The sequence below is a fragment of the Callospermophilus lateralis genome, unplaced genomic scaffold (assembly GCF_048772815.1).
Source record: "Callospermophilus lateralis isolate mCalLat2 unplaced genomic scaffold, mCalLat2.hap1 Scaffold_101, whole genome shotgun sequence".
Taxonomy (NCBI): Eukaryota; Metazoa; Chordata; class Mammalia; order Rodentia; family Sciuridae; genus Callospermophilus; species Callospermophilus lateralis.
Window position 1 is genome coordinate 1,403,897 of NW_027510272.1, and position 72,089 is coordinate 1,475,985.

Sequence of the window (72,089 nt, forward strand, 5' to 3'; positions counted from 1 at the left end):
TCCTGCCTGCAATTTATTTTGTTCTTAGTTTTCACTTTTACATATGTTTACATTGTCAGCACCATGGATACATCAAGAATGACTGTTGAAGTGACTTTAGAGTCCCTCGAACTTATCCCCTAAGTGATGAGATACTAACTTTGTAATATTATAGTAATTCTCTGAAACTGAAAATCATGTACTCTTATATTTACTCTCTTACATTGGGTAAACATTTAATTTGTATGTTAAAGTAAGCAAATGAATCTACTTGCATGACAAATTTTGCAACCATTATACCCGAAAACAACCATCTTTGGCAGAAGTAATTCTGGACTCTCTTTAGCAGAAAGTAGGAAATAACCTTTATGAGACCAAGTACAACACTATATGATCAAGCTTTAAAAGTCATTTACACAGTTTCACACTTACGACTTGCCTCCAGCATTTGCAGAACACCTTATTTTACCAGCCTAATTATGCCTCATTGGTGGTACACTGGGAACCAGTGAAGCAGAAGAAATATTGAAAGAATTATTTGTGCAGAATACTTTCAAGACAGGGAGTGATGGCCTCATAGTGATGGCAATAATCAAAAGAATTATTAAATAAAAAAATGTTGTCATAGAATATCAGAGACTTTAAGGCATTAGCAAATACGATAGCACTGGAGGGAATCTTTTTTTTTTCATTTTTTTTATTGCTGTTAATTCAAGGAAAAAAGGTTGCATAAAATCCAATCTGTTCTAGAAATATAAGTGGCCTTTCCAGTACATAACATTTCAAATATCAAAGTATATGGTAAACATACAAATAACGAGAAGGTAACACACCTCCTATGTACAGTACAGTATTTTAAATCATAAAATACAAAAAGTACATAAAGCTCCATAAAGTACAACTGGCAAGTGATTCCCAACGTGCTCACAACACGTTGTGAGAGCGTATCAACACTCTCACCTGAACAACCCAACTGCAGCTTAACAATTAATTTAATAATGTGGTCCAAAAATACCCAGATCAAATAAAATATATTTAATCAAAATAATTTTCTTTACTCAAACTTTTTTCTTTCTAAATTAAAGCTTTCATCTACCCCTTTATAACCCCTTCCCCGTAACTCCCACCCATGAAAGTTTCAAAATGTACATTGGTGCTATAAATATAAATGCTACTTATGAAGCATTAAATTAAGCTTCTTTTTTCTTCAAGTTTTTCTTTTGTCTAGCAATCTGTTAGGCTTCTGAACCAAGACCAAATATTTAAGTTCCTCTGCTGCATACCAACATTATTCCACACACAAAAATCTATCATTTCTGCTCTGTACTGAGGAATGGGAAAACAAAACCCCCCACCCTTAAACCTATGACTATACAGTGGTAGTTGTTTATTGCTGTTGAATGCAGCAGTCACCAAAAAATACACCCAATCTTCCAGATAACCTCAGTGCACTTTAGGAAATCAAAAATTACCTGGAAGCAATTTAGTACATAGATTGGCTTAAAAAATTTTTTTTTAAACAGCAGCATTAACTTAGTGACATGACACTGACATGATTAATACCATCTTAACACACTCAGAATTCAGTCTTTCACTTTATAATCAAGCATAGTGGTAAACATTTATAAAAGTGACTTTGCTACGAGAAACAGGTTAGGGAACAAATACCTGACTTTTTTTTTGTAGAAACCCATAGCTTCTGTTCGGATTGCAATAAGCCACACACATTTTAAACACAACGTAACACTGTAACAGTTGGTATAGCAAAAGAAGAAATCTTTACTCAAGTAGTGTCTTTGAGCAGGACATGGTGGTAGACGACAAGTAGAACTGGCTGTTGATTTTCATCACAAACACAAGCACACAGAGAATGATATTCACACCAGTGTGTTCACTTTGTGTCTCCCTGAAGCAACAGGCTAGAAAAGTATGATGAAAGGAGAGAGATGTTTTCTTTTTCTTTTTTTTTTTTTAAGAAAAAGCTATCTGTCCATAGGTCATATCTTTCAGCTTCATATGGTTTGACTTCTTCCTCTTGCTCCCACTTATTTTCATGTTTATTTGGACAACAAGCACTGCATATATGTATTTGTGTGATGCTGTTTATTACATATATACATACTATCTTGGGAATTTAACTTCTCATGTAGGATTAAGGTGAGAAGTTTACCCTCCCTTTATATGCAGAGCAGTTTACAGAAATGTGGACAAGTACACTGCCAGGTACTCCTGCCGCAGGCCAGGGAAAGGGCAAGGGTGGCTGGCCAGAGCAGTGTAGTTTAGGGTGAGAGTGAGAAAAGCTGGGGAAGAAGCAGTTTCTTTCTTTTTTTTTCAAAACCATATGACTGTCACCAGTGTTGTAAAAAGGGGTCAAATACACAGTTTTAAAGATTCAGTAAACATTGCACACAGCAAGTATTCAGTGTAAAAAAAAGCACGCATCAACATTTTCCTTCATATATATATATATATATATATATACACACATATATATTGGTTGTTCAAAACATTACAAAGCTCATGGCATATCATCTTCCATACATTTGATTCAAAATCCATAAATTTTCCTTTTGATAGTTTGTCTGAAGTTTAAGTTACATGTATCATACATATAAGCCTGTTGTTGAACCAGGAGACCAGAGGCTCAGAAGCATTGCATTCTTTCTTATTTTGGACATTGGTACAAGAGAAATAAAAACTCCCAACTGCATAGAAATCTAGGAAATGTATAGACAAAGAAACAAACAAGGAACCCTGATTCAGGGCTCTTAAAATGGTCTTGTCAAAAGTCACTGAAGACAATTCCTTTGGAAGCTTCAGTAGGAATTCCTGTAGTTCCTGGTGGGTTTTTGTTACTGTTGTGACTGAAAGATCAGACCAGTTTACTTTGAAAGTGTACTCCCAAAATTTGTCAGCCCTTTTTCTCTGGACTCCTCTCAACATTATCTTCTCGATGTGTACAGCTTCTCACTGAGCTCTATGAGGTGCCATGGTAAGTCCATCCTGAAGTATGGGGGCTTGTTCTATCAAGCTAGTCTCATTACTTTGCAAGTAATCACCATGAGCAGTGTCATTCTGGGCCGTGGAGCCGGCAAAGTTGCACGACTCCACCTCCGTTTCTTCTGGGGTCCCCGCGGAGCGCGGTGCGGAGCCTTTCCAGATGCTTCCTCAGGGTGACCCGCTGATGGAAGGAGAAAGCCGGGTGCAGCGAAGCCATAGTGAAGAGCAGCAGCAGTTCCTCCTGGGCCCTGAAGCCGAGCCCGCCTCCTGCCCCGGGCTCGGCGTCCCGCCTTCCAGGCCGATCTTCTCGGCATCCTGCTCGCCGTTGCCGTCCTCGCCACCCCGCGAACCCTCGCCTCGGGCCGCGCCAGGCTCTTGAGCACCGAGTCCACCTGGGGCAGGAGGCGGTGAAGGCGGCCGGCAGCCTCCCGGTTTTCCGAGCCCAGCAACGCCAGGCAGACGACGATGAGGCGCGAGCGCACGGCTGGCTCTCGGAAGTCAGCCAGAGGCCCTGGGTCCAAGAGGCCGTTGGCCTTGGCCTCGGAATCGCGCATTAGTGGTAGTCCTTGCGCGCCAGGTCCTCCAGGCACGAGCCGAGGAAGCGCAGCTCCAGCGGGTTGCACAGGTCCAGCAGCCCGCACATGAACTCCAGGCGCTGCGCCGAACCCAGCACCAACCCGAACCACTCGTACACTCGTTCCTGCTCGCGCAGCGCCGCCGCGGGTCCCCCGCCACCGCCCGGCATGCCCGACCCCGCCGCCGCCCCGCCAGCAACAGGCGGCCCCAGCCCCCGGGGCAGCGGCGGCTGCGGAGGCTGGGGGCCCCTGGAGGGAATCTTTGAATATCATTATTTATTCTGAAAAATAAATGCAAGGAAGTAAATGAATACTTTGAAACAAGATATTGAGCAGATGTTACATGAGGCTGATGCTATGGCCCTGGTGTAAACAGGTTATAAATGGCATAAAGGTGTAAACTTCAAGAGTTTAATCTGAAAGTTTTATTCACATGTAATCTCCTATATATGAAAGATTGCTCATAAATTTTAATTCCACAAAAATTGGTATGAGAATATGAATAAATAAATGGCTACAGCTTTGTGCAAAGATAAAGGATTAGCATGCCATATTTACTGTTATATACCAAGGTACACAAAAAACTGTCCAAAAGATACTTTTTTCCTCAAGAGTTTATCAGCTAATAGAAAAATGGATTTTGAGCACGTTTGACTATTCTTACTGTAGATTTGTTAAAGGTGAGTTATTCACTTCAAGAAATTGCTAACATACCTGACTTTTTTAGAGCACCTGAATGAACTTAATTGAAAACTGCAAAGCCCTGTCAAAAATATTACGTGCACAGAGTTTATGGATTTGAAGAAAAAAATTCTGCTTTTGAAAAAGGATTAAAATGACTCTTTGTGATACTTGGGTGGTATTATATTTTAAATCCTAAAGAAAAATAGTATTAAGACTATTAACAACACTACAAAGCCTTGAGGTAACATTTTATTTCAATGTTCTGAAACACTTATTATTGGGAAAAGTTTTGAAAATCATTTATATTTCTGTGAGGAATTTCAACATTACCTTTGTGAATGCAGGAAAAAGAAGGCATATGAGACTTATACATTTTCCTCTCATGGAACATTTTTATCCTTTGAAGAAAAAGTGATAAATATTATATTGCCCTTTGCTGACACCAACTTTTGTGAATAAAGCTTTCATTAATGGCAATCATCAAAAATCTGATGTTGCCAAAAAAAAAAAAAAACTTGTCACAAAAACGATATTTTATAAATGCAAGCTCAAATGTCTTATTAAAGATTTTTACAACAGTGTAGTTGGAAGTTTTATAGATAGTAAATAGTTTACATATGTCCTAAAACTCGATATTTCATTTTTCTTATCATAATTATATGTTATAAGGGAAATGTGATAATTTTTTTCATCAAGTTCCTTATAGGCATTTCCAAAGTGTCTCCAGGTTTAACCCATTTTGCATGTGTGAAAAGGATGTGGGAGGCCCTGGAATAGCAACAATTTGGGGGGGGGGTTAGAGGGTGGGAGGATGTTTTTCAAATGGAAACATGGGAAGAGCCTAGAGTGGCAAAGGAAAATCTAAAGCAGATTTTAACATCACTTGATAGCCATTCTCCATTAGAATCAAGATGTAAAAAAGCATTAAAAATACAATGAAGACAGCTTCGTCCACACTTTTCCCCTCCTGTGTTTTCAATAGATATCTAGTTCATTAATAATTATTGCTCTGTACCTAATGGAAGGGGAAGTTCTGCTAACCTTGTGAATCTATTTTTATTTTCCCAATGCCTTCAAAGATAGCAATTAAGGTTAAAAAATATTTTAAAAAGTCAATGGCATATTAAGGGATGGAAATCCTTTACTGTATTCTAATTGTTTCTAAATATGTATGTTTTACTTGAGCAAAAATTAGAAACCATATGTGAGTATTTGCACATTTTCATTCATTTGGTTTATGTAGTGCTATTAACTGCTAATACATTTAATACATTGCTGGGAGCCATCAGCCAAGTAGGTATGACAATCTCCTTGCCAGCTTACTCCCATGCTGTCTAGTGGAAGGACTTCTGAAAGGTGACCTTGCTCAAGGACCAGGGCAGTTTAGCATAATAGGATATTAGGGTGTTCCCCCTTTAGAATAGGGCAGTTTAGCATAATAGGAGATTAGGGTGTTCCCCCTTTAGAATAGGGCGTATCCTGCTGCTGAGTTCCTCTTGAGTTCTTAGGGTCAGACAGTATATTTTGGGAGACAGAAGCCCATGCGGAGTGGATTTGGGCAGAGTAGTGGATTTGGGCAGAGAGTGGATTTGGGCAGAGAACGTGGATTCCTCCAGAACATGTTTGTAGACGGCCGGTGTGAGTTCAGGAATAAAGAATTGCTGTTTGAATCTACAAGCTGTGTGGAGACTCGTGATTTGTGCCCAGCCAGAGACTGCGGCAATACATAAGATCTATGGTTTCCTGTTAACACTTTATAAGGATATTATAGTTTTATGGTTAACATTAATTTGAGGTATTGCTTTAAGAGTAAACAGGTACTTTAAAATAATTATTTCCCTGGTGTTTAATTTAGTGTTAATCATGTTAACAAAGTTTTATGCAGGCAAGAGCACAGTAACTTCATATTATGCATGTAAACTATGTAATAGAGTAATAAAATTTTTGCTTAGTATTATAGTGTCCTTAGCTAAAAACATTTAATTGTGTGTAGACTTATTTTAAATTTGATTAATTCTGTTAGCCAAGCTTGTTCTTTTAATTGTCCCCAGAAATGCATTTCCTTGGCTCCCATGTTACAAAACTCTGGAGTTTTTCCTGTGCCATATTTGCACACTTAAGCAAAATTAATGTTATAATGTAAAGAAGATTGTTCTGTCAGGGGAAAGATTTTAAGTCAAATTCATTATCTCCATACTTAGGATCTATCTACATAAGTTATTGATCAGATTGCATTGTCCAGCCAATATCAGCTTGAGGTGATTCACTGGAATCAGATTGAGACAGACTGAGGTATTGACAATTATCCATTCCTTTCACAAATCTAATAATAATAGCAAGTTGGGACTTCCTTTGCAAGGAAAGCATTGTTTTAAATAATTTCAGTTTTTAGATCACTTCATGTTTACAGAAAAACTGATGGAAAGTTATAGAATTTCATGTGTCTCCCTTCCTCCCCACAGGTTCCTTCTCATGTTATTAACATCTTGCACAATGTGGTGCAATTGTTACAACTGATAAACCAATGATACATTACTGCAAGTTCACAGTTGACAATAAGGTCCATTATGTGTTGTACAGTTCAGTGGGTTTTCTTAAAATATGATGTCATGTTTTCACCATTATTGGATCATACAGAATAGTGTCACTTCAAAGGGTGTATTTTAATTTAATTGCAGTCTAAGATAGATTTGTCAGTGCCCCCATATTTTAAAAAATGATAAAGCTTTTGTGTTTGGAAAAAAGAAAGTGGAAAATATTGTTCACGGTTTTTCCATCATATCTGTAAAGAAGGTACTTTTAATAACAGAAACAAGTTGATTCCAGCAAATTATATATTTCTTTCTAGAAGAGCCAAAGATTCATGATATTTGCCTTACTTTCTTCATCTTCAAATTTCAACTTTGAATTTAATTATAATTATTAAACATGTCTCTTGCTTTAGTCAATTTTCACTTAATGTTTTTATCACAAAAATATCTTTGAAAGGCTATACACTAAATTTAATTTATCAATTATGAATATATATTACTGGTGTAAACAAGATTCTGTAATTTAGCAGTTTTCCCTCCTTATTTCCCCATTAACTTTCAAGTTTCTGTTAAAAATAAAATCCTCTTGCCAGTGGTGCACCTACCAGCTTGGGGGGCTGAGGAAGGAGGATCACAAGTAGGTGATAAGAAATTCAGTGAGACCCTGTCTCTAAATAAAATACAAAATAGAGCTCAGTGGTCGAGTGCCCCGGAGTTCAATTCCCACCCCCCCCCGCAAAAAAAAAAAGAAGAAGAAAGAAAGGAAATCCTCTTGTGTATGTTTCAGAGGATGATCCTAGAGCAGAGGTAAATCTTGGAAAATTTGAGAAAATATTCCTAGCTACACCTAGATCATAGGTGAACATGACAACAGACAATAAAAGTTAACCAGTAGATAATGATGGAATTTACATTTTCCTGTTGGAATTAATAAGCATTCTAATTTGCATAGCTTGAAAATAATAATACATCACTAACAGTGATGAAGCAAGTAACTGAGTCAGGCACTGGAAATGGAATACTTCCCAACCTTTGGATGAAGTCAGGAGTAATATCTCACCTAAGGGAACTTTCTCAATTGAAAGTGGACTAATTTTAATTTTAAGTATTAATTCTTTGTACTGGCTGAATGTGCAAAGGGAAGTATATAATGCAATATACATATTCAAGCTTGAATAATACCCCCAAAACTTTGCTTATTTTAATATTAGATCAAATGAAAATTAACATTTTTTTAGAACTCAGAAAAATTTAATAACAGATATATTAAACCAATCCATACTCGGTATAGGTTAGATAGAGATAATGTGAAACAACTAATTAACTTTAATTAACTGACCTTTATACAATTTCCTCCAAAATGCTTCTCCAGTGTCATACTCTCTAGTGTCCACCATTGCTCATTCATTGGATGTCTAGAGACCCTTTGTTTTAAAAATGTCACTTTTTTTTCCTGCTCTGCAAGTGCATTTTTCCCCAAAGCCCTCCTCTTTCCCTTACTATTATTGTGTACATCTGGAATATCTTCCCAAATTTATTATGTTGAAAGCATGATCTCCAATGTAGCAAGGATTAATCCAACAAGTGGATTAATCCGTTGACAGATGAATAAATTACTGGGAGGAAGGACCTACTTGGAGTCACTTATTGTGCTTTATCTGTCCTTGACTACTTCCTCTGTCTGTGGCCTGGCTGTCAGAAGCTAAGCAGCGTTCCTTCACCATGACCTTCCACCATATACTGAATCCTCTGAAACCATAAGCTTTGGCTTATGACAAGATATATGAGTTGCTCTTCTCATATATATTGTGCATAGTGATGCAAAGAAAACTAAACACTCTCTGAAAGCACTGACACCTGAATCCAAAGAGTTAACTAGTGCTGAATCAAAAGAACAGACACCCATAGTAACCAAGAGTTAATTCTCCTCTTCTGTCTGCTCACATTCTCACTCCACCTGAAGGGGCTTCAGCTACTGCCCTCTATAGGACACTTCGGATATATTCCAATTTAATTACTTTTCATGCACTATTTACCATGGTGCTTTCTAAAGTCTAAATTTAGCATTTACCAGGCCTCTGTAATTTCTTTAATTTTTATTTTTTAGAGCCTTAGATTTTAATACTCAAGAGTCATGATTTTACATTCTTTGGCACTTTCTTAAGGAAATGACTAGAAGTAGAAGAGCCATGGGCACAAATAACTGCCCAAGTTTTCCTTCTCCATCTGTAGAACAAATAGTGATTTCCACTTCAGGAGGCTGTCAAGGTAAAAGTGTATATAACCTGATTTTAAGTGTGCTGCACAGTACCTAGAATTCAGCAAATACTTCTTCAATTTCTTGCACTATCAACAAATTAATACAAATTCAGATTATTTGAAGGACCTCTATTGTTTTCATCACTAAATGTTGCTATCGCACATTAAGTTTCCAATCTGTTTCTAGTTTTTTGAAAAGTTGTAAAATTTTAATGGATTATAGAAGGAGAGTTAATGTTGTCCCTATCACCATTAGGTGTCCTAGTAAACAAAAGAACCACTATCAAGAAACCAAAATGAGTCTATATTCTGCCATTCTAGTCAAGTGAAATCTTTAATAAAGAAGCATTACTGTAGTAATTATTGTGGACAAGAAGTGCAAAAAAATAGTTAAAATGGAGAATTTATGGCACTCAAGTCAGGGAATATGCTGGCATCTTCTGAAGGACATCTTTGGGGACTCCTCCCCCGGAATGATGGCCTGGCTGTAGGACTGTGGTGTGGAAAAATGGGAAGTGTTACCCACAAGTTGATGAGTGTGGGATGTGGGTAGCAGTGAGGAAGGGAATGACTATGGAATCTCAGCAAGGTTCCAAAAAAAAAAAACAATTTCAGTTTTTATTTGGTTTTCTTTAATAAAAGATAAGCAGTAAATGTCCTTGTTTCCTAGGAAATATCCCTTCTTTTTTTAAAAAAATTAAATCACATGGCATGGAAAAATTGAGTAATTCTATATTAATTAGGATACTTCTACTCTAAAGATAAACCTTATGGTTTAACATAATTTAGTTTGAAATATTATTTTATTTTCATTTTGAAATGACCAGGTTGAAGAAGGATGATATGTGTGGCATTATATGGAAAATAATATATTCAATAGTTAAAGTATTTTATTACTTCTATCAAGAATTTTATGTTTATGAAGGGAAATAAGCATCCATGTTATTTGGCTGTGGTTTTAGGTACATTGTAGTGAATTTATATTAATGAAAATAAAAGAGCTGATATCATTTTGTATAAGGGTAGGGGCAGTTTGTATAATTTTTTCTTAGATCATGAGAAACGTGAAAGGCATGTGGATATGGTTTGTGATATGTACCTGTTGATTGTTTTCCAAAGCATATCCTATGTAATTGGAGTCAGAATATAGCATCAGTCATTTATGGAATTGAAAAATTGCTTTTTCTTTTATGTTTTTACCTGCTAATCCCATAGAATTTTTCTTCAAAAAGAACGATTAAGGATTGTAAGGAAAATAATCTTCCTTAGAGAATATTTTTTTTATTATTTTATTTTGTCTTGAATATGTCCAATTCTTCATTCATAAAAACAGTTTAACTTTTGTTATTTGTTGAGACATCAGTGGATTGACATTCCATTTTAAAAATCAGTGATTTTCTTCAATCTTAAGTCATTACTTAAGATTGAGATAATTAAGATCCTGAAATTTTTTTGATCCTTCTATTCTTAAGGCATACTTTTTTTAAATTTTAAAATTTACTTTGAGGACATTTTTATTTTCATGTTTGGGGAAATTTTATAAAATTGCTGTTTAAGTGAACTATCACAAGTACCAGGAAGGATAGAAATTGCTAATTATTCACCTTTCAATAACCATGAAGTCTTGTACTTCTAGAGCACAAAGCACATTCAACATCAATAAAGAAAAAGAATCATAGCAGTATTATTTCTTGCTTTAAGCATTTCTTCAAAAATTATGCATTAAGATGATATGCAAGGAAATATACAGAATATCCAAGATAATTAAGGAAATTTGTCTTTATTGGCTCTATCAGTGGATATCAGGCATGGCTGTGAAACTGGTAGTAGAGCCAAGATAGCTTACATGAATTTAGAAAACATGGGGTTTGTTCTACCTTCAGTGACAATGAGATTAGGAGTGGAAGGCAACTTCCTTGAAATGCATCAAAGTGAACAGCAAGTGTAGCTGACACTGTGTACCCAGGGGACTGTGGAGAGGAGGGAAAGGCTTTGAAATGAGAGATGCCAGGCCACAAGCCCAAACTACTGTGATACAATCATCTCTTGGTATCTATAGAGGATTCATCCCAAGACTGCAGCATATAAAAAATCCAGGGATGCTCAAGTCCTAGACATAAAATAGCATAGAATCTTCATATAACCTATGCATCTCCTCCCACATATTTTAAATCGTCTAGATTTCTTATAATACCTCATACAATGTACATGTCCTGTTAGTAGTTTATCATCTTCTATAGGCAACAATGATAAGAAGTTTGCATGGGTTCTATACATCAGATATATATATATATATATATATATATATATATATATATATATATATATATATATATATATATTTCAAATACTTTCAACCTGCATTTGAGGTTAGTTGAATAATCTGGGATGCAGAACCTACAGATGTGGAGAGTCAAACTGCATTCTATGAAAAGAAAATGTCGCAAATCAAGTAAAACTAAAATTTGTGTTTCAAGCTACTGCATTTTATCATCTAACCTAAAATGGATTTAAGTATAAGTTGTCTTTGTATTTGTTGTGTAGTTAGATGTATATTTGCTATCTTTTACAGTGAAGTTTAGCGACTGCAATGGAAAAAGAAAAGTATAGTATGAAAGCAGCAAGCCTGAAGATTTCAAGGTGGATGAAGATGACATGGTCTATGCAATGAGAAGCTTTCCACTCTCTTCTGAGCATGCTAATTCCTAATATATGCCCAAGACAAGGAGACCCAAGAGAAGTGGCAAGTGGCAGTAAAACTAAGTCTCAAGCCAACCTCAATCCAGGAGTTGGCAAAGGTATAATATTGGAGCTGATGTCTACAAAACAAAAATCAATACAGTTAACAAAATGTGTGTGTGTGTGTGTGTGTGTGTGTGTGTGTGTGTGTGTGTGTGTGGTACACACATTTTGCTTCATATCACATGAAATAGATGGCCAGTACTTGAATTTTTTTATCAACTGCAGTTAGTTTACCAGTATTTTTAATCTTCTAAAATACTTAGACATGTATATTTTAAGTGACCAGAAATTATATTTGAAAGATTTTTTTATACTTTGAAATTATAATTTAATTAAAATTAGAAGTAGTTTGTTTTGCATCTTAGAAGCTTTATAAGCTGTTAAATATAACCACAAAATAAACAATTTCTTTGCATATCATCACCAGTCAAATTTATTAGATGGGAAATACAGATTTACAGTAGTAACAGTAAAGCATGTCTGACAATGAGTGTTAGGATCTCTTTTGTCCCTTAATAATCAAATTGGGAGTGTGAATTATTTATACTACTGATATGACTTTTAGGAATTATATATACTCCCTCTGGTGGAAGCTGTTGTGAGCCCACATAAAATAAACGAAGAACATTTCCAAGAGAGTACTGTTCAATTCAGTTCAGAAACATTTATTGAGCACTTACTTTGTATAAGTCACTATATTAAGTACTTTGAACAAGATACAATAAATTCTTTAGTAAAGTTATGATAATATTATTTTCAGACTATTCTAGTTCTTTGATTTAATTAAAAACAGTTACTGAGGGAGCAAACCCATATATTCTAAAGTTCATGGTTTGATGAACTGTGACTATTACATTTTGCACATTTATTGTACTGTGAGAGACAAGAATACACACAATCAGTTCTGGTATTTAATTGTAAATGTGATATACACAGCCATAATCAAATGATAATGAGTACATGTAAGAAAAATGTCATTTTTTTCTTGTGCTATTTGTTGAGATTTCATTATATTAAATTTTAATTAATCAATTAACTATTAAAGGTAATCATGTCATTTGCATAATGTAAAATAAGAACCTGGTGATTAATGGAGTAAAAAGACACTTTTATTGTTTTTGATGTTTTGTGTCCTAACAAACTAACTTGGGTATTTGCACTGAAGCAGGAAGGGCTAATGGCAAAAATGTCTACAGATATTGGGAGAAACAGAAGAAAATGTTGACATCTATCAGAGATTAATACCTAGTGTGCAAAGTGGGTCATTTGAAGCATCCATCATGGCTGACATAGATTTAGAATAATTACAGCATTAATTCTGTGGGATTTAATAGGGTCATAAATATTTGAGACATTCCTTAGCAGTATGTATTAAACTTACCTTGGAATTCAAATTATATTTTAGCACATCAAGATCTAAATTTAATGTACAGTATCACATTACCTGGTCTGTGGTTTAAACTAATGAGAAATATATAAAAAGGTAGTATTAACTTTTGCTCAGTACTAAGCTACTATCTAAGATGGCTTATAGAAACTGCAAATAGTTAACACACCTGAGCCCAATAATAAATTCAGTGAACAGTGCAATTCAGAAATTTTATGCTTTTTGTTTTTTATTATTTTAATAAGGGGATAAGGAAAGGGCCTCCAGAGTTATTTTCTGTTGATAATAAACTGTGGTTCCTACACTTTTAGGTACCCATTAATATTGATTTTCTTTCAGAAAATATTTTTCCTAGTACTCAGGAATATCTTGTTATATTTTAATGCAAATGAGTCCCATGAAATTGAAGAGATAGTATTTCCAAGACAATCCACCAAACACAGTGGATACCTACAAAGGCAAAAGAGAGACTGGGTCATTCCTCCCATCAACTTGCCAGAAAATTCCAGAGAACATTTTCCTCAAGAGCTTGTCAGGGAAAAATGGTGCAATTTTAATTATTCCCATGGCATGTGGGTTTTTTAATAAATCACTTATTTGTGTTGTATATTCTGTCCTTTGTACATTGTAATTCAGTTTATCAATGATCAAAACCCCCCAAAAAAGGTGCTATTTTTCTGTTAAAAAAGTTTTTGTGTTTTTTTACAAAGTAAAGTTTATGACATCTGTATGGAAAACATTTTTTTTTCTGTAGCTAGGTTTTCTATAACACTGTAGAAACCTATAATTGTTTTCCTTGGTTATCTCTTGCAATATTTGTAGGCAGCCCCCACTGTGGTCCTGGATGCTATGGATGTAATGCTTGTTCTGTATGTGAATACTAAGGCTACATGCATCTCCACCCACTCCTCAGCCACTCTCAGTACAGACCCTGGGGCTGCCTTGCTAGGAGCTGGGCTCTCTGTGGAGATCTCTGCCCTCCACAGACAGCTTTGGGGCCAAAGGAAAAAAAAAGGAAATCACTGCTAAAAATTCCAGCACCAAGTGCATTTGAAAGTTTTTTAAAAGGGAAAAATTACCTCTGATACTATTATCAGAATCCCTAGGGCAGTGTAAAACCAAAGGCTTTCAAATCTGAAGTTAGTTTTTTGTTGTTGTTTTGGTTACTCCAGATGCATACCTTCAGATGAAGAAATTAAAAATACAGATTTTTTTGCATGTTGTATAAAATTATCAACCCATTATTCATGACAAAAGTATAATAAGACAAAAATCATTATATTTCCATTTGCTAAAATGTAAATGTTCTTATGAATGATTATTTGAGCATGCACACTCGTGTTTATTGAGAGATGTGGGTTTTTTAATAAACCACTTATTTGTGTTGTATATTCTGTCCTTTGAACATTGTAATTCAGTTTACCAATGAGCATAACCCCCAAACAAAGGTGTTATTTTTCTATTTTAGTAGAATATGAGAAAATAGAGAATGGTGCTTTAACTTTAAAAAAAAACACAACGAGATTTTAATAATTAATTTATTTTATTTACCCAACACATAAAAATCTATTATTATTTCCTCTAAATGGTATTGCCCAGTCATTGCTTTTTATGCCTCCCTGCCTTCTTCTCTGCCTATAGATTCTCTTCAGCCTCCAATGGCTACTCATACATTGACTTAATTTTCCTGGGAACCATTGTATTTGTAGGAGAAGAAAATGTGCTTATAGTGGCTCTACAGTTTGGGAGTATAAAAATATCTCTTGAGATCCTTTCTCATAAGCTCCTTATTAATAAAGAATTGTAGTATTAGTTGCCTTTTTAAAATGATATGGAAAGCTTTCTTGCAATGAAGAGTCTTTGTGCAAAGCAAGTAAAAATTATGGTGTCCAGGCTCCACCATGTTGGAGTTCTGTGAAAGCATATTTCACACTATGAATAGATAATTGTTTCTTATTGTAACTGATGAAAAAAGGTGAACAGCTTTTATTTCAATTAACTTGGACAGCTGTTACTATGTTAAACAGTCTAACCCAGAGTTTCTGTCTAAAACTGACACTCCTAAATTTTGACTTTTTGCACTACTCCTAGTGAGCATTCTTTTAAAGGTGAACATTGCCCCCAGTCTTTCTGGGGATAAGTGGCATCTCTTTTTGAAGGTTGTTTCCAAGAAGTAGAGAGGAGAGGCAGGCACTGGGGATGTTTCAGTGGCATTCTGGAAAGAGAAGGAGCAAGTTTGTAACAGAACAAGGGAGGAAGTGTGGCATGTGCTATCTCTGATAATGAGCTCAGTTAGTCTGTCATTTAATACCATTGTTTTCTTGGTCTTCAGATCAGGTCTTATAGGGATAAAAACCTTTCACCGTGGTACAGTGTCACTAGGCCCAGAGCTGACCAACCTCCGACTGGCATCTTTATTATCAACCCCATCTCAGGTCAGCTGTCAGTGACAAAGCCTCTGGATCATGAGCTGATAGCCTGATTTCGTGTAAGATTGCAACCAGCTGATAAATCTATGTGTTCGTACTCTTCTAAATGTGTGTGGAATTAGTGGTTGCCTCCTATGAATCTGAAAACCTGGATTCTGAGAGTTTCAACATCAGAAATGAAATTTGTAGCTTTTTGTCTTATTTTGATGATTCTAATGTCTTTATAAAATTTATTAGTGCTCTTGGTAAAAACAAAACAATGCCAAAAAAGGAAAATTGCTCCAAACTGCATTACTCTTTACATTTTATTCCTTGCCTTCAGTTATAAGGTTAAGAAAAGCTAGAGCAAATTATGAATGGGGTCAAAACCATTGAACATAAAATACATAGAGATCAAACCATTGTTCACGGATACATAGAAGTATAATCAAAGTGAATCCCATATTCTTATTTTCTGTTAAATATTCTTCTGGATTTTTTTTCTCTTTTTATTACTCAGAACCTTTTATCAATGAAAGATATTAATGCATTGTTTGTTCTACATGTTCTTTTTTGTTTGTTTGTTTGTTTGTTTGCTCCTAAAACCCTTAATGTTTATGCAACAATATAACATAGCTTTTAATATTGTAAAATTGATTTTTGAAAACATTTTAAAATACCTTCTCATTTCCAGAGGTATTGATAAAGGTCTTCCCTCCTCCAAGATGCTTATCTCCCAATTTTTATCTGTTGGACTAACTTTTTACATTTAAAATTTTAACCTCTGTGGATTTATTTGAATAAAAGGAGAGAGAGCTACAGGCCCACTTTTCTTTTCCTTTGTGGCTAGCCTGTTTTCCCATGTATTGAATTTATTCCCACAGTAGTTTAAAACCTTCCTCCTACATAAGCATGTGCTTACAAAGTTTTTGTTTTGTTCACTTATGCAATTGTTGAACTCTTGGACTTGCTCAAAGGTTTAAAATTATAGGAATTTCTAAACTAAAGTAGATTCCTGTAGATCTAAACAGACAAATAAGCATATGAAAAATTGAAAATGTTTTAGGATAAATATTACTCTGTATTTTCTCTTCAAGATTTGATTACTTTATCATCCCATTCTTTTAAAACTCTTGAAGGAACAGTTTATTCTAATGTTGTTTATATTGTCCTAAAACACAGAGAAAGAAATACAACTTCAAATTTTTCACAAGGACTGCATAGCATTTCTAGGGAATGTGGATTAAGATAGCACAAAGTACAGCTGGGCACTGTGGAGCATGCCTGTAAACCCAAGGGCTCAGGAGGATGAAGCAGGAGGATCCAAAGGTCAAAGCTAGCATCAGCAACTTAGCAATGCCCTAAGGAACTTGGCAAGATCCTGTCTTAAAATAAAAAATTAAAAAAGCTGGGGAAGTGGGAATGTGGGTCAGGGGTTAAGTGTCCCTGGATTCAGCCCCAGTACAAAAAAAAAAAAAGATTGCATATAATAAAAGACTGTGGACTAGTCCGATTTGTGATTATAAAGATTGATACAAAAAAAATTTCCGATCTTCTTCTCTATGAATTCTCACTTCCTGATCTTCTGTCATTAAAATTCAGAAAATATATACATCCAGGTCCATTTTATAGTAAATTATTGTTCTTTCAGTGCTTGCTTCATATATATTAAAAGAGCAATACTCATAGCAAAATAGAGTTTATTATAGAATTATAAGTATTAAGAATGAGTAACTTAGTGAGGCCCTGTCTCAAAATTAAAAAGGATGTGACTCAATTTTTAAGCACCCTCGATTTCAATCCCTGGTACCAAAAAAAAGGATCAGTATTAATATTTTACATAATTATAAATGTAATTAAAGTTCAGGATTAAAAATCTGTTAAGGAGAAAATAAGACAAGGGAAAATTATAACTATATAATATTGAAATTCAGTAATAAAATTTAGGTTGTTTTCTGTGTTTAATAACCTCTAAATAAAGAGAGGCTGTGTTGATGTTTCTTTAACTTAAAGAACATATCCGATGGAAGCCAACAGCCAGTATCAGACTAGCATTCCAGTTAAAAAGAAACAGTTCATGCCAGGAGGAGTAGTGCAAGCCTGTAATCCCAACAGCTTGGGAGTCTGAAGCAGGAGGAATCAGAGTTCAAAGCAAGTCCCAGCAACATCTGGGTACTAAGCAACTCAATGAGACCCTGTCTCTAAATAAAATATAAAATAAGGCTGGGGATGTGGCTCAGTAGTCAAGTGTCACCCACCCAAAAAAGGAATGGAATGCCTCTCTTTGTGCAGAATTGATTGAAAGATTTTTGAAGATATTCTACAAGAGTAGCTAATTGATTATACTTGCTTTTCAGAAAAAGACATACAGAAATATTTGAAAAATACCTACAAAACTACGAGCTAACCCTAAATACATATAATCACATATTTTAATATATATGAGTTACATTAAAACTGAAAAACAGTAAAAGCTTAGTATGAAAACTTCCTATGTACACTCACTTTCTATACTCCTGTTTCCTTGATCTTTACGAGCACTCTTTGGCGGTACCGTATCTATCCTTACCCTGATTCTTATCATATATAATCGTTCAACAAAAGGATTTTGGAGCTGGCAGAATTGACTTTGGATCCAGATTCTGTCAACAGACAGAGGATTGTGACCGCCACAAGTTACCTAGCATTTCTGAAGCTCAGAGCCCCCAATTAAAAATGTTGACAGTGTCTGGCTCACTCTTTTACATATTGATTTCAATAATTTAAATTGGATTAGCACAATGTCTAACATAAGGTAATGGATGGTTTTTTGCTGCTTATCTACTGTAATTATTTGGAGTTAGGTTGACTACAATTTTTTTTAAGAGAGAGAGAGAATTTTTTAATACTTATTTTTTAGTTTTCGGTGGACACAACATCTTTATTTTATTTTTATGTGATGCTGACAATCAAATCCAGTGCCCTGCACATGCCAGGCAAGCACGCTACCACTTGAGCCATATCCCCAGCTCCTGACTACAATTTTTTTAAATTAATTTTTATTGTTGGTTGTTCAAAACACTACATAGCTCTTGATATATCATATTTCACACTTTGAGTCAAGTGGGATATGAACTCCCATTTTTACCCCGTATACAGATTGCAGAATCACATCAGTTGCACATCCATTGATTTACATATTGCCACACTAGTGTCTGTTGTATTCTGCTGCCTTTCCTATCCTCTACTATCCCCCCTCCTACCCTCCCCTCTTCTCTCTCTACCCCCTCTACTGTAATTCATTTCTCCCCCTTATATTTTTCCCCTTTCCCCTCACTTCCTCTTGTATGTAATTTTGTATACCCCTGAGGGTCTCCTTCCATTTTCATGCAATTTCCCTTCTCTCTCCCTTTCCCTCCCACCTCTCATCCCTGTTTAATGTTAATCTTCTTCTCATGCTCTTCTTCCCTACTCTGTTCTTAGTTACTCTCCTTATAACAAAGCAGACATTTGGCATTTGTTTTTAAGGGATTGGCTAGTTTCACTTAGCATAATCTGCTCTAATGCCATCCATTTCCCTGCAAATTCTATAATTTTGTCATTTTTTAATGCAGAGTAATATTCCATTGTGTATAAATGCCACATTTTTTTATCCATTCTTCTATTGAAGGGCATCTAGGTTGGTTCCACAGTCTTGCTATTGTGAATTGTGCTGCTATGAACATGGATGTAGCAGTGTCCCTATAGTGTGCTCTTTTTAGGTCTTTAGGGAATAGACCAAGTAGGGGAATACCTGGGTCAAATGGTGGTTCCATTCCGAGGTTTCCAAGAAATCTCCATACTGCTTTCCAAATTGGCCGCACCAATTTGCAGTCCCACCAGCAATGTACAAGTGAACCCTTTTCCCCACATCCTCGCCAGCACTTGTTGTTGTTTGACTTCCTAATGGCTGCCAATCTTACTGGAGTGAGATGGTATCTTAGGGTGGTTTTGATTTGCATTTCTCTGACTGCTAGAGATGGTGAGCCTTTTTTCATGTACTTGTTTATTGATTGTATGTCCTCATCTGAGAAATGTCTGTTCAGGTCCTTGGCCCATTTGTTGATTGGGTTATTTGTTATCTTATTGTCTAATTTTTTTTAGTTCTTTGTATATTCTGGATATTAGGGCTCTGTCTGAAGTGTGAGGAGTAAAGATTTGTTCCCAGGACGTAGGCTTCCTATTTAACTCTCTTATCGTTTCTTTTGCTGAGAAAAAACTTTTTAGTTTGAGTAAGTCCCATTTGTTGATTCTAGTTATTAACTCTTGTGCTATGGGTGTCCTATTGAGGAATTTGGAGCCTGACCCCACAGTATGTAGATCATAGCCAACTTTTTCTTCTATCAGACGCTGTGTCTCTCATTTGATATCAAGTTCCTTGATCCACTTTGAGTTAACTTTTGTGCATGGCGAGAGAAAGGGATTCAGTTTCATTTTGTTGCATATGGATTTCCAGTTTTCCCAGCACCATTTGTTGAAGATGCTATCCTTCCTCCATTGCATGCTTTTAGTCCCTTTATCAAATATAAGATAGTTGTAATTTTGTAGATTGGTTTCTGTGTCCTCTTTTCTGTACCATTGGTCCACCCGCCTGTTTTGGTACCAGTACCATGCTGTTTTTGTTACTATTGCTCTGTAGTATAATTTGAAGTCTGGTATAGCTATACCGCCTGATTCAGACTTCCTGCTTAGCATTGTTTTTGCTATTCTGGGTCTTTTATTTTTCCATATGAATTTCATGATTGCTTTCTCTATTTCTACAAGAAATGCCATTGGGATTTTGATTGGCATTGCATTAAACCTATAGAGAACTTTTGGTAATATCGCCATTTTGATGATGTTAATTCTACCTATCCATGAACAGGGTATATTTTTCCATCTTCTAAGATCTTCTATTTCTCTCTTTAGGGTTCTGTAGTTTTCATTGTATAAGTCTTTCACCTCTTTTGTTAGGTTGATTCCCAAGTATTTTATTTATTTATTTATTTTTTTTGAGGATATTGTGAATGGAGAGGTTTTCCTCATTTCCATTTCAGAGGATTTGTGGCTGATATACAGGAATGCCTTTGGTTTATGCGTGTTGATTTTATATCCTGCCACTTTGCTGAATTCATTTATTAGCTCTAATACTTTCTTTGTAGACCCTTTTGGGTCTTCTAGGTATAGAATCATATCATCTGCAAATAGTGATAATTTGAGTTCTTCTTTTCCTATTTTTATGCCTTTAATTTCGTTCGTCTAATTGCTCTGGCCAGTGATTCGAGAACTATGTTGAACAGAAGTGGTGAGAGAGGGCATCCCTGTCTTGTTCCAGATTTTAGAGGGAATGCCTTCAGTTTCTCTCCATTCAGAATGATGCTAGCCTGAGGCTTAGCATAGCTTTAGCTATTTTCCAATAGCTTCTGTCAGTCCATTCTTGCTATGTTAGTAGCATTGTGATTGTGTAATATGTGTTCTCATCGACAAATATGTTAAGTACATTTGTTTTTAATTACTTTTGCAATTGAGGTCACATGTAATAGATATTAATGGCAACCAAGTGGAGAACCCCATTGACATTGTCATCAATGTTATTGACATGAATGATAACAGACCTGAGTTCTTGCACCAGGTGTGGAATGGGACCATTCCTGAGGGATCAAACCTGGTAAGTTTGAAGATAAAAATTTGAAGATGGTTTCAGGAAATGCTATATAACCAGCACCATCATATAAGCAAGAAAAGGAGAAATCACATGAGGCTTTTAGTGTCATTTTCTTTCATTCGTATGCTTTTAGGTAACATAGGAAAAATTGTAGGATGAAAATGGAAAAAATATGCCTCTTACTGCCCACATGACAATTTTTTGGTAATAATATATTCACATGCTAATTTTCATTAATAGATTTGCTATGCAGATTTATAACTGAACTTCATATTGGTTAAATTACATACTTGATAAATTATTGGCAGCCTGCACAATGTCTAATGTGATAATTAAGTTATGCCAACACTCTCTACTACCAAATTTTTAAAATTCTTGGGCATTTCATCAGGTTTTTTGTGTTTTTTTTTTTGGGGGGGGGGAAAGGGGGTACTAGGGATTGAACCCACGGGTGATTATCCCTTAACCACATCTCTAGCCCTTTTTATTTTGTATTTTGAGACAGAGTGTCTCTTAAATTACCTAGGGCTTCACTAAGTTTCTGAGGCTGGCTCTGAACTCCTGCCTCAGCCTCCCAAACTGCTGGGATTATAAGAGTGGCACATGTGCCATCTCTCTGACAATTATATTGTCAAAGGCTTTTGTGGGAAACTAAATTAAATATCATTGCCAAATAACGTATGCATAAACTTAAATATTTGTTTTTGGATTTTTGAAAATTGCAAATAGGTTTAACTTTTTAAATTTTTATTTATTTTTTTAGTCATTCATGACATTAGAATGCATTTTGACATATAGTACATTCATGGAATGTACATACATCAATCAAATTGTCTATTCTCTTCTGCTGCCATTCCTATCCTCCCTACTCCTCCCCTCCTTTCTCTCTATCCAATCTAATGTGACACACTTTTTTAAAAAATTTTTCTCATTACAACATCATATATGTATTCTGTATAACAATGAAGTTCTCCTTCCATCTTCTGTGTAACTCCTCTTCTCCCTATTTTTCCCTCCCACCTCTCTTCCCTATTTAGTGGTAGTCTTCTTACGCTCTTTCTCCCTATCCCATTTTGAGTCACCCCCCCTTATATCAGAGAATTAAACAATTTTTAACATTGATATTTTTAAGAAACTGCAAATATCATGTATGTGGTTAGATTTTTGGTATCCCTCTGGATAGCCTTATTTAGTACAAATTGATTTTGTCTTTTATTGGCACTTGCCCCTTAACCCTAAGGTTAATTTATTCACCAGATTTGAGTACTAATAACTGCATTAATTCTACTAACATTTAAAGACATAAGTTCAGAGAAGCATACTTCTGGCATATTTTGTTGAAAAGGCATACACTGATGAAGGCATTGAAATACCATGATATATCACAATCTGAGGACAAATAGTGATTGGGTAGGTTTCCACGTGAGCTTTCTCAGGGTGGCAGTCTGAGCCTACTGTGTTCTTATGCACCTCTGTGTTTTTCTTTATCTGATTTCTTCTGCCAGGAAGTTTTTCCTTTGCCCCTGTCTTGGACCTTCCAATTCCCCACATTCTGATTCCAGTTCTGCTTGTACACTTTCCTGAAATGGCTCACTCTAATGAAACTTTTATGTCCTTTCTCTCTTCTACCCTGACCATTTTCTTACTGGTTCTCAAGGTCATTTTTTTCAACCATCCATAATCATCATCGTGTGAGTGAATTATCAAAGTACCAACTCATAGAGATTCGTGCTTCCTAGATTTCTGGCTGAGCCAGCTTTTACTGTAATGAGATATCTGATTATATATGTCAAAAAAAACACATTATACTCACCACAATAAATACTATTGACAGGGATTTTAGAAGTTGGGATTTTTTGATGATTTATTTGCTATAGGAGCATTCACTTGAATCGGATCGAAGAAAACACTGCTATTGTAATTAATTATATACACAAGATAGTGCTAGAAGCTGTATAATAAAGTAAAATGAGCCAATCAAGATTACTTTATTCACAACTCAGCTGCAAGCTTAACTTAGGAGTTAGGGATATGCCTGTGACATTGTACCTATTAACTCTGGCTGCCAGTGGAACCATTTTCTAGGAATGTTTTTTGAATTGAATTTGGATTTTCAGTAGTACTTTTAGATCAATGATATTTGGAATATGTATGTCTTTTCACCTCTTCCATTACTGTATGAAATACTATTCTTATATGCCAATAAACTCAGCATGGGTGCCATATTTTATATGAGATTACAGGGTATTTTTCAATATTCTCTCTTGAATGCCAGGTTGCTCACATAGCAAGTCGATTTAGCTCTCTTCACAATCCTAATATTTCTCTTTCATTCACACTGTCATTATAAGATTCAGAAATGGGGCGTCATTATATTTTCATCTGTAATGCTCCTATCACTCTTAGCCTGGCTGTTTTATGGCAAGAGAGAGGCATGGAGAACTAAAGATAGTTTTTCTACAGTAGAGCAACCACGTTTAAAAATCAGAGACTGTATTTAGTTTAAAGGTTGAAAGCTTGAAGTTAGGGCATAATCATGGGTAAATCCATCTTCCAGTGGCCAGAGAGAGGCCATTCACTGTCCTTTGGAGATACTAATGCAGAAATAAATTCCATACTACAGAACTGAGGATTAGATACAATATGCAAAATCATCTTTTCACATTGAAATTATTAAACACAACAGTGAGTTACTGGGGAAAATTATAGAAAACCTTCATTTTTGAAAAGTCACTTGACATAGAAAAAGCATCTATCTTGGATGGTTTATGGTAATTTCTGCCTGAGGCCAGGGATAAATCACTTTGACTTTTTGAGACCTCACACAGGCTTAAAATTCTTTTATTTCTATTAGAATTCACAGTTTCCTTTTTGTCAAAAATCATTTTAGTTGTCATTCTCCCAGGGTATATGACACCTTTAAGGGATGGAAGGCCCTAATCTCTGAAATGCTTACTGAGATTCAGCCTTTGATTTTTCTTTAATCTGTTGAGTTTAAAAAAAGAAAGAAAGAAAGAAAGAAAGAAAGAAAGAAAGAAAGAAAGAAAGAAAGAAATCATTTGTTTCTTAGTGTCTCCAAACCTAAAGCTGCACTACCACATTATCCAGTCTTCAGCTTTTTATCTCCATTGGACATATTACTAGGGGTGACTTTTCCTGGCATTTTCTTTCTTTCTCCAGCCTTGTGTCTTTATTCTTGTTGCCTGCCCTTTTTGCACAGATGGTCCATGACTGACTGCTTCACCACGATTGAATTCTGGCTCAGCCTCTTCCAGCCTATTTGACCTTCATTAGCCTCTAACCTCAGCTTCTGCATTTGTAAATGGAGATCACAACTCGAGGTGTATCATGGGGTGGCTCTGAAGATTGTGCAACGTGATGCAGGAAGCATTCAGCAGTGTCAAGTACATCTTAATGACATTTTCCCTGTTTCCACGCATGAAGACAGAATGTTTCTCATGGCAAAGAAGGAATGACACTTCCTGTTTTCCAAGCCTATTATTTTTTTAACTGTGCCCTCAAGTCCTTGTTATGCCCTGAAGGCACTGGTTTTTTTTTCTTTTGTGGTGAATTCTTTATTTCATGTAACTAGTGTTTTCTCCTTGTCTTCTAGGTTGTGGTCTAATTGTCTTTACCATATACATCTACTAGCTAATACAAATCTGTTCAGACATCATGATTTTCTCAGTTTCACCATGCACATCTCCTGTATTCCTTCCTTCCTTCAAGCTTTGAGGACTGGTTGGGAAACTCCTATTAAAAATTCTTAAGAAGGAGCTGGGGTTGTGGCTTCAATCCTCAGCACCACATACAAGATAAAGAAAGAAACAAACAAACAAATAAATAAAGGCTCTCTGTTCATCTACAACTAAAAAAAAATTTTAAAAAAATTTTAAGAAATTGACATCAATGGCGACCTGAAGAGCTACAAAACTGAGGAGGTAAAGGTGCTTGTTTTTCATTATATACCTATTTATTCTTTTAAAATATCATACCATATGAATGTACCACCTTTTCTAAAAAATAGAGTTTTAAAACTGAACCATTAAAGAAGAATGAAAAATAAAGACTCCCTGCATCACTTCTTTCTACCCTGAGTATAATTGCATAGTGTATTTGGTGCTGTGATTCATTCCAGTTGCTGTCACTTCATAACACCAAGACCATAATCTGATTTTATTTACTATTTTATCCAAGTAATTACAGCATTGCCTGCCATATAATAGAAGTTCAGCAAATCTTTGTCAAGGGAATAACTGAATGTCTTTAACCTCCTATTTCACTGATTTCAATCCAGATCAGTGTTTTTTAAAATGTACTCCACACGTATAATGATTTTGGTTGATACAAGTAGAGGACCCTGTAGGAAGCAAAGCCCTCAAGTCTTTTAGATGCTACTCCATCAAGTACAGATTCCAGAATCCAAATATCCAAAAATTTATTATGTTTATTCTTTACAGTTATATTTATGGCATGTGAAAGCAGTTTTTCATTCATGGTACTGCTCTCATAAATAAATAAAGCTTTGAAAAAATAAGGATAAATAGGAAATGACTCATAGTATAGAATTATGAGGATATGGGAGAATTGGGAAGATGGTGGATGCATCACTGTGGTTTGAAAAATAGCTAGATTGTGCTCTCAGTATGGTTTAATAAATAATTATAGTTACCCATGTAAATAAGAAGATGATTTTACCCTAACCTGGAATGAGTTTTCTAAGGTAATACAAGGCTGAAGGTTTTTTCTCCATTCACTCATCCATCCACAAAGTCAAATCATCCATGACTTGCTTGCTGTCTGTAGATGCCGCAGTCTCTGGCTGGGCACAAATCACGAGACACCGCACAGCTTGTAGATTCAAACAGCAATTCTTTATTCCCGAACTCACACCGGCTGTCTACAAACACGTTCTGGGGGAATCCACATTCTCTGCCCAAATCCCCCACTCCTGGGCTTCTGTCTCCCAAACATATTGTCTGACCCTAAGAACTCAAGAGGAACTCAGGCAGCAGGATATGCCCTATTCTAAAGGGGGAACACCCTAATCTCCTATTATGCTAAACCGCCCTATTCTAAAGGGGGAACACCCTAATCTCCTATTATGCTAAACCGCCCTATTCTAAAGGGGGAACACCCTAATCTCCTATTATGCTAAACCGCCCTATTCTAAAGGGGGAACACCCTAATCTCCTATTATGCTAAACTGGGGACACCCTAAACACGGACCCACCCTGGTCCTTGAGCAAGGTCACCTTTCAGGAGTCCTTCCACTAGACAGCATGGGAGTAGCTGGCAAGGAAATTGTCATACCTACTTGGCTGATGGCTCCCAGCAAGACACTGTGCTACATACTGATGAGACAAACAGAGCCCTGGGGATGGAAGTGTATAAGTATGTGCTCACAACACACACAAGCATGGTGGGGAAAGGACAGTATGAAATATGATAACAGCAATATAAACTAGAAAGCGTGATAGAGATGCATTGCAGTATCACACTCTTGAGGACTGGAGAGCTCTGCCTCAAGGATTTTCAGAAGTCACTAACAAAATGACTTTGAAGCTGCTTGTTCGGCAGGCTCAGAATGAAGGAAGGATATTCTGGCCAGGGTTTCTCAACCAGAGAACTATTGACATTTTTTGCTACATAATTCTTTGTTGTGGGGACATGTCCTATTGCATGTTCTGCATAATTTCTGGCCTTAATATATTAGAGGTCAGAATTATTCCTTAGTTGTGACAACAAAATTGTCCCCTGGCAGAACACAATCACCGTGGTTGAGAACCACTGGTCTAGGCAGGAGAATTGCCAAGTGCAATAGCATGGGGTCATGACAGTGCATTTGAAGATGAATATAAAAAGCTCAAAGTGTGAGGTATATGAATGACAGAGGATAGCTTTGGTAACATGAGTAAGTCACAGAGAGGAGAGGGTTGATTAAAATCTTGATGAGTTGAGAATTTATCATATCACAAAAAGTAACAGAGAAAAAGTTTTGAAGCAGAATTTCCTATGTCCATTATAATACTGTGAATGTGAGAAGTCAATTTGTAAGGGAGTCTAAATGTTAGCCATTCAGAACCACATACCCCATGAGCGATTTAGGCAAGAAGCTCTGAATGGTTTTGTTACTTAAAATATAGGTTATCAAACCTTCCTTACTAAATATAAGACCCTTTTACAGTTAGACATTTGAAAATGTAGATTACATTATTTACCAACATAAGAGATGTATGTTAGAAATAACAGTGTTCTCTTAAAACTTAAAAGATTTCAAGATGAGCTTGAAGCAATAGGGAATTTCAAGAATCAGCTACTGATCCCAATTATTTCAGCCTGTGCAAAATTGTATGTATTATGCCCATATAATTTTAAAGATATTCATGAAATAGTCAGGAAACCGCTCAATTTTCATATCTTATCTATTGTGAGGATTTTTTCATCTTCTAAAAAAAATAAACTCCATTTTTTTCTTTTTAATTGTTTTTTGAAAATGTTCATCTGTTTCTACAATCTAACAACTATCAAAAATTGGCATTTCAAAAGTCACAAAAATTTTTGTTTTCATAACTTTCAGTGGGGACACTGAACTGAATGCCCTGCAAAAAAATTATCTTAGTAACCATGAGAACATTGAACTAAAGCAATGCTCATGACTGAGAAAGGAAACCATTGAGAGACAATGTACACTTCTTATGCATCCTCTCAAAGTGTTGTGGGTTCAGAAAAATTTAAATGGTTCAACCAGCACTATTCGTTTGTGGGTTTTTTAATTAATTCAGTAAAATGTGGTATTTTGTCTTTTAAAAGAAAAAAACAACTAAAATAATAACTGGTAGAGGCTGGCATTTGGGAGGCAGAGACTTAAAATCTAATGTGTGTCTGTACCTCCTACTCCTTTCTTTTTCTTGCCCTTTCCTCTAACAACTAAATCAAAAGCTACAATTTATATCTATTCCGTCCAAGCTCCAGAAATCCCTTAGGAATGGACATTCATAAAGGGAGCTATATTTAGAATCAGGGGAAACCGCACTTTGCAGTGACCATTGTTTTCTTTTGTTTTTTGGTTTTGTTTCCTATGAAGAAGTGAGTCTGGTTCGGAATGTTTTTAACATTTATGAAAATGATCTATATATTTTTATCTGTGCCAACTTCTACAGAGATTCAAAATTATTTTAGATACTGTTTTTTTTTTTTGGCTAGGTTTTCCTAATATAAAACTTTGTCAGCCAGTACTTGTAGGCTTCTCAGACAATCAGAAGACTTGCTCTTAGATACATTACAGCTTGATTTGACTCCTTTCTAAAATAGTCAGTCTGGAATTTGAAAGAACTGAATGCTTGTCAGATAATAGTCATCTTCATGGAAATGTATCCATGTCTATACCCATTATAACTGTATGCTCAAAACAGTGGACACAATGAGTATCATGTCCAAATACCCACCCATTCGGGCCCTGCCGGCTGCCCTCTAGTGGCCATCAGGAAGTGCCACATGAATAAAGAAAAAAAAAATCTAGACAATTTGCTTTTGGTAGAGAGGGACTGATCTTTCTATGCAGAAAAAGTGGAAAAGGATTTCATTACCTTCTAGGATTTATTTAGATATTTCACAAAGGCAATATCTGAATGAAAGTTCAAATAATGCATTGTTAAAGATATCTGTAAATCCTGTTTCCCTGAATGGCCAAGAGTCAATTGCATGGCTTACAAAAGTGGTTTTATTTAAAATGTTATTTCTCGAAGCTATTGTTCTCAGTTTATTGTGCTCTTACACAGTATTAAGAGTCTGTATTTCTATAGGATAAAGACTATTTCACTATATTTTATATATAAAATTTCTAATCAGCTCCTAACACATCCAACAATCAAACTCATTTTCGGTGGAAAAAAAAAAAAACAGCAGACTTCAATTATTGGCATTTGCTACACACCATGTACTTTAAATATGATATTTAGTCAAACGTGGAGAACTAAGATGAGGAATACAGGTGTGTTTTAATGTTATGTATTCAAACTTCAATTTCTTGGTTCTGGATTTTGTATCAGTATATTATTAAAACATTTCTTTATGTTTCTTATTTAATGTTTATGGTTTAGCCCATCACAAGTTATTTTGCTATAAGAAGCAAAGCAGAGAATGGGGTCTGAAGTTTGATTGCACTAACCACACACTTGGCAAATGATGACAGATAAGCCTGAGGGCTCACCTGTATAATGAGGAAACCTGTCACCTACAAGGATGCTGAGAGGTAGGAACACACCTAGATGGTAAAGCAGCTGCTCATTCTTCTCAGTGCAGTAATTTGAACAACAGACAAAAGAATCATGTTCCAAGAAGTTCTGGCTAACTTAGGGTTATCTGTACAAATGTATTAGTTTATGAATATTGATCTCCATTTCTTTTTCTTTAGCTTTTAAAATGTGAGGCAAATAAAATACTGACAAATAACTCACTGTAGAAGGGGAGATTGTTGCAAGATGAACATGCTTCCCATTCCCTCAAGCATCATGGGGAAACTAGGGTGTTCTGCTGCTGTGTACCTTTCCCTGACAATCCTCTGTTCCCTCTCACATGCCCTCCTTCCCTCATTCACCTGAAGCCTTGACCCCCTCTTCTGCAATCCTTGGCTGTTCAGATGCAGCTGCTTGTGTTTCCTCTCATGGTGACTGGGAGCATGGCTGCAACCCAGCAGCCTGAGTGGCCCCCAGGATTTTGTATAAATAAATAAAAAGTAGTGTTGCCCTGTGTTTTCATTCATTATCCAAATAATATATGCTCAGGACCTAAGAAAGCCTCTCCCTTAGAAAAGCTTACATTCCAGTCAAAAGTAAATTTTGAAAAAATAAATTCTATTTCAACTTGCAATTTCTATGAACATGAAAAATGCAGAGCAAAACAGAATGGGGGGTTTCTGAGAAGCTGGGTGGGAGGGGAAAGTTGCACAAACTCATGGGGGGCAATAGAGAATGTCAGGGGACACTGACATGGAATCAGACTTGGAGAAGGCTTAGTATAATTTTCTCAGGTAATGCTTTCCTCACTCTCACTGTCAACACAATCAAGGCCAGATTATGTGCCCATTGCAAAATATACTCTATCACAATTGTCTTTTTATACTGATCATACACCATGAAGTAAAGCAAGAGCAATATATATATATCATTCATTACCATTCAACCATCACCACTACCAATTTCCAGGATCTTTGTATCACTCCTAAAAGAAATTCCAGTCCCATTAGTCATCCCTCTCGCTGTCTTCTACTCTCAGGCCCTAGCAACTACTAATTTACCTTTCATCTCTATGAATTTGCCTATTTTAAACAGTTCTTATAAATTATATAAGATGTGACCCATTGTGTCACAGTACGGGAACAAAATAGGGGCTCCATAAATATTTGCTAAACCAATGCAGAAGCAGTATAGAAAGAAAGAATTTGTGGTCTAGGAAAAGATCACAAAATTTTAGAGGTAGGAGAAACTTTATATGGCATCTAGTCCAAATATCTTAATTTTCTAGGTGAGAAAATTTAGATCTCCCAAAATTTTGGACTGACCCAGGGGTTGTCAGACATAGAGTGACAGAAGTGAGAATTAAAACACAAGGGGTTTGATTTACAATGTAGGAATTTTTGTAGACTGACTTCCCATAATAAAAGTTCCCTTTTTCTTTCACTTCATCTAATATGATGCATTGATCAGTACCTCCTTAGGTATTGGGCTTGCTTACTTACTTGTGTCTAAACATGGTTTTGTCTCTTTCTGATGTTTCAGGATGAACTTGTTTCAAGAAAAAGAACCAAATTATTTCTCAATATAACCAGGCCCCTTCAACCTCTAGTATTTGGTTGCTACTATTGTTTCTTCCTTTAAGCAGGTGTTTTGTGGAGATCTCCTACTAAAGTACAAGCCCTGCTTAATTTTGAAAGCTCACAAGCTGACAGCTCCAGGAAGTATGAGTCTAGAGTTCACTCCTTCTCAGAGAATAGCTCTGAAATGTATTGTGTCCCCTTGTTCTGATTCATTATCTAAAAACTAAAAATATATTTCACAACTAGGGACTTTAGGAACAGAACTCTATAATGCTTTTTGCTTATACATTTCTTTACGTACTGGATCCACAAACATGTGAAACTCTACAGGGTATCCATATTATTCACTCTTGTTTGATATGTTTTCTCTGTGATGAAGATTGATGATCTTGAGAATAAAGATTTCTGTGATTTTTTTTTGGAAAAAAAAAAGCCTTACCTCTTGACCTCCACCTCAAACTCTCTATTTTATAATCATGGCAAAATTACTATTTTACCCTTCAGTTTGTGAGTCCTATATAAAGATTAGCCAGCTGTTGTTTTTTTTAATTGAGAAGTAAACCATTTTTTGCCCTCCATTCCAAGTGAAGCAAAACCCACAATCTCTTAAGTTTGTCCAAAAAGTCATACTTAATAGACTAATGATTACTTTTTTAATACTAAGAATTTATATACATTTTCATCAAACTTCTAAAACCATAGTTCTTACAGGAATATCTCCTATCAACTGAACAATAGCCAACAGATGAGTCTCACACTAATGAGATTTAAGCCCTTTCAGGGGCAACAACCAGTTTTTCCTTTCTTTTCACCAGGTGAGCACAGCCACTGTCACATTTTGGTGACTGGCCAGTGTTGAGGTCCAGGACACTGGCCACCTTGGCCTGTTGGGAGGACTGAAGTCTACATAAATTAAGGGGCAAACCCTCCATAAGGTGAGAGAGGAGTGCAGGCCATCCCAGGAGACTGGGGGCCACCTCATTCATTTCCTGGTCTGCACCAGGCAGTCATTACAGGGGGAACCTGCCAATGGCAGAGAGAACCTGATAGGTGGAAGAAGACCCCCAAAACTCCACAGGCGCCTTGGCCCAGGGCACAGCCTGTGGCTGCCTGGAGGCTAATGATGGCTGCAGGGTCCTAACCCAAGCCCCTCCCTGAAGTGCCTCCAAACTGAACCTTAAGCTTCTAGACAGCCAGATGCAGGGGTTTCAGCACGTTTTTATTTCTTTCTCTGTCTCCTTTCTGTAAGGTTTGGAATTTTTCCTGGTGGAAATTCGGGGGGTCACCCATGGCCTCCCCTCTGTCGCCTACTCAACCCTGCATTTCCGCTTGTCCTCGGAAAATTTAGGAACCTCCGGGAAAACTTTAAAATTGAACTTCCATTTTCAAGAAGAACAAAATTTCAACATGAAGAGCTCTGGACTAACAGGGCCCAAGTGCCCTTTCTCTGGAGGCAAGGCCTAGGACAGTGCTCACCTCAGCCGTCAAAGCCTCCCTCTCACCCTGTTGCCCTGGTTCCTGAGCCTTTTCCAAAATTACCTCTTAGTTCATGAATAATCAGCCCCGCCTTCCTAGGTGGGGCGATGCTTCCTCATGAAAAATAAACTGGACTTCTTGGGCCAGCGAAGCTTCCTCGTGAATAATCTGCCCAGCCTTCCTGGGCGGGCGATGCTTTCTCATGGTCAATGTATTTTTCGCTCTGGGCTTTAAGGAAATGAGGCGGAGCTCAGTCTCATGAATAAGCAAAGCAGAAGAGAGTGGCAGATAACGCTCTCCTACCAGGCGGGGCCCCTCACAGCCTGCTCCAGCTCTCAGTACAGAGCCCTCCAGCAGCCATTGCTGCATCTCTCCCGCCTTTCTGAGGGTCGCCTCGTGCTCCTGGGCTGGCGAGACCCACACCAAGCTCCTGCCGCCTCGGGAAGTTGGCGTCTCTGGCTGCTGCCCCTGGGTAACCCATAGGTCGACGACAGCATCCTGGGGCTTCTTGAGGCAGTGCTGCCCTCTGAGGTGAGGCGCCAACTGGGCGGGTGAGGTCCCTGGGGACCTTGGGTCTCCTAGGAAGGGCCGCTGAGCTGGGGTTCCAGAAAGACTGGAGGCCAGCTCAGTGCGGCATGGGCAGGGGCTGACTAGACCGTGGAGGGACCTGGGGTCCAAGAGAAGGACAAGTTAGGGATCCAAAGGGTAGAGCTCCACAGTGTTCCAGGGTATCTCCCATCGTTTCCCCGAAAATGAAACAATCTTTACTTTGAGTCCTCTTACCCTGTCCCTGAGCTGAGGCCCTTCTTCAGAGGTTGCCCCTGGCTGCAACAGGACCAGGGAAATCAAGAGGAAGAGGATTACTATATATTTTCTTATTTTACATCTAAGATTATGTCTTCTATTACATAGGGCAAGATGGTATTTTTAAAAATGTTGTTGGAATAACATGAGCATGGAGAATAATAAACTCTTGTCCTTCATCCAAGCTATACACACACACAAAAAAAATGTTTTTTAGATTTATTCCACATCTATATTCAAAATCTAAAACAAATTTCCAAATGATAGATGTGCTAGAAAATATTGTACATCTTGCTTAGGAAAAAAAAATATGTTTCTGCCACTATTCTCTTTTTCTCCTTGAATATTGCTTGTATGGTTGCATGTCAGAGGCAAGCTCTTTTCTCAGATTGTCAAATTTTACAACTGTGCTTAATGTAGTTTATACTTTTATCACTTGAAACTGTCAAAAATATTAATAAGCACTTCCATAAATGTTACAGAGGTCACTGGCTTGATGCCAGGATTTTGAAAGAAAAAATAAGGAGAAGGTTAAAATAATTTCTTTCCTATATTTCCAAAGCTGTAAAAGGTTTTCACAAAGCCAAATTTTAGGTATCAAAAAATTCCGAGAAGATAAGATATTTTTAATCAAATTTTCAGCAATATAATCTCTATTTTCAAAAAAAGTGAATATCATGTATAATTTCAGGCAATGTGATTATCCTTCAGAATACTTAAGTATGTACAACTTAGTCTGGTCTTAATTTAAGTGACAATAATAACTTATAATAAGTTATTATAATTAGTATCATTTATAAATTTTCATATTAACCATAATTTCTCCATTTTATTACTTTATTATTAGTCTTTACTGAATACTATGTATTATGTTACATACCCTATAGGCTTTATTTAATCTCCAGACCAACCAAGAACACATGCTAGCAAGATATGATAATGAAGTCTTTAAACAATTTTACATATTCAAAATGCAAACTGTTTAAAAAGCTATGTTCCTCTATTAATTTCTTTGTATATATATTTAATAACACTATAAAGCAGATGATCCCAAATCTAAATTCTGAAGTAAAACTAAATTTAACTATTTCTTCATAAATTATTATTATTATTATTATTATTATTATTATTATTATTAATTACATGCCCATTTTTTAATTTTTAAAAATTTTAAATAATTGTTTGTATTTGAAAATATAAAGTGTTGTATTAGATGAAAACTTAAGAGTTAGCATAAGGAAGCTATAAATAAGATTTCAAAATGAAAATTAAATCCACATAAAAATCCTGTCACTTTCCAGTATATCCAAAATATACACAATTTGTTAATAAATATCACAGGTTAAATGTTTTAAATATATTTCATGTTCTTTATTTTTTTTAAAGACAGAGTGAGGGGAGAGAGAGAGAGAGAGAGAAAGAATTTTTTTAATATTTATTTTTTAGTTATCAGCAGACACAACATCTTTGTTTGTATGTGGTGCTGAGGATCGAACCCGGGGCACATGCATGCCTAGGTGAGTGCAATACCACTTGAGCCACATCCCCAGCCCCTATTTCATGTTCTTAAATTTCAGTTTCTTAACTGATTTATATGTCAGCTACGTCTGTGATGTTCACTCTCTACATGTTGTTGACTCTGTCTTACTGATATATTTCAAAAACATTTTCCTTCCTAAGAGAGGATTAGAGAGATGATGCTGGGTCTCAGAGCAATATCTGAAGTAGAAAAAGGCTACAAATTGCCATAGTTTTGCTTTCTGTTTCTGACACTTTTGGCCCAAAGGTCTGTTTCATGGGAAGAAAATTTCCTGCCTTTATTTCTTATTAATATTTAATATGTGAAGATATTATCTGCTTGCTATATATTGACTCCTTTACCTTCCTTAGTGGGATCATTTTAGTAAGTCAAGCAATATTCTATGCAAGTGTCATGATGGCTGTAAATATATCTAAAATGCTTCAGCACTTCAGAGAAAAGTATATGCAGTCTATGAACTCTGGATAATCCAAATCTCTTTTTCATATTGTTTGTTCAAGGAGAGGTAATCACAATTCACAGATCAATATTTAATTTATTTCTTCCCCATTATATCTACTAATCAATGTCTTTAAAAAAAATCTCGTGCACAGAGCCCTTTGCAAAAATCTAATAAAATAAGCATCTAAAGGGTGCTAGAAAGAAGTTTGTTATATAATAGAATGTCTAAGATTGATTTGTACCACATGTATTATATCTGTTTCTGCAAATATAAATCAGAACAAAGTAAAATGTTCCAGAAGAAAGCTCTTTTCTTATTGCCATAAAATAGCACCAGAGATTATCTTGGTCAGGTATTCAATATCAGAGAATATCTAGAGAAGATTCAATATATAAATTATAGCTTAATTTTTTAAATTTTCTGTGTATAAGAAGAACTCTGAGATGTCACTAGAAATTCCAAGAAACATCAAGTTATTTCAAGACAGAAAGTCAAGAGTTTAAAAGAAAAGAATGTGTAAGATGAAAGACAGAAAGTCAAGAGTTTAAAAGAAAAGAATGTGTAAGATGAAAAGACGGGAAGTCAAGAGTTTAAAAGAAAAGAATGTGTAAGATGTTGAGGCAAAAAATAAAAATTATTTGTGGAAAAGCAATATTGAGAGGAAGAAGCAGGAAAAGAGAAAGGTCAAAAGTATAGCCATAAGTAAAAAATAATAATTAAATAAGAGCACATATTATTATCTTTCTACAAATGAAAATGATGAGCACATACATTATTCTCAAATAAAATGTGAGAACATTTGATTTTTGTGCAGTAGGTCTTCAGCTTAATAGGAAAATTTTCCTTCTAACTAATTTACCTACTGTGAAGGTGATTGGATTCTGTGTATAAAATGATCTAATTCATTTAAAATAGTAGTTTTCATCAAGTGAATATATTTACTAGTCTCTTCTTTGTGTTTGCTAATCACTAGGTTTGACTTTTATATCTAGACTAAAAGTAGGCAGCCTCTTTCTGGACAGGGAGTCCTCAGGTTGTTACAGGCCATTTTGTACCATCCCCACTTTCCATTTCCTCCACATCAATTTAAAAACCTAATGATTTCTTAGCCAAAAATAATAATTTTAAATATTTTAAAATTTAGAATACATTTGATTTTCAAAGTATTGCATTGTTGCCCAGATAAAATTACCTTAAGAAATGAAGATGAGATGCAACATTGTTTTCAATGAAATTTATTCTAGATACTATCAATTCTACAAGTGGCTTTATCTTATGCTTAAATAGGCACAAAATTAGTTGGAAGTTATCACAGTCAATTCAGAATATTTGACAATGAAAAATTATATAATGATAATGATACATTGATTTCAAGTCCTTTTGTTTAATTCTATTATTTCTCTGGCTGACCCACTGTTTCTCCTTGTTCCTGCCAAATTTTAATATTTCTATTATTTGTCTTAGACTTACCACAGTAGTTGTCTCACTTCAGGGGTCAAGTTTTGTTTTGGTATAAGTAATGTCCAATTGCATCTAATCCCTTATACCATAAAACAGTATCTGAGATTATTTTGGTCAGGTATTCAATATCAGATAATATCTAGAGAAGATTCAATATAAGAAATATTGCTTAATTTCCTAATTTTCTGTGTACAAGAACTCTAAGATGTCACTGGACATTCCAAGAAACATCAAGGTATTTCTTTTTTTTTTTTAAGAGAGAGTGGAGAGAGAGAGAGAGAGTGAGAATTTTTTTTTAATATTCATTTTTTTTAGTTTTTCGGCAGGCACAACATCCCTGTTTGTATGTGGCGCTGAGGATCGAACCCGGGCCGCACGCATGCCAGGCGAGTGAGCCACCGCTTGAGCCACATCGCCAGCCCCCATCAAGGTATTTCAACGCAGAAAATCAAGAGTTTAAAAGAAATGCATGTGTAAGTTGTTGAGGCAAAAAATAAAAAGATCCCTAAGGTCATTTTATATGAGTAACAAGGCAGTAATTTGAAAATCAAATATATTCTAAATTTTAACCTACTTTAAATGACTATTTTGGGGTAAGAAGTTATTTTGTTCTTAAATTGAGATAGAGTCAATTGAAAGGGAGGATGATATGAAATGGCAGTGTCTATAACAACCTGAAGACTCCCATTCTGGAAAGAAGCTGCCTACTCTGCTGATTTTTGTGTTTCTAGCTCATCAAATAAAGGACACATGTTTCTGCTCAGGAATGGTTTTATGAAATTATAAATTAATTATGAACAAATAAATTAAAAGAATTGATATTTTTGTTTTCTTTTTTGTTTTAGTATATAGGAGTATACAACATAGAATGATGTAAATTTCATGATAATGGATAATAATTATCCAGGAATTCAAATCCTAAACTTCTCATATATCACCTCTTTGCTATTGTGTGAATTACTGAATTTCTTTGTACTTCATTCCTCATATACAAAATATGGATTATAATATTTATAATGATAATTTGTAAGGGTACTTTAGAGGATGTGACTTTATTTGTTTTTATTTCTTTTCTCTTCCTTTACATTCAAATAAACCTAATTTAGCATTATTTATTTCAATTTATATTAATGCATAAAACAAAACTAATTGAGTTCCAAATAATAATAGAATTCCCTATTGAGCTTTTACTTTTGGTTAGGCAATTATTTAATGCTTTTTATGAATAAAATCACTTTTAAACTTAGAGTAACTTATCAGTACAACTTTACTGTTATTATCTTCCTCTTGTAGAGAGAGAAAGCAAGATAATCAAGCTAAAAGCTCCATGTTTACAAATAGAAAGACACAAAGCTGAGACACAAAGCAGGTGTTCTAACCCTTTGTCTTTAAACTTGCACTTAAACCATCAGTTCACATTTAATTTCATTACAAAGTATATTTTTGTTGTTATTCAAGTTTTGAAACTGTTAGAGTCTTCAAAGAAAAAAAAATAAATGATCTGAATAAACTTGAAACTTTGATCCAATAATTCGAGTAACAACAGATGGAAATTACCCAAGAATTTGTTTTGTGCTAACATTTCCTTGAACAAAACCAGATTTTTATTATTGTTAATTGATTCATGAAAATAGTTTCATTAAAAAACAGTTTATACTGCCCATTAGTAATTGTACAAGGTGCTAGAATTAAGAACAAAATTCAGTTCTTTCTCCCAGGAGACAGGATTCCTGTGGTGAATAGCTTGCATCATGACAACATAAGCATTCATTCAAAACAGTTACTTTTTATATTTTTATGACATATTTTCCTATAGAAATTTTAGATAAGCATATCTTATAAAACTAAAAGCAGGTACTCTTTGCATCTTATTTACACATGTATTATGTTTGTAGTTAGAATATTTCTGTCTTAATAATATATTTAGAATTACTAATACTATTAGAAGTCTTTTATGAGGTGAGAGGGATACTGGTGATTAAACTCAGGAGCACTAGGCCACTGAGCCACATCCACAGAACTATTTTGTATTTTGTCTCAAGGAGTTGCTTAGCATCTCACCCTTGCCTAGGCTGGCTTTGTAAGTTGAGATAGATTCTCCTATCTCAACCTCCTGAGCCACTGGAATTGCAGGTGTTTGCAAAACTACCCAGCCTCTTTGAAGTCTTAATTTTATATTAGCAATACATGGCCATCAACTAGAAAATATTAAAATTAAATAGGATATAATTTATCTTTATATCAATAAAATATTTCAATGAAAATGTTTCCTGAAGTTGTGCACATTGTTTATACCATAATTTGCTTTGAAAGATAAAAAGATCTATTATTATGAAAACATAATGAATAATTTTACTTAGTTATAAAAATAGTTATTAAGCTATTTTCACAGTGAACTAACAAGTATACAAATAAATATGTGAATTATTTGATTACTTTTATATCGATGTGTGTATATAAGTGAAAAAGTGAGAGGTATTTTTGTTTTCTTGTATTCACAAAAATAGCACATTTTTGTAAAATAAATGAAAGTGTTATATTTATTATAATATAAAACAATGCTCTGAGAACACAACCTGAATTGTAGGGTGTCGAAGTCTGGCTGGGCACAATTCACAAGCCACTTGTCAAGCAGGAACAAACTTTATTTTAGCACCCACACTGCACACTGCACCAAGGGAGCTCTCCAAGAATTCCGAGAGCTCAACCGCCACCTCCGGCACTTCTGCGAGCACTCAACCGGAACCGTAACCGCCAACTCCACCCACACGAACTTTCTAGGAATTCCGTGAGAGCTCCTCTGGAACTGCAAGAACTCTGCAAACTTCACCCTGGCAAAACGCCAGGCACCATCCCTTTCCAGCTGCGACCCTCAACATCCCTGGCTGCGACTGTCAACATTAGGGTCTACTTACTTTCAAGGGTTGTTTAAAGGTGACCCATTTTCTGTAGCATGCGTTACTTTTGGGAGTGCTTTTGTGTGTTCAAGCACAAAGCCTCCTTGCTGAAGTCTTTTATTTTCTTACTTCAATCTATAGTAACTACTTTAAACAAATTTGAAAGTATAATATCACAAATGCTCGAAAAATAATTCTAAGAACTTAAACAGCTTCTTTTGCTTGTATTATGTGTCAATATTTTTCTTCCAAATTTAACTTAAAAATTCATATCTCTCAGTCATTTATCATAAAGTATATCATAAATATTATATTATTACATGATAATTTATACATTACATATTAATTTTCTGCTCAATAGTATAAAATTGAGTCTTCTTAATACTAAATTTAAATATATTAATGATAAATAGTAGCAGTAATTCAGTAAGTGGCATCTTATTTCTATATACAGGTGAGTTAAACTTTTTTTTCTAAAACTCTCATTATAAACACATTAAGGAAGGAATCATTCTCAGATTTACTTTTTTCATACTAGAGCTAATAGAACTCCCAAGAAACCACCAAAATCCTAATAGTTTCACTTTAAAGAAAAAAAATAAAGTAAAAGATAAAGAAAAGCCTTCACACATCTTGAATTTCCATTGCTTTTTGTAAGTACATACCATAGTATGCCTGCAACTGATTTTGGAAAATTGCATTTATAAAGATCAGAGATTATAATTATTTTTAAACAAGGGATTCAGTATTATGAAAGCAAATACATTATTTTACATTGAAGGGACCTGAAATGATGAAAAAAACTTTAAAGTCTGATTCCTTTTTAGAAGATACTGAATTTCTTTGTTAGTAATATTATCCTAAAATATCATTGAATCTATGTTTGAAGTATTTTGGTGCTTGTAACACATTTTTTTTTCTAAAACTGATGAATGCTTTGGATTTTACAGTTTTATTATATCCAAGATTAAAAAGGAAGTTTGTTTACTGATGGTAAACAAACACCTTTCTCTAGGTAGCTTTGGTTGCCTAATATGTTATACATAGAATTTTTGAAACTAACCAGATTTCAATTTTATTTTATAATTTTATTGTATACTTTTAGATCATTAAACTTGAGTATACTCAACTTAAAATTGAATCTAAATCATGTCTCATTTCTCAATTATAACTGAACTGTAACATATGGGGCACTAAGCAGGATACGATCATTTACGAGAAGATTCTTCTCCACTTGGTGTATGTTCCTTGAATAATCCCCAGAACTATGAATACTGCTTGATATCACTCCTATGGTCTAACCCTAAAATAAGGAGGTTATTTTTGTGGCCTAAACTAAGCATGTGAGACCTTCCAAAAGATAGGTTTTTTTTTTTCCAATTTAGAAATGGAATCAGAGACATGTCAGCTAGCTTGAGGAAGGACCAACACCAATGTGAGCTGCTGACTGGTGGAGCAACCACCAGGAGTTGAGGACAGATCCCAGCTCACAGCTTGCAGTAAAAAGGAAACTCTACTCAGATAGAACGGAAATGACTCAGTCAACAACCTGAAAGAGCTTGGAAGCATCTTTTAAACTAAGAGCCTCATTGATAACTTGTTTTCAATCTTGTGAGACCTTGCATAAAGAATCCAGGTATGCTGGCTGGGACCTCTACCATCAGAAGTAATAGCTAATAAGTTGGTGTTGTCCTAAGTTTCTTAGTCTGAGTTTGTAATACAGCAATAGAATGCATGACATAGCTGAACTCAAAATTAACATAACTTCATTTAAAAAAAAATTAAGTTTTTAGATTAAATTTACCATTTTCATTTCTTGGTTATGTGACATGATTTAAGGCATATTATTTGTTTCACTTTTCTGTTATTATCACTTTTCCCCTGTTTCTGGTTGAGAACTGATTGAGTATTAATAATCTAATCTCAATGAATCTATTGATATTGATGTTTGCTGCATTTGTCCCTTTGGCCATCATATGGGCAAGAAACTCAGGTTTGAACCAAACTTTCTAATAAAAAAGAACAGCCACTTGACTATTCATGCCAAATTATATGTCTTCTTAGTAGAATATCCCCATGCTCCTTGCCTTCCACAATGAATAACACACAAAGGCACCTCTGGGTGACATTAGAGGAAAAGAAGCCTACACAAAAGGGGAAATTAAGAGTAAAAAAATAAGAAAATTACAGAGGAAACAGATATGATAACATCTTGTTAGTTTCAGAGCATATTCTTGACTCTATACATGTAAGATCCCACCAATTTTTCTAAATATGAATTTGGTTTTGTTAGTCTAAAAAAAAATCAGAGAAAACAAAACAAAACCTGCCAAATTTATGCCAAAACAAAGACAACCCAATTTTCTTTTTCCATAAAACAAACATTTTTGGAGCACTAGCCACATTCAAGATGCAAAATTTTAGGTAAACTCCATCAATAAGTCCCCAAGAGAATAATATGATTGTAGAATCTTTTGTTGTACATTAAAGTCAATAAAGAAATACAGTGAATCTTAGAATTGCTACTATTTCATCTTTTATGCTGTTTAAAACAACTCTGTTTCTTATGTTAGGTCAAAATGAAGCGTCTGCTAACTGCATCTTGTGAAGGAGGGAATCCTAGGCAATGGCTCTAGTAAGTTGCAATTTTAGTGTTGAGGACAGAATCTTCATCATGTAAATATTTGCACAAAGGCAAATAAAATCTTATTTGTTTTGTATTGACATTTTTTGAATGGGCCTATGCTTTTTCCATTCAAATAATGAGTTGATTAAATTTAATCAAATTTATGGATTCCTTAAATTTTTAGGATCCCTACCAGCAATATCCAAGCCAGCCATTCTAAGCACTTTATTTAAACAAGGAATTTTGAAGATGACAGCTTAGCTGCCACCTTATAATACTGAATGTATGCTTAATGAAGCAGGGCCATAGTTTGTAGTTTCTCCCTATCCTCTTTTCTAAATTTAGAATTGAATTCACACATATAACCTCTCATAGATCTAAACTTAAATCTTCTGCATGATCCTTTACAATATTACAATTTAGTTGCTGCCCAAGCCAATCTCCTCTTATACTACTTCTTGAGAAAAAATGTTTCCACAGAAAACATTATTTTTCTTCAATTCCAAGTTTTCATTTTGCTTACGTAAAAAATACAATGTTGTATTTTAGTATAAAACATTCTTCATTTATTGCCTTACAAAATGTTGAGTATTTCTCCTTCCATGATCTGTTTCTGCTTGCAGATATAATAAAGTGACCATTTATTTTATATCCTGAAGCCTTTTCTGAGTATTTTGCACATCATTTGTTGGTTCTGAGAATACAATGGCCTCTAATGAAGTTTGAAATTTATTGGGATATTCATAATATAATGACAAGGAATTCTAGCAGTTAGCTCACATACCCATCAGTTCACAAAGCTGGAGGAACAAAGATGTACACTTGAGGCTTAGACTCTGTCATTCTTTTTCTAGATCTACTTCCATCATTTCTCTGGAACTGGCCATTCTAGATTATTGCATAATCCCTGAAATGGAGAGTAAGGCTATGTCGAATGCCAGCTGTCCCTCAATTTTATAACTGATGATTATATGCATATATCATTCCAAATTATATTTGTTATCAGATATAAAAATGACTATTAGGTACTATGAATTGATAAGGAGATATAGCCTTTAAAAAAAGAATAGTCTTGGGCTGGAGTTGTGAGTCTGTGGTATAGCACTTAACCTCGCTTCTGTGAGGTTCAATCCTCAGCACTACATAAAAGTAAATAAATAAAATAAAAGTATTGCGTCCATCTACAACTAAAAAAATATTAAAATAAAGAATAGTCTTCATGCACAATCTCTGATATAGCATAAAATGAAGCCATTGAAAGTGAAAGACACCCGAGAACATTGTTACAATTACTTCATTTCACTAATGAGGAAATTGAGACTTAAAAAGGCTAAGTAATTTTCCCAATATCATAGAATTAATTAATTATAGAAATAAGAATGGAAACTTCTGTCTGCAATTCTTTACATTATACTAAATGAAATTACCTGTCAGTACTTGGACTAGGTGGCCCATGAAGGGAGACTAATAATATTTAATGAATCAAAATACTATGTTACTATAAAAGTTAATGCATTTCAAAATAAAAACAACTTAGTTTTCTGATGGTTTCAGATAAAATAAATTTCACTAAATGGATTTAATAATAATATCCTATATAAATTCATTATAGCACTTATATAAGGAAAAGACAATACCACCAAATGGCATCAAGGACTGAGACTAAATCAATGCTGGGAGAAGAAAGGATGACACCAAGTTCAAGTCTCATTTGCAATACAGAAAAAACAACATGATAAAATTAGTAGATATAAACTTTAATATCAGAGTTGGGTATGTGTGAAGAAAAGAACATAAATCAAAAAACATGGATTTTTAATTCATTAATTATTATACTATTATTTCTCTTTGATTAATTTATCAAAACTCATGTGTTGTTTAACAAAAGTTGTCGTTTTAGACATTAGCATTCTTTTTCTTAACAATGCTATTGAGGAAACCAAAGCTTTACATATTAAAAGTATGTATCCAAAAGACTGTAGTTTGCAGGTTTAGAGATTGAGAATTAAACTTTGAAGATGAAATTTATGCAAATAGAAGCCTTGATTTTTATTTTACTATATTTTATAAACTGAGATGCACAAGATATCAAATGACATAGATATATTGTTCCACCATGAGAAAATTATTGTTCTATCATTTTTTAATTTATTTTGTAACATGCTTTTGTCATCAAAGTATAAATGAAACCTCGACATTCAAAAGGGAAATATGAGTCTGTCTCTTCTAACATTCCCATTGCATCGTATAGTATCTGATTCAAAATATGAGTTTAAGAGCAATTAAAATTAACATGTTTAAAACTCAGAATAAAAACCCCTTGAACAGTCCTTTCTGGTTTGATATTCCATCAGTTAACACTACACTGTTTTCACAAGAAATTTAAATTGTTCTCAGAAGAACTGTAGCATTTAAAACATATATTCCCAGAACATGTCTCCAAGAGTACCGTATCCATTAAATGTCTTCCATAATGTCAGTGATAAATCTTTGTATTAAAGGCAGCATCAGTTAAAGACGTATTTCTTTGGAACTGCTGATCTAGTCCATAGATCATGAGCTATGGAGTTTTCAGAAATATGCAGAGGTGAATTTATCAAGGTGTTTCTCAAAGAAGTAATCTCATCAGTAAATGAAGGCATAATATTTTAATCTATTTGTCATTTCTATGTAGCTTTAATGTAGACTATAATTTAAATGCATAGACTTTGGAACAAAACTGCTTAGGTTTTGCACTGTGACCTTGAAAAAAACAGTAAATGTCTTGTGTATAATAATCAGAATAATTGTGACAAATGGGAGTACTAAAATGTATAGTAAAAGTTAAGGGTTTTGTACCATGCAAATAGTAAGCACTAGATGTTAGCCCCCTGTAACTGTGCCTACTTTTTTCTCCCGAATTTCAGTTGGAGATCATCTCCTCTTTTGCTATTTTTACTTAGTTCCAGTCATGCTTTATCTTCTGCCATCAGTTTTTTTCCTTTTGTTTAATTTTCTCCTCTTCATTTCTTGCCACATTTGATGATCTGAATCAGTGTCTATGTCTAATATGAAAGTGACATATGGAATATGGAGAATACTGAGAAAATGATATCTTGATAACTGCAAAGGAAATTAGATCAATGGTATGTGTAAGTCTCATAGAGGGAAGAAACATTATGCTCTTTGGGCACTCTATGTGATTAACCTAGATGGAAAAGCAAGGGCTAGTCTACAATGCTTGATTTTTGTTATAGCCACCCAGAGTCATCCTATAAGCAAGATGGTTTAATGGTATAAAATTAAACAATGATTGCTGATTCAGACTTCTGTTATAAATGAGTGTATGAGTTTTTACTGGCTGAAAATATTCATCAACTGGTAGGACTTTAATCTTTCTCTGTGTATAATTTATTGTTGCATTCAACCTACAATGATGGCCTAAAAATGAACAAATGCCATTCATTTTATGATTCTATTCAGCTCTAAAAGAATATTTTAGGAAAAATGGAGTAATCTGATCATTTGCATCAATTCAATGCAAATGGATATTCTTATTCTAAAATTTCTCCAATTTTATAAATTAGAAAATAAACACCAAGAGATGCTAAATTACATGCTCTACCTAAAATATTTAGAAGATGAGGAATAAAAATGCTGATTAAATTCCACACTGTTTTCCACTATTGTTACAGCTTTCAGTAAAATATTTCTTCAATTCATGAAATAATAAAAGATAGTGAGGTATGCTACATTCTATTGCACTGAGAACTTCTATTTGGGGCTATCCCTTTAACAATAGCATAGCCTTATGGGATCTGATTGCAAAGACAAGTATTTCAAGTTCTCTCTCACATGCATAAACCAACTAACCAACCAAAACTGCAAGTTGAAGAGAGACTATTAGGCACTTCGAAGGAGGCACAGCCTGGGCAGGAAAGTAGGTGAAAGAGGGTAGAAAGAAAACTGGACATAATCAACACACATTATATGTATGTATGGAAGTGTAAGAGTGAAACCCATTGCTTTGTATAATTAATAATGCTAATTTAGAATTATGCAGATTTTGTACCCATGCTATAATACATCAGCATCCCATTGTCTTTCTGTAAGATCCCATCTGCATGCTTCATCAGGATTCCCTTGACCCCCCTACCTCCCTAAAACCCCATTACCCCTTCCTTTTCTTTAAAAGATGTTCTACATTAATGAGTGTTCTCCTTACTGCAGTGGTCTGAAGAAAGCCATCTTCTTAAATGTTCAGTGCCATATTTCTTTGATATTGGACAGTCGTAAGAGCACAGCTCATTTTGTAAAGCCCTTGATCTTTTATGGGGCTCCTTAGGATGATAACTGTGGAATATTAAATGACAACAGCAGCATAGGGGAAAAGAACCTCCTCACCTGTAGCTGGGTCCCTGGCTGAGGTTCTGTTAATTGAAGTCAGATGAACAAGAGAAAAGCATACAGAGTTATTCAATGAGTTTTAAGTGACATGGGGGTGGTTTCAGAAAGAAATGAAGATTCAAAGAAACAGGGAAGCCTATACATTTTTATAGGCGATGTGTGATGGAGAAATGAACAGTCAGGGAGAAGTATGAGAGGATAAAAGTGTAATTGAACAGTAATAAACTGAATATATATAAATATCATATATATTATATATTGCATATATATTCATTTTTCTCTTCATTTTTATCTCATTTTTCCTTTTTTTTCTATTTTTTTCTCTTTTTTCCACAATCATTTTTTTTGTCTTGATTTGACTTTTGATGGGTAAGGTTTTACACATATTTGGGTTGGACTTTCTGTTTCATTGGGTTCATTTTTATTTCTCATACTACTTTTCCCTCCTCTCTCTATTCAACAACTTCACTTGTTCTTTCTCTCGTTATTTCTTTATTTTTTTACTCTACCTTCCTTACAAACATCACTTGCTACCTCTTTCCTGCTGTAACTTTGTTCACCTTTTGAATAGTTTAAACTTCCTTTTACCTACCTACCTCATTTTCCTTCCTCTTAATGAACTGTAATTTTGCTATCTCTAAGAATAATTTAATCCATATAATTATGGCCCACCATTCACGCTGCTGTTATTAGTATTGCACAGAGCATAGGTGACACCCACTGTTTAATAATAGATATAGTTACTGGCTGTTTCCTGTTGTTAAATACTGACCCTGTCATTCCTCTTTATGTGGTAATTAGAGTGTACGTGCCATGTCAGGCTTGGGACATTTATTCTAATGCTGTATGGTGATCACTATGATTGCAGCTGTTGCTCTTTTTGCCTTTTTCTTGGAGAGGGCTGGGAAGTGACTGGTGTCCTATGCATTCGTAGGCTTGAGACTCTGTGCTTGAACTACACCCATAACTCAGCATAGTGACAGTGCACAGAAACCGACCCTGATGAAGCTTCAGCATGGTTTAACACATAGACTAAGAGAGCCAAAATCCCCAAGCCATGTGTGTGCCCCAACAAGGCACAACTAGAGGGGGACATCAGGTCCCAATCTCAGTCATACTCCTATAGAAAAATAAGAGAAAGATTCCAAGAGGACATGCAGAAAACCCCACCATGTTAGAGCAGCTCTAAAAGAGTGAATTAGATCAGCAGGTCTTCAGCAGCAAACTTAGAGAAACTGGAAGTTAAAAGTAACATCTGAGTTACACTGAGCCTACAAGAAAAAATTAAGAAGTACCAAAACACAGGATTCACTCTAAAAGAGAGAACTATAAGACAAAGGACATACTCTCAGAAAAGGAAGAGGAATCCATCTAAATAGATGCACAGCTTGAAATCTCTGAAAACACAAGAAAACAGGCAAAAAAGTCTCCCCCCAAAAGTTGTATTCCAACAAAAGAACAGACAGGGGAAGGAATAAAATGCAAGAAAAATGCTTTAAAAAACTAAATATTAAGCTGATTCATGATATAGAAGAAGATCTAAGAAATGAAATTAGAGCAATTATAGGAGGTGAAAGACCATTTAAAAAAAAAAAAAACAGAGATTCTTAAAGAAACCAATCAGAATTCCTAGAAATAAAAGACAAAACACAGTGTGGGATTGTGGCTCAGTGGTAGAGCACTCTCCTAGCACAAGTGAGGCCCTGGGTTTGATCCTCAGTACCACATAAAAATAAATAAATAAATAAAGGTATTGTGTACAATTACAACTAAAAAATAAATATTAAAAAAAAGAAAGACACAACATATAAAATGAAAAATGCACCTTAAAGTATCATCGACAGAAGCAGTTGCATAGAAAACAAAACCTCAGGCAGTGAAGACAGTGTATTTGATTTGGAACACTAGGAGACATTAAAGAAAGAAAGATAGATAGATAGATAGATAGATAGATAGACAGATAGAAATAAAGAAAACAAACCATGATGAGAACATTCAAGAGCTCTGGGAAAAGATTGAGGTCAAACTTAAGAATTATTGGGAAAGAAGAGGGTATAAATAAATGGCTAATAAAGAACCTTTTTGGTGAAATAAGCAGAAATTTTCAAACAGCACTGATTTTAGGAACAAGATGGACCCCCCCATGACACAAACACGCACACACACACACACACACACACACACAGAGACACCCACACACACACACAGGAGGCATATAATCGTAATAAACTGTGAATTATAAAGACCTATTTTTGTAAATTCTTGCCCAGGACCCTGTGTCAAAGATAAGAATGATTCCTTCCTCAAAATACACAGAGCACCTCTGTATTGAGGGTCTAATGTCCTGCTTCAGAGAAGAAGGGCAAGGGGAAGGTGACCTTTGGCTTCTACTATTTTCTCAAATGCCAAAATGTCCTATTTGAGGGTAGTCGATCCTGAACCTCATTACTAGAAATAAGTACAAGCTGATGTATTTCTGAAAGATATTTTTTACCCCATCCCCACTTAAAAGTGACTACCAAGGTTACTGTGGCAGGACTACATTTATAGTATTATAGTAGGCCAGGCATTGCCGGAACTAGGGACTGGGGTAATAGAACAGAGTGGAGACCCTCTTGTCACCCCTAAGATAGCTGAAAATCAAGGCTGCTGGAAATGGTCACCAGTTTCCATTCAACCTTCTTTCAGAAAATTCTGTGAAAATATAGCAGATGAAGAACTGGATTTTTCAGATATAATTTTTTAACGGAAAGTTATGGAATCTTGACTAGAGCTTTGAAATTCAAACCAAAGATAAGGTTCAAAGGATGAAGATGAATTGGGGGTCTAGGGAGAAGTTTTAGGGCTGCTACAAAACATCAAAACATTTTGAGTGCAGAATGGGAAGAGCTTAAGTGATGAAATTGCAAATAATAATGGGTTGCTGTTTTTTAAGAATACCTTAAAATATGCAGGAAGTAGGCTAAGTAATTTACATTCATTATCTCACTAAATCCTTACAGTAACTCTAGGAGCTAAGTACTGTTATTATCCCCACTTAACATAAAAAGTAACACAGCCTCAGAGAGATTTATTAACTTGCCCATGATCTTGTAGACAGTAAGTAGCTAGGGTGCCTGACTCAAAATCATGCTGTAATAATGTTTCCCTAAGTACTGTTGCTGCAGGTTCTTTCAGAACGGTATCCAATATGAACTAAAATGCGGGAAAAAGAATCAAAGTAAACATGGGATCAGACCTCTGGCAAAGTCAGGCAGTGGGAACTTCACTCTGAGGAAATGGGAGAACAAGTAACAATTGCCAGGGATGTAAAGCAAGAGGTTGGCATCTAGCAATGGACACCCCTGTCCCTTAGAGACTCACAAGTGGGTCCCCTCTAGGGCATCCAAATGAACAAGATTAGGTGAATACAACGTTGGGCTAAAGTTCTTCAGCCCAAAGAAAGAAAGAAAGTTGACTTTAAATAAGACAATCTTCAAAACATCTTTAGAAATCTGCATATCCAATACTTACACTATGTACTTGTGTGTGTGTGCATCTCTTACTACTGACAGTTATTGAGGAAAAAAAATTAGTGTGCTTTCAGATTACCTAGCAAAAACATCCTACCAGCTCTAAGGGACTTTGAGGGTATAGGAGGTTGGTTCACACTTCAGATTGTGCCAATTAAATATGATGACTACTGCAAACTAGTGGGTAACACAGTGAGATATTTAAAAACTTCAGTGACTGGATTACTGCCACTGCAGGAGACTTTTCTCTCCCCTGAAAAAATAAAATGTGGTGTCAAGAGAGACAAAACATAAAATGCAGCAGTAATTTTTCTTCCACCAAGTTAAGAAGGTTGGTGTATTAAACTGTTATTTGGAAGCTTGAAAACTTTTAACAAGTGAATAGACTACCAAAGTGAAAAGAGAAATTATTGTTAGGGCTTTAGACTTAACATAATGTTTTCATAAGCAAATGTTTTCAGGTCCATTTTTAAATATCTTTATTTATTTATTTATTTATTTTAATGTGGTGCTGAGGATTTAACCCAGGGCCTCACAGGTGCTAGGTGAGTGCTCTACTGCTGAGCCACACCCCCAACCCTGTTTTCAGATCCTTAATGAATTCTACTAAAATTATTTATTATGTCACCTTTTTTTCTTCCGTCCCTGGCAGGAGAGAAGGAAAACAAAACACAAATGTGTACTCCACATTCCATAAAATCTAAAATGTCATAAGTGCAGGAAAACACTAATTTCAGAGATGAGAAATATGAAAAATTATGACTATTAGAATCAATAAAATACAGTACAATAATCATGGTCTGGAGTCTTCCTGATTGAGGATGCTCTCTCACCTTCTAACCACAGTTAGTAAGGCCCACCATTAATGTGTAAGAGACCTGTTCAGGAGTGATGCAGGAACAAACTTTCAAACACTGAAAAGAAATGAGCCTCATGTCAAATGCTCTTCAACATGGTGAGGACCATAGTGGTAAGTCAAATTGAGTAGACATCTGACAGATAAGCTTGACTTCGTTAATGTGTCTTTCTATATATGTGTGGTATTAATCCACCCCAAAATATGATGTCATGCCCCTGGAGGAAATAGCAGAAGCAAAACGGTCTCTGAGGTCAGGCACTGTGGCCCAGGCACGCTGAGGCAGGAGGATCAAGAGTTCAAAGCCAGCCTTAACAATGGTGAGGTGCTAAGCCACTGAGTGAGACCCTGTTTCTAAATAAAATACAAAATAGGCCTGGGGATGTGCCTCATGGATGAATATCCTGAGTTCAATCCCTGTCTCTTTGCCCACTCATCATAAAAAGTCTCTGATCTTCTCCTGTCCTCCTCTTCTGTACCACGTCATATAAGAATTATCTGATCTTCCTCTGTAATAGGTCATAAGACTCTCATTCCAGAAGTGCCTTTCCTGTACCTGGAGATAAATGACACAGATTGAATATAGGGGTCCCTTCTGAATTGGGAAGAACTTCCTTGGCCTAGAGTGAAAGCTAAGGGATCCCCATGATGGCCTGACCTGAAGCCCAGAAAGGTGAAAATGGAGATTGTGTCCTGTCCAGGTAGTCCAGCCGAGGCTAACTAAATCTGCATATGTATATTTCCTAGCTTCTTGTTTTATTTTGCCTTCTCTTTAGGCCAACTAAATTTACATATATAGATCACCTCACTTTATTTAAATTATAACTGCTTAGGCCTAGCTGCTTCACCCCAATTTAGTCAATGGCATAAACTTTCATTTAACGTTTCCATTTTCCATATGTCTATTTCTTATGCAGGAGGATGGCTGATACCAAACAGGGGGATCCAGGCCAGATCCCTGGGCTGGGCTCCTAGTAACAGAAGGAGCATTCTTATCTCTGAAGATATGGGGATGATATTGAAAAATCTTACTAAACAGGCTTTACTAAGTTCTACCCAGATCATGATCATTAGATCATACTTTCTCATCTTCCAATCATATTTCTCTACAATTATGCACTTCACCAAACTGAATACAAAAATATACAGACTTTCCAGTTTCTATGGATCTTTGTTTCTGAAGCCTCCTATGTCACATAAAACGTATATTAAATAAATGTGTATGGTTTGTCTTGTTAGTCCATCTCTTATAAAAGCTCATCAACTGTAAAGGAGAAATGTGAGAGAAATCTTTTCTCCCTCATAGAATATACCTAGATCCAAAGCATGTCAAAACATAATTTTCTTAAAATTTAGGAATAATGCTTTCAAAGAAATAAAGTGTCAAAGGTTATTATAATTTATTAATGAAGGAATCAGGAAGATGGTGATCATGGTTCAAAGGGAATTAAAAAATCCAAGAACAAATAGGCACAGACAGTGCTGAAGGTAACCGGGAGCCAAGTGCTGTCAGAAGAGAATGACAGTTTAAAAGGTGCCTAATCCTTTGAAGAATGAAGGCAAAAACTCCCCACCCACTTGGGAAATGGCTTACTGAGAAGAACAACCCCATGCAGATGGCTTAGATAAGACTGTCCCTGATCCCTCTGAAGACTACTGGATTTGCAGACCACACCCTTGTTTACCTGTGACTATGACAGAAAGAGACCCAGCTCCTTTTAACTCCAGCCTATTTCCAGTTCTGCCACAGTGGTTAACTAAGATGAGAACTCTTTCTAACCTGAAACTAGCTGAACTATAAGATCAAGGTTTCCTGTTTCCCTTCCTAAACTTTAATAGCAAAACCACCCTTGCTGTGAAATGCATTAAAGCTGAGAACTGTTAGGTCCACTGGATAAACCAGCACCTTTAACATTATGAAATGACCTTTCTATCTCTGTTGTCAAAGGACAAATTGCACCAATATGCTTTAAAGAGTTTAATTGGCTTTATTTTCAATTCTAGAATTGAGCAACAAGGCTGGTGAGGAAGCTTGGTAGCAGAGTGCTTGCCTGCATGTGAGAGGCCCTGGGTTTTGTGCCCAGCATCAAAAAAAAAAAAAAGGAAAAATTCCAAAAGCCAAATTCAGACACAGAATCAAGCAACACTTCACTTCATAAAATGTAGTAAATAGAATAAGTGTTCTAATGAGCTTAGCAGAAGAGGTTGGTTTTATAGACAGAGAAGGGCTTTAAAAAAAGCAGAAATGAAAGACAGAAAACAATTTTGGTCATTTGAAAGATAATTTTCCTGAGAGACAGAGGTAGTGAGACAATATGATAGAAAAATATCTAATTGATTAACATCAGGTTACTTGAGGTCACTCATTTTGTATAAGGATTAAATCGAGGGTATTTCATTAAAACGGCTTAGTTTTTGTTGCATGACAGGAATGTTAGCATGGGTGACTCCATTTTGAGTTTTAATGTGGTCTATTGGGGTCTAGTGCAGGAGCCTGCTCTGAAACAATGCCTCCCTCTCATTTTTTTTTATGTTACTGTTATTTCTTGATTGAATTGATGAAATCAACTAACCATACAAATTTTATGAAAGTACAAAGGATTTTAAAAGCTAAAATTATTTTGAAAAAGAACAAAGATTAATGTTAAAAAATAAACTGAGGACCAAAGTAATTTGTTTGAGCAAAAACAGCACTATACCACAAGGGTCCAGAGATCTTCCTAAAGGGAGACTTTACTTGGATTATTTCAGTGAAAAGTTCCTAGTAAAGAACAGTTTTTGTACAGCTTATATTGAGTATTCATAATGAGATGGGTTTCAGTTTGCTCACATAGAAACCTATAATGTTGGAGTCACCCAGTTTAATTGGATCCTGATTAGTTTTTTAACAAAAACTTAATAAAGAACAATAATAATCAAGAAAGCATGGTTATTATTGTAAAGATTAGATCTATAACTATACCTACACCTAAATCTTATATCTAGAAGATTAAAGAATCCAGAAACAGAGACACTATTTACAGTTAATAATTTCAACATAAGTAGCAAGGTAATTTAACAAAGTATAGGCAGTCCCTCTCCCTCCCCTACCCCAAACAAATGATCCTGCTATAAGTGGCTGTCCTTAAGAAAAGAAATAAACTTTAATTGTAATTACACTCTACCATTACACAAAATAAATTATAACTAGATCTAAGCAAAAAAAAAAAAAAAAAAAAAAAAAAGCTAAACTGGTAAACCCTTAAAAAATTACATGATAAAATTTTACAACCTCAAATTAGACCCCCCAAAAATTGTAGCACACATAATGCTTAAATAAAAAAGAAAAACAAAAGAAAATTAAAATGATTTGCGATTGATGAAAGTAAACAACTTTGAGAAGACCTAGTTAAGAAAATAAGAAGGCAATTCAGACTAGGAGAAAATATTTGTAATACATTTTTCTCATACAGGACTTAAATCTGGAATCAACTCTTCCAACTCAATAGTAAGGTAAATCAATTAACAATGGGCAAAAATGTTATAATGTCATTATACAAAATAAATCTTAAGTACAAGAAAATATGCCTATCATTGGCCATTAGGGGAATGTATACTCATATCCAAATGAAATGCCACACATAATTAGACTGTATGAAAATATAAGGCAAAATTACAAAACAAACAACACTAAAAAGCTTCTCAAAAGGATATAAGGTGCAGCATCCACTTATCAGAGAAAACACTGGGCCTTTGAAGGAACTTTGGATAGGACAAAGGAGTGTGGGGAGAGGAGAGAAAAGGGGGATAGGGAGGATGGTGGAATGAGACAGACATTATTACCCTAGGCACATATATGATTGCATGAATGGTGTGACTCTACATCATGTATAATCAGAGAAATGAGAAGTTGTGCTCCATCTGTGTATTGATGATTCCGAATTCATTCCACCATCATATACATCTAATCAGAATTTTAAAAAAAGACATAAGGAAGTAATAATGAAAACAGGATTTAAAGTGGGATTACAGCTGTTGCCTGAAATGTGAATTTTGTCTCTTTAACACTTTGCCCCCAAGCATCTGGAAAGACCTAAACAACTGACTAGACAAAAACACTATTTTCAGAGGCTCAAGATGCATTATCAAGAAGTTGCCAGACTCTTATTTTATTGGCCCATCCATTCTCCTTATTTTTTTATTGATCAATCAGATTCCTTTTCCACATTCAGTAGCCCATACAAGCTCCCACTTTCCTGCTTTCTTCAGCACTAGTTAGGAGCTATCGGAACTTTTGCCTCCTGAACTGCAATTCCTAAGACGCCAATAAAGTCCTTGTTACTTTCACAGTATCTATGTTTGGATTCATTGACAACTGACAATATCAAGTGTTTGCAAGGATAGGCATGATTGGAAATTTCATATGTTGCTTGTGAAGCACTAATATAACCACTTTGGAGAACCGTTGACAATTTCTCATAAAATTAACTATAAATGCATCATGTGTCTCAATAATTCCACTACGGGGTATTTACTCAAGAGGAATGCAAACATATTCCAAAAGTAGACTTATATGTGAAACTCACTGAAGCTTTTTTCATAAGAACCATAAAGTAGAAACACCTTAAATGTCTCTTGCCAGATGACTAGATAAACAAATTCTGGTCTAATCAGACAAAAGTAGTACCCAGCCAGCAATGAAAAGGAATAAAAGATGTAATTTACAAGATTGAGAAAAATCAAACATAAATAGGTGCAGGCTGCATAATTTTCTTCATACACAAATCTAGGAAAACAAATCTAAATTTAGTGAGAGAAAGTGCCTGATGTCAGGGGTAGTAGGCAGGAAGGAAGTTGAATGCAAAAGTGTGTGAAGGAAATTTTTGAAAGAATAGAACTATTCCATAGTTTCAGTTGCACCAATGTACATATTTAACAAATTTCAATGTATGGCATAAGTTAAAATGTGATTTGTTGTGCACGTGTGTATCTCTGAATACACACACACACACAAACACACACATATATATATATATATATATATATATATATATATATATATATATTAAGTAAAGGGCTTAGTTGTTCAATATGTTCTTCATTTGTAACCTAGACTCACACAGTAGAATTGACTTCCAGAAAAGTGGTCTGGATAAAGTCAAAGTTTTATTTGTTTTATTTGTCTTGAATCGAAGACATTTTGGACTTCTTATAGGAACTTGTCCAATTTTTCTAAATATTTTTATTTTGAATTATTTGATCTGCTAAAATTATGTCCTGAGGTGGTTGACTAAGAATACCACCCATAAAATATGTGCTATCAGCTTTTATTGTGTTCATCACAGTAGGAGAAATGCATACCAGAGATAGATCCCCAGAGAAAGCCTCTTGGCCCTGCTTTCAATCCTTAAATTCCTGGGAGAAAACATTCTCAAAGGACTGCCCTGCAGGTAGCAGCAACCTGGTGGGCAAATATAATACTTCCATGTACAGACAAGATAACAAAGCAAAATCAAAAGGAGAGATTGACAGGTTCAACTAGTAAAAGATTTTCAATACTTTTAGCTGAATATTCACTGATAAAGCCTTTCTACCAATTACTTAGCCCACATTATACATTAAAAAACAAGAGTAGTCAGAAAAGCTACAGCTGAAAAAAGAAAAAAAGAACACTGCAGTGGAGGGTCACCATAGGAGACACTCAATTTAAGAACAAATTTGAAAATTTCCCCAGCAGACACCACACTTTTGAAAGTTCTACTGTCTCATTTAATCCTCATAACATTAACAAATTTGTTAACAGATACCAAGTTGATAGAGAACTGGTATAAAATCATAATGGAGCAAACACCATAGATGAGCCATTTAGAAATCTCTGCACATCTTCTAACCTAGTTAATATCTTCAAATCCTAGTTAGTTGGCTAAAGAGTCTCATTTTTTTCCCTTAAAATGTTTAGGTGGTTCTTGAATGCTCAAGTACTTATCAATATACCAAAATCCTATTCACATCATGGACCACTTGAAGAATTTCAAAGGAAATTCTGAAGAAATGTAATTTTAACTCAACCTATTGTTTTCTTTTTTTCATTATTAATCCCTGAAGAGCCCTTATACAATTTTTCCTAATAACCTCTTGAAATTTTAATAACATAGATATGCTGTATATCTTTTTATGTCTTATGTGAATAAAAAGAGTAATTTTTATATTGTTCCTAAGCACTAATTATCACCTGCATGAGGGTTATATCATCTCCAACTGAGAAAATATGACCTAATTATGACCTCCACCTTAATTACATGCCTCCTCTGTTCATCTTCAGTGTCTGCCTTCAATAAAAGTCCACTTCCCAGAACCTTCTGGGGTTGGGCATATAGTAAAGTTGTGTTGGTGTTGTTGTTGTTTTTAACACTAATTCTTTTCAAACCTTTCCAGTGATACATATATGATAGTGCTTAGATACACTCTGAAAATGAAAACCACATATGGACATATTCCGTAAAGTAGGATATATAGCTGATCCTTGACACCTTCAAGAATTAAGTGAATGCAGAAAGAACAGCTCTTTAAACAAGTGGTTCTAAGACAGCTGAACATTCACAGGCAAAAGAATGAAACATGACTTTCATGTCATGTCATCTAAAAAAATTAACTCAAGATAGATCAAGGACCTAAGAATTAAAAGGAAACACAGGTATAAATTTTCCAGTGTATGAATTAGGTAATGTTTTCTTAAATACGATGCCAAAAGCACAAGGAAAAACACTCACTTTTGTGGACTTTTATTTTTATTCATTTATATGTGATGCTGAGACTTTGAACTGAATGCCTCACACATGCTAGGCAAGTGCTCTACCACTGAGCTACAACCCCAACCCCAGCCCCACTTCTTCAAAATTTAACAGTTTATGTTTTAAAGGAAACCATAAAGAAACTGAAAGACAATCTGAAATACTGAAGAAACTGCCCACAAATTGTGTCTGAGAGAGGACTTGTATCAAAATATATAAATAACTTTTACAATTCAATAATAGATAACCTAAAATTTAAACATGGATAAAACATCTAGACAGACATTGTCCAAGCACAATACACAAATGTCCAACAAGCACATGAAAAGATGTACAACATCACCTTCACCCAACAGAGAAACGAACATCAACAGCATCATGAGATACTACCTCACACCCACAATGATAGTTCAAACTGAAAATACAGTTAACAGATATGCTTGCAATGAAAGGGAGATATTAGAACTCTCATACACTGCTGGTGGTAAATGCTGCCTCCTCTTTGAAAAATGTCCTAGCAGTTTTTCAAAAAATTACATGTAGAATTACCATTTGACCCAGCAATTCCACCTCTAGGTATATGCTGAGATATAAAAACGTAGGCTCACATGAAAACTTGTACATGAGTGTGCACAATTGAGGACGCAAAGGCGTAAACACCCCCAAATACCTATCAACTGATACAAATATAAGTAAATTAGTGAGGACTACAGTTGGCATTAGAAATTTGGACAATGAGTATGAGGTTTTTGGGGGAGTAATGAAAATAGTCTAAAGTAAATTATGATAATGTTTGTAGAGTCTATGAGTGTATGAAAAACCACTGAACTTTAAATGGGTGAATGATACAGTACATATATAATATCTCAATACAGCCATTTCCAAAATGGAAACAAAGACTAATGTTTAATATCCCAGATTCCCTTTCTTGCTCCATATAGCCATGACACTGCCATGCCCCACCTTGGCCAGTGACTTTAGCTTTCCTCCAATAGGGGGCAAAATAGCAGGTTGCCAGGCTTGGAGTACCTCAATAACAAAGCAGGCTCCAGGAGGGACTTACAGGAAGAAAAAACTGATAGGATGCTGGAAGTGTGTGAACAACACACAGAGGTATTCTAACAAATGGTTAAGATTCTGGGATTGAGACAGGGATAAATAAAGCCAAACACATTCTAAAACAAGATTATTTTTATATCCAAAGACAACAAAATCAGAGTAAACTACCATCATAATTTCTGTCCTGCCTATCATTCAGCTTCATTTGACATTTAAATAGTACACTAAGTTAGGGCTGGATGTATAGCTCAATGGTAAAGTGCCCACAAGGCCCTGGGTTCAATCCCACCACACACACACACACAAATTACATTGTAGTCTAATGTAAATATTTAATACTTTAATATTGATTTCATCTAATTTACAATAAAACTGCATTAGGATAGAGATGAGTCATAAGTGGCATGTGTACAATAGAATATTAAGTCCTCTGTTTCCATAGTCAAAAATCAAGAAACAAAAAGCTTGAATTAAAACAACAACAAAAACAAAAATAAAAACCTTAGAACTATAAATACACTACAATGTATTTAGAGGTATGGAGCTAAATACTAAAATAATGCATTAAAAACAGTATCAGGAAGAGGGAAGGAGATATTGTAAGGGTTTTGCTTTATCTCTTATTTAAATAACAGACTTTATAGGACTATTTGATTTCATGCACACATTCATGCACACAGTCAATGGGAAATGTTTGCAAATTGTAGAGAGTAATAAAAAATATTAGAAAACATAATAAAAGTAAGATGAAAAAGTAATGCTATTATAAAAATCTTATGTAAATTAGGTTCTCAGTAATATAAGAAATATTGAAGGAATATTGTTATAATACGAAATGTTTTAAGTTACTCACCAGGTATAATATTTAACTTTGTTCTTTCAAAATATGTAAGTAAAATTCCCTCCTAAGATGCCCTATATTTATTGTGTGCCTCCCCACGCCTCTGACACAATGCCAAATACCCCTACAAAATCTGTCTGAAACATTAAAGTGTTTCATATTTAGTGCTTTCTACATTAAATATCATTAATCCCTCCATTCATTTACTCAGCATATATGGAAGAACTTACTAATGGTCAATTCAGGAAAATTTTAAAAAAAATAACATGTGACATAAGAATTGCTGTAACAAATTACTTTTCTGGCATTATTTTTTTTCTAAATTGTCAACTACTATAAACAGAGAAGTACCAAGCCATTTATCCAAGCTGTGTGATATTTAGCCCTAATCCTGTAAAAACCTGGACTTGATAATCCATGAAGCTATAATATGCACACATATTTGAAGGACATTGTTTTTAAGGAAAGAGTGAGAGAGAATGAGAGATTGGGAGAGAGAGAGAGAAAATTTTAATATTTATTTTTTAGTATTTGGTGGACACAACATCTTTGTCTGTGGTGCTGAGGATCGAACCCGGGCCTCACACATGCCAGGTGAGCACGCTACCACTTGAGCCACATCTCCAGCCCCATTGAAGGACATTTTTAAAAGCACTAATCTATTAATATTCTGATTCACTGCTCTCTCACACATACTAAAAATGACTTCACGCAATCACTAACCAGGAGGTAGGTTTTGTATATCACTGAAAATGTGACTCAATAAATAACCTTTAAATTTAAATGCAAACTATGAATATCATTCATGGATGCCCAAACTTGTCCTTGAAGTCTAAATGGGCAAAGAAGTTAACTAAAAATATCTTTTCTGCCATTAGCACACTATTGCTTTAAACTCCTTGAAAATGAGCAAAACCTCAAAGTTTTAGCAAGATGTTCTTACATTTAAAAATCTATATCCCTTTTGATTAAGGGTATTAAATATGGTTTTGAGATAAGTAATTATTTTAACTTTTCATTCTCAGATTAAGTTCTACCAGTTTTAGGGGAAATCACTTTATATTTAATATTAACTAATCTATTTTTAAAAAGTGGGGTCTTGCTCACAGCCATATTACCCTAGTGCATTGAATATATCTTTTGGCATACACTAGGCTCTCAGATATTTTTAAGATTATCTGATACTGACTGCCATTTAGTCAATAAGCCTCCTTAATTAAAATAAATGCACATTGTTTACATTTCTAGTCTTCCCAGCACTTTACTATGATCACAGTAGGTATGGTAGATAGAAAAATGGTCATCAAAAGATGTCCATATAAGAACCTTTGAATGGCAAAGGATATTATGGTTGCAGATGAAATTAAGGTTGCTCATTAGCTCTCTTTACAATACAGAGATTAACCTGAACCCATATCAACACAAAGAGTCCTATCTCAACAGTCCCAGTAATCACCAGTGTCCTCAAAAAGTAGAAGAGGGAGGCTGAAGAGAAAGTCACAGTCACAAGAAGTGAAAATGAATTCACTGCCCTTGCTGGCTTTTAAGACAGTAGAAACCACAAGTCAAGTTTCTAGAAAGTGTAAAGGCAAATAAATGGACACCTTCCTGGAGCCTCCAGAAAGGAACACAAGCCCTATGGCATCCTGATTTTAGCTCAATGGAACCCAGTTCAGACTTCCAATCTCCAGACTGTTAAATAATGCATTTTGTTGTTCAAGTCACTGTTTGTGCTAAACTGTTATGACATTACTATAAAACTAATACAGTAGATAATCAGCTACTTTCAAAATAACTAAAAGAGAACAGCTAAGTTTTCAAGAAAGGTTCAGCTTTTCACCTCTTACATGAGACTTAAGTTGGTATATTCTGTTATTGGAATTTCACCATCTACTTGTTTGAAATGTAGAAATTTTTTTCATTGTTTTATACTTTGGTTCTAGAATCCCCTGCAACCCCATCCCCTGTCTCATGGAGTGAAGACTTGTTTCCCACCTAGTGGTACTATTTTGTGGGAACATTAGGGAAGTGGGACCTAGTTGGAGAAATTAGGTCACTGGTAGTGTGTCCTTGACAGGTAGATTTGGGACCAGTCTCTCCTTCCCTACCTCTTTCTGTTTCCTGGCCACCATGAGGTGAACAGCTCTGTTCCACCACACACACCAATCAATGATATTCTTCCTCACAAAAGGCCTAAAGTAACAGGGTCACATGACCATATATTGAGAACAGGAGCCAAAATAAAGGCTACTCCTTTGAGTTTTTCCTTAGGTATTCTTACAACAATGGACAACTGACTACACCATATAGTTTTCTGGCAGGTCAGGGAATATTTCTGTGAAGGAATCTTATTGTTTTCTTAGTAAGCTGTGACCCAACACTCCTTGATACCTTCACAACATTGTAGTTGTTTTTTTCTCATCACTTTAGAAAGATCTTTTTATCTGAGTTATCTTTTATTTGTTCATAATTCTAAACATAAAATAGATTTCATAATTTTGTGAGTACCAGTAATATCTTTTGATGTTAATTAATCTTTATCTCTTCATTCAACCAGCACTTACTGAGCTCTTAATATATACTAGCATTATGTCATGCATCTAGAATCTAAACATTGAATAATACCTTGTAACTGTCCTCCAGAAGTTCATGGCATAGAGAAGGAGAAAGACAGAAATGTGTTACAACAAAAATTTAGAAAAGGAATCCACAAAAGGTTATGGGAACTTAGAGGGGGAAATGATGAAACAATAAGAAAAAACCTATTGCAAATTATAAAAAATACTGAGTTATATATTTATGGGTGAATTCCCTAACCTCGTAATTAGTTACTAACCTATGGGGTGGTTACAAGACACGTTTGAATGTCTATCCAGGCCCACAACCCTTCTCTGGAAATGACCCTCCACCAAGTCCACAGTAAACACCCAGAACTGAAATAACTAAGGGGTACCAATCAGTCTCTCAATCTAGAGAATCTGGAATTAGAATTCAAGGAAGGAGTTTTTCTGTCTTTATGTAGTACACACAAATGACAGACTCAGTGGTCTAGGAGACCATGTCATGCAGGTATTTGGGGATCAAGGTATAAAGAAGTAGAGAAAGCTGAGAAAGAAAAAGAATACTAAAGCAGAGACTAAAAGCACCTAGTTCTTGCCTGACTTTTCTTGTGAGGTCCTGCCCCACTATTTTCTGTTGTAGAAAGGCATACCTGTGTCCTTAAAATAAAATTTATATTTTGGTGAGAGTCATTTTAAGTTTTTTATTTTCTCTTTTTTTTTTTTGCACAGTGAAATGGTTCTATCTTCAAAAACTAGGTTCCATATTTTCAATAGCCCAGGCCTTTGCCTCACTGACCTCACATTCATGGGGATAGGGAAGCTGTTTCCCCTTTCAAGGAACAGGCGGCAGAAATCATAATAAATGTGCAAATATAAAAGTGTTGGACTATAAATTATCATATAAATGCACAACTTTGAAAACTGGTTATGAAATATTGTTTACAGAGTGACCTCTATTAAAAGCCAAATAGGGGGAGAGTCAGAAAGGCGAGGGGCGCCGGGAGCAGACGTGTGGGACTCCAGACCGGAGAGCCAGAGGCTGCGCCTTCCCTGCACCGGGATCTTCATGACACACCAGATCCTCGCGCGCCCCTGCCCCGTGCGAGCTCCCATGATGACCACCACCCTCGAGTCTGCTACCATCTTCGACTTGAACGAAGTTTTATGCAAGGGTAACAAGATGCTCAACTACAGTATTCCCAGTGCAGGTGGCTGCCTGGACAGGAAGGCAGTGGGTACCCCTGCTGGTGGAGACTCCCCTCAGAGGCACTCCGTCACCCTGCCCAGCTCCAAATTCCACCAGAACCAGCTCCTCAGCAGCCTCAAAGGTGAGCCGCTTCCGAGATCACTCTTTCTCTGAAGGGGGTGAGCGGCTGCTGCCCACCCAGAAGCAGCCCGGGAGTGGCCAGGTCAACTCCAGCCGCTACAAGACGGAGCTGTGCCGCCCCTTTGAGGAGAACGGTGCCTGTAAGTACGGGGACACGTGCCAGTTCGCCCACGGCATCCACGAGCTCCGCAGCCTGACCCGCCATCCCAAGTACAAGACGGAGCTGTGCCATACCTTCCATACCATCGGCTTTTGCCCCTATGGGCCCCGCTGCCACTTCATCCACAACGCTGAGGAGCACCACGCTCTGGCCTGGCCTGGGACCTCTCCGCTGACCGTCCCCGCCTCCAGCATAGCTTTAGCTTTGCTGGGTTTCCCAGTGCCGCTGCCACCGCCGCTGCCACGGGGCTGCTGGACAGTCCCACGTCCATCACCCCACCCCCCATCCTGAGCGCCGATGACCTCCTGGGCTCACCTACCCTGCCCGATGGCACCAATAACCCCTTTGCCTTTTCCAGCCAGGAGCTGGCAAGCCTCTTTGCCCCTAGTATGGGGCTACCTGGGGGCGGCTTCCCCACCACCTTCCTCTTCCGGCCCATGTCTGAGTCCCCTCACATGTTTTTCTCTCCTCCCAGCCCTCAGGATTCTCTCTCGGACCAGGAGGGCTACCTGAGCAGCTCCAGCAGCAGCCACAGTGGCTCAGACTCCCCCACCTTGGACAACTCAAGACGCCTGCCCATTTTCAGCAGACTTTCCATCTCAGATGACTAAACCAAGGTAGAGAGGGGCCCCTCTGCCTCCACTTCCCTCTCCCCACACCCAAACCCCAATACCCTCACCTCCCTACCCACCCCATTCCCCACAACCCCTGCATTAACAAGGTTAAGCTCAACCCCTTCCCCCAGAACCTTGCAATGCTCCCCCTCCCTCTTTTTACCCTCCTAACATAAGGACAAGTCAATTTGTCAGTAGCTTCCTCTGGCTTGAAACCCCTCCCTCAATTTTATCGCCCACTCACCACGCATAACAGACAAGTCCCATATTTGTTAGTAGATGCCTTTTTTTTTCTGGCTTAAGCCTTAAGTGCCAAATCACAAAAGAAAAAGCAGTAACAGTTTACAGAAGCAACTTAGTGCCTTGTTATCTAACTTTGTCACTGTGACTATATTACCTCTTCAGCGCCAGGGGGCACCCGTGGGCCTCCCTGAGCCTCTGCCCATGGGAGGGGGAGGGTGGAGACCCAGAACCAGCAGCTCCCCCGTCTGACGACACAACTGCACCTTCCCTTCCTTCAGTCTCCCACACACTTCCTCCTCTTCCTGTAGAGAGTTGCCCTCTCCCTTAGGAGAATTGTTGCTGGACTTGGGTTTTTGGGGAAACTTGTCTACACATTGAAAATCTTTTTTTTTTTTTCATCCCAACCCTAACCCCTGTTGACTAATCTTGCCTGGGTTTGTGTAGGTCTGCAGGAAGGAAGGCTGAAAAAGCAGATGAAGCTTTTGATATAAGTGGAACTTTTGTGACTTAATCTTTTTTTTTCTTTTTTTTTAAAGTGGGGAGGAAGGGGAAGCTAGATGGACTATGAGAGACTTGATTTTGATGCTAAAGTTCCCCAGTTCATATGTGACATCTTTAAAAACAACAACAACAACAACAACAAAAGAGAGAAAAGCAAAAAAAAAAAAAAAAAAAAAAAACATGTAAGGGGTGAGCAGTTAATGGTATTTATTCCACATACAATATCTGTGTAAAACGATTTCCTGTAGAAGTAGCTTTAATGGTTTTTGCGCTAGAATACCCTAGGTTGACCCTTAGAGCACTCATGCCATGCTTTTTTCCCTGGGTTTTAAACTTCATATAACTTTCAGAAATTGGAGAGCAAAAATTTTGCTTGTCACTGCACATCAATATAAAAAAGCTTATTTAACTTATCAAAACGTATTTATTGCCAAACTATGCTTTTTTTGTTAATTTTGTTCATATCTATCGGGATGAAAAAATCCATAGAATATATTCTTTTATGTTAAATTATGATCTTCATATTAATCTTAAAATTTTGTGGCGTGTCTTTTTTTCTTTTTTTTCCACAGTCTTAATATATTATTCTTCAACAACATTTTTTGGTAACTTTACACTTTTTTTTGGTTATTTTATTTTAAAAAAATGAAAAATTAATTTTAAAAAATGTGAAAAAAACTGTTGGATTATTTATTTTAGAAATTCCCCCCATTGTGTTGGACTGCAAATTGAGTTTCTTTCTCTTTAGGCCTTTCACAGGTAGGGCTGAGAATGTATGTAAAAGTTCTGTGACAGTATAGAAGGAAAACGACTTTATGTATAGCTTCTAAAAGGGGGAAAAAAAAAAGAGAGCAACCCTTTGACTTCCACGTGCCCATCTCAAGACATTCTGCTCGCAGATGTGAGGTTCTGGATTCCAGGTTTGGAGTTTTCCAATGTTAGTGTAAACAGAACTGGTGCACACACACATTAAGATGAATGTAATTATTATTCCTCTTGCTGGTCACTACTGTCGCTTTCTATTTCTCTTTCTTTGTGTGAATTTATTTAAAAGAAAAAAAACTTTTTGTAACGACTATTTGCAGTTTAAAATCAATAAACCCCGTTTTTCAAGAAAAAATAAATAAATAGAAGCCAAATAGAAGGATTTCTTCAGCAAAAAAAAAAAAAAAAAAAATAGTAAGGAAAAACCTCAAATTAAAGTGGGCCATGCTTCAAAGAAGTCTCTGTATTCAACTCAGAGATTAGTTCAGCTTTGGCCATTTCATAATGTGCAAGAGAGATAGAAAGGCAATAACAGCAGGAAGAGAAAGAACCAACCCAGAACTATGGTGTGACGGCACATTGGAAAGGATTTTATCATCTCCCCAAAATGCCATATCTTGCTATTAAACCATGCTGCATTGAAGAGTCTACTAAAGATGATCTCCTTTCAATAGGAAATAGAAAGGACATTTGAGAGAGCATTCTTAAACTAGGGAAAGCAGGTTTTTCTACACAGAACAGTGAAAGAGGACTATGCCTTACCTATGGCAGACATTCTACTTGCTGTTTTTTACCAAGAATCTATGCAATGATACAGTTCACTGTTGCTGTTTAGGGGTTACTTTCTTATCTCCTCCTCTGAGGTCACTGATAGTTTATCTGCACAAAGAGAAAACAAAAAAAAAAATAGTACCTTAGTTTGTATTAGTTCCTAAATAGCATTTTTGATAATGGGCTTGTTCATGACAAAGTTTGAAATGGACTAAACCAGAGATTAGATGTTACTTAAAAACAACTGCCCTTATTGATGTTGGAATCCCTGTCTCTGCATTATCAACTGCTCAGTAACTATCAAGGTTAAATGACACTTATGGTATATCTATTCTCTCTTTTACTATAAAATTCACTTCATCACATCACTGCCACAAAACACTCCTACACTCAGCCTCCCTGAAACTTTGTGGCTGAAATTGATCTTATCTCTTTCATTTGATTGAGATATTTATCATTCATTTCTGTACTTTGGATACAACACAATATCTCACAGAAAACTGAAACTCAAATTACATCTGTGGATGTAGAAAAGAGCAGTTGGGGATAGCTTCTACATAAATTCTGAATTCCTGTCCACAAAAATTATTAACCTGTGAGAATCCAAGTGTAGTATTAAGTACTTTATGTGATTTGTTTTTTTACATCTTCGAAACAACCCAGCAAGGAAACCGAGGCACAAACACTGGCACAAGATCATGAAGGCTACCAGTTAGTACAGCTGAGATCGGGACACAAGCAGCCCAATTTGAACTCAGCCTTGACACACTTTGGTGCTAACTCACATCTCCCAATTCACTCAAGAATGCTTCATATTGAGGGCACAGCCCATGGTTAGTTCTCTGAGGAATACAAAATGATACCTTGCTTCCAAAGAGCAAGAGTGGAGTGGCATTTATATAATTCTCCTCAACATGAGGCAGTATTTGACAAGTACTCCTAGAAATGAGGCTTAAGGTACAAACAACAAAAACAGAACTCAGCGGGGAGAATGGGAAAATCACAGAAGTGAAATAGAGACACATTGGCTGGGCCTTAAGCGACAGAGAAGATTTACAAAGGCTGAGATGGAGTCCAGATGATATTCAAGCAAAGTCATTACACATCAGGAAAGCCAGGGCTACCTGAGAAGCAGGACACCTGTGGGAAATGATAATGAATACCTTTCATTCAGACACTACCAATTCTCCCAAAGCGAATTCAGTCAACCTTTTTATATATCTCTGGCTTCAATATCTCCAAAACTAATCAAAGAATATTCTGAGGTTCTAAACTTCAGTGAAGATAAGGACATCACTGAATGGCCACCTTTTCATTGATTGAATATGGGGGTCATAGAAAGAAAGAAATTAGAACTGTAATCCCTAACCTCAGTAGAAAGGGAGATAGACCTATACATCCATACAGATAATCTTCATGGCAAATGTTCAGCAGACACCTGGGTGGGCTGTCCTTCCACCTTTCCATGGGCAAACAAATATGGTAACTTTTAGAAAGAAATTCTAGACCTTTATCCATGTATCACTAACAAAAGCCGACAACAGACAATGATGATAAATCAAATAGCCTCCCTTGAATTGGGCTTAAAGGAACTATCAAAGTAACCTGTGGGTAAGAGTAATCCAATCTGATTGTAACTGACTTGCCTATATGTGGCTAATCTGCTCCCTGTTTTTCTAACAAGCTAAAAAATCCATGAAGTAAAAACCATCCATATCAGACCAGGTTTCTTACTGCACTACACTCAAAATTCAAGATTTACATAAAGATTACATCTATGATAAAAAATAATTTGCTTAGACAGGAAATTTTATCACAGCCTCTCAGTTAGATGGAAAATGAAGATTTAGAGATTCGGGGATTTCTCTAATGTTCTACACAAGAGAACAGGGTAAGAGAAAGACTGCATATTTCTTTTAATTAATGTCGTAGTCTCTTTTAGAAGAAATTTTATTAAATTAGAAGTATAATTCTTCTGTTTAGAAGAAAGCCTCACTATTCTTTATGATGATTATACTGCTGGTGAAATTCTAGTCATTGTCAATAAACAAAAATGACAGTAAATAACCATTTGGAGATAGCAATTAACATAACGGTACCTCCTAAGTTCTTAGTTTGTTAATTTAGTGTGAAAGCACTATTTCTGTTGGCAAGTGTGTAAAGGAGAGTTCAGACTTTTTGAAGGATGTGTTGAAAGAGCTTTCAGAAATATTTAAAATCAGAAAAAGACTAAGGTTCTGAAACATTCAGAGAAATTAATAAAAGTATCTCATCTTCACACAGATTATATATTTAAGAGACACTTATACAACTTTTATTAGAATAATTAATATTTAAAGAAGATAATTTAAAGAACACAAAACTATGAAAATTTATATTTTGGCAGTCCTAACAAATTCTTGAGTTCTAGGTCCTTCTGCCCAAGGGTTCTCAGATCTGTTTTCTCTACTTTGAACACATTTCCTTGTTATTTCCTAACCATTCTATTCTCCTACTCTCCCTTCCACTTTCCATACAGTTTCAGCTCCTTACAAAAATCTTTCTTAGTCTGGTGCATTTTATAACATCAGATGACTCTGTCACACTGCTTGCCAGAGCTCGAATACAAACTTACACATTTCATTCTTGGGGTAACATTTCTTTCCCTCACTAGATCAGAAAGTTCCTGAGGACTGGTAGGCAACCAGCAGGTTGACCACTAAATCCCCAACTCTAAAACTTAAGCACCATTTATATATCGACATCTCCATTTCAGTCACTCAATAAATAGTTGAGGAATGCATGGGTAAGCAATGCTGTACCTGAATACTTGACTAAGAATTTATCTTACAAATGGGGTAAGTGATTCACATACATTATGTGCACATATCAATCTAAACACTATACCTTCTTTTTCATACTTGAGAATACTGGTCATGAGATATGTTTGGAATGGTTGAATTTTATGGAAACAAAAATAAATCTGTGCCAAAAAATATATTTATGACACCACCCACCAAGGACAAGAAACAGGACCAGAATCAAGGCAGTAGCCCACCTATTTCAAATAATTTGATAAATAAAATATTTGAACAATGTGAATAACTTATTTGAAAATTGTTAAAACAGAGAAAATATAGCATCTGAGAGCCCACAAGACTGAGTCGAGGAATTTGAGTCTGCTTAGTTCTGTAACAGACAAGTCTGTAAAAGATACTCATGGCCTCCATACCCCCTGGCTGGCTGTCCCACCTTGCCTAGTTCAGCCCACGTATGGGACCAGGGAAGACACTCATGATGGTAAATTTATCACAGATGATTGCAACTGTGAGAGGCTTTAAAATTCCTTTTATTAGGAGGGGCTATAACTTTGCTTTAGGAAAACAAAATCTTTTTTTAATTTGCATTCTCAAACAGAATGATGTTAGAATAACAAAAAAAATTCCCCATATTTATCTAATTATTAAAAATGATAGTAGCAAGGAAGAGAAAGTTCTTTATCCTTCATTTAACATGGCAGGGATATTTTCCTTCTATTTAAATTCTCCTTATGGCTACATTTTAAGAATTCAAATTCACTGCCGTGTGACAATGAAAACAATTTTTTGTCCCCTTGTAAAAGTTCTATAATTAGGCATATTTTTAGCACTGTGTTCATTATTACTGACAGCAAGCAAAAACAACTTAGCTACCTGCTCTGAGAAAAAACTTGTTTCTGGAACAAACAAGTATAAACCAACTAAAATAGCTTCTTTAGGAAGATGATCAGTATATTCATCAGGGCTTATTTTAAGACCTTACCCTCTATGTCACCAACACAAAGTCTATATATATATATATATATATATATATATATATATATATATATATATATATATTATTTTTTTTTAACCGGGTCTCACCAAATTGTCCAGCCTGGTCTCAAACTTCCTATCCTGCCTCAACCTCTCAAGTAACTGAAATTACAAGAATGCACCACTGTACCTGGCTCCAGTCACTTCCCTGATTTGTAATACTTGCCTTGAAATCACCCAGTACAAACCTTAAATGGGCTCTCCATTTTTAAAACCTTCTCAGATTCTCTCAATTGGTTGTATACTCTTTGTTTTTGTTTTGTTTGGGGTACAAGTGACTGAGCCACATCCCCAGCTTTTTTTCCATGTTTGAGAAATTTTAATAAATTGAACCAAGTTTTCAATAAAATTGCATCACATGTAATTTTTAATATTTATGACACCATTGGAGAGAGAAGTACTTTTTCATTGTCTTAATTAGTTTATAATAAATCCTTAAATTTTTAAAAATTATCCTAATTAGTTATACATGAAGGCTCTTTTTACATTTTATTTTGAGACAGGGTCTTGGAAGTTGCTTAAGGCCTTGCTAAATTACTGAAGCTGCCTTTGAACTTGCAATCTTCTTACCTCAGCCTCTGAGCTGTTGGGATTATAGGCATGTGCCAGGTTGCCCAGCTCAAACTGGTCTTGTAGACTCTTAATGTAGCACATATGAAAGCATAGCTTTCTCTCATCAAAAGAATATCTTGGAAGTCTTGTAGTAAATTGATATCCATGCTATACCTTGCTAAACCATAAACTTGGTTGTCTTGGTTATTGTAAATACCTATGACCAGTGCAGTTATTGGTTATACTATGTGGTCAATAAATGAATTTTCCAGAAAGAAGGTCAAGTTGGGTAGTTTTGTCCTGCCAGATTATACAGGGTCAAAACTAAAGTGACATATTCTTTTGCTCACATGGTCTCTCAACACCAATCATAAAACAACCACACAATAAGACCTTGTAATCTGTGGTTACATGTGCACAAAATATGCATTATTCAAATTAGAATAATTAGGCAATTATTGTTTTCCCCCAACTGACCATCACAGTAAAGCTGCTATGGTGGTCAATGAGCTCATTCACTCCTGAGAGTAAAAGCAGACTGGTGAGAGAAACTGCCTTAGCAAATGGAGATGCCTCAACAGTGTTTTTGTAACAAATAAATAAAGTCAAGCACAAAATGTTTTTAAACTTCTGTTTCAAAAGTACAAAGGGCACAAGATTGAGAATATTTATGTGTTTTTTAAAAAAATCTTAAGTGGCAGCATAGTCACTGCTGTAGTCCTGGTGGTGTACAAGAAAGTAGTGAAAACCTAAGAACTTTTTTTAAGTAATAGAACTGGTTTCTTGGCCAGGTGTTCCCTATCAACCATGTACTTGAAAATTTCTTGGAAAAGCCATCCAACATAAGCTGGAAGCTCTCACTCTCAATAAGAAGGAAATTTCAAAACAATAAAAAAAGTTGAATGAACTAAAAATGATGAAATTTCTATGCATATCAGAGAACTTAGATTACAGGACAAACCAGCAGCCCCAAATGTGGACACCCAGCTAGGTACAAAGAATCCAGCCAAGATGAGATTCCTTGAAGCTAAAGCAGATAGACTTAGTA

General features: G+C 35.7%; 2 pseudogenes; one reads left to right on the forward strand and one right to left on the reverse strand.

Moving 5' to 3' along the window:
- Window positions 1–2,568: 2,568 nt before the first annotated feature.
- On the reverse strand, window positions 2,569–33,001 carry LOC143386422 (zinc finger CCHC domain-containing protein 2 pseudogene; annotated as a pseudogene).
- Window positions 33,002–63,389: 30,388 nt separating this feature from the next.
- Window positions 63,390–64,373, forward strand: LOC143390162 (mRNA decay activator protein ZFP36L1 pseudogene; annotated as a pseudogene).
- Window positions 64,374–72,089: the final 7,716 nt, after the last annotated feature.